This window comes from Arachis stenosperma, chromosome 5 (assembly GCF_014773155.1).
Source record: "Arachis stenosperma cultivar V10309 chromosome 5, arast.V10309.gnm1.PFL2, whole genome shotgun sequence".
NCBI lineage: Eukaryota > Viridiplantae > Streptophyta > Magnoliopsida > Fabales > Fabaceae > Arachis > Arachis stenosperma.
This window is the reverse complement of record NC_080381.1, coordinates 16854132-16925634: the sequence shown is the minus strand read 5'-3', so window position 1 is coordinate 16925634 and position 71503 is coordinate 16854132. Positions and strand designations below refer to the sequence as shown.

General features: G+C 37.4%; 3 protein-coding genes across 8 annotated transcripts; all 3 read left to right on the top strand.

Annotated features, from left to right (window-relative positions):
* The first annotated feature begins 38834 nt into the window (after positions 1-38834).
* Positions 38835-53756, top strand: LOC130979640 (lysine-specific demethylase JMJ17). Of its 2 annotated transcripts, XM_057903127.1 has the most exons (34): positions 38845-38908; positions 39005-40340; positions 41160-41217; positions 42773-42895; positions 43236-43293; positions 43386-43522; positions 43910-44071; positions 44174-44260; positions 45061-45234; positions 45532-45684; positions 45772-45957; positions 46077-46142; positions 46305-46400; positions 46530-46616; positions 46788-46904; positions 46989-47196; positions 47313-47377; positions 47478-47536; positions 47623-47754; positions 47889-48039; positions 48119-48454; positions 48732-48905; positions 49100-49161; positions 49543-49621; positions 50024-50173; positions 50250-50383; positions 50509-50626; positions 50718-50791; positions 51552-51696; positions 51838-51987; positions 52118-52213; positions 52294-52389; positions 52494-52684; positions 53151-53756. In XM_057903127.1, the coding sequence occupies exons 2-34, from the start codon at positions 39007-39009 to the stop codon at positions 53419-53421; spliced, it is 5529 nt and encodes a 1842-aa protein (XP_057759110.1). In that variant the 5' UTR covers positions 38845-38908; positions 39005-39006; the 3' UTR covers positions 53422-53756. The 2 variants fall into 2 exon arrangements, with proteins under 2 accessions (XP_057759109.1, XP_057759110.1); XM_057903126.1 differs by having other exon boundaries at positions 38835-40340.
* Positions 53757-56480: 2724 nt separating this feature from the next.
* LOC130979600 (uncharacterized) lies at positions 56481-59337 on the top strand. 5 transcript variants are annotated; one of them, XM_057903069.1, is made up of 9 exons: positions 56481-56677; positions 56803-57151; positions 57238-57295; positions 57480-57548; positions 57640-57735; positions 57814-57906; positions 58256-58321; positions 58482-58523; positions 59050-59337. In XM_057903069.1, the coding sequence occupies exons 2-7, from the start codon at positions 57009-57011 to the stop codon at positions 58304-58306; spliced, it is 510 nt and encodes a 169-aa protein (XP_057759052.1). In that variant the 5' UTR covers positions 56481-56677; positions 56803-57008; the 3' UTR covers positions 58307-58321; positions 58482-58523; positions 59050-59337. The 5 variants fall into 5 exon arrangements, with proteins under 5 accessions (XP_057759052.1, XP_057759053.1, XP_057759049.1 ...); XM_057903070.1 differs by having other exon boundaries at positions 58464-58523; XM_057903066.1 differs by having other exon boundaries at positions 56482-56677; positions 58478-58523.
* Positions 59338-60733: 1396 nt separating this feature from the next.
* Positions 60734-63948, top strand: LOC130978954 (AT-hook motif nuclear-localized protein 5-like). Its single transcript, XM_057902287.1, has 5 exons — positions 60734-61887; positions 62444-62511; positions 62878-63009; positions 63131-63289; positions 63425-63948. The coding sequence occupies exons 1-5, from the start codon at positions 61389-61391 to the stop codon at positions 63665-63667; spliced, it is 1101 nt and encodes a 366-aa protein (XP_057758270.1). The 5' UTR covers positions 60734-61388; the 3' UTR covers positions 63668-63948.
* The last annotated feature ends 7555 nt before the right edge of the window (positions 63949-71503 follow it).

The window sequence follows — 71503 nt, the reverse complement described above, 5'->3', positions numbered from 1 at the left end:
CTGCAGTTGAATCAAGCAAAACAGCAAATATCTAAACAAATAACAGAAGAATGTCAAGCAGTTCAACTGAGGAGTGGGAAAACACTGAATGCCACTGCTCAAAAGAGCAAGAAGTCAATTAAGGAACAGTTGACAGAGGATGACCAAGCCACTGTTCAAAATCCCTCTGAGGACAGTAAGAGCCCAGAGAGGAATATTATTGGCGTTCAAACGCCAGAAAGGGGAGGAAAATTGGCGTTAAACGCCCATTCCTTGCCCAATATTGGCGTTCAAACGCCAGAACAGGGAGGAAAGCTGGCGTTAAACGCCCATTCCCTGCCCAGTTCTGGCGTTCAAACGCCAGAAAAGGGGGAGAAGTTGGCGTTTAACGCCCAAACTTCATCCACTCCTGGCGTTCAAACGCCCCAGGAGAATCAGACACCTGAGAGTGCTGACAGTAATCCCTCTAACAAGGCTTCTTCAACCACTTCTGTAAGGAATAAACCTGCAGCATCTAAGGTTGAAGAATATCAAGCCAAGATGCCTTATCCTCAGAAACTCCGCAAAGCGGAACAGGATAAGCAATTTGCCCGCTTTGCAGACTATTTAAGGACTCTTGAAATAAAGATTCCTTTTGCAGAGGCACTTGAGCAAATACCCTCTTATGCTAAGTTCATGAAAGAGATCTTAAGTCATAAGAAGGATTGGAGAGAAACTGAAAAAGTATTTCTCACTGAAGAATGCAGTGCAGTCATTCTAAAAAGCTTACCAGAAAAGCTTCAAGATCCTGGAAGCTTTCTGATACCATGCACATTGGAAGGCACTTACACCAAGGTAGCCTTATGTGATCTTGGAGCAAGTATTAACTTAATACCTGCATCCACTATCAGAAAGCTTGGGTTGATTGGAGAAGTCAAACCAACCAGGATATGCCTCCAACTTGCTGATGGCTCCATTAAACACCCATCAGGCATAATAGAGGACATGATTGTCAAGGTTGGGCCGTTTGCCTTTCCAACTGACTTTGTGGTGCTGGAAATGGAGGAGCATAAAAATGCAACTCTCATTCTAGGAAGACCTTTCCTAGCAACTGGACGAACTCTCATTGATGTACAAAAGGGGGAAGTAACCTTGAGAGTCAATGAGGATGAGTTCAAGTTGAATGCTGTAAAAGCTATGCAGCATCCAGACACACCAGAGGACTGCATGGGCGCTGACATTATTGACTCTCTGGTAGAAGAGATCAATATGGCTGAAAGCCTAGAATCAGAACTTGAGAACATCCTCAAGGATGCTCAAACTGATCAGGAAGCGCCAGAGGAGGCAATGGAATTTTCGAAAATTCCTCAGGAGGAAGATAAGCCTCCTAAGCCTGAACTCAAGCCATTACCACCATCCCTGAAATATGCATTTCTGGGAGAGGGTGATACTTTTCCAGTGATTATAAGCTCTGCTTTAAATTCACAGGAAGAGGAAGCACTGATTAAAGTGCTAAGGACACACAAGACAGCTCTTGGGTGGTCCATAAGTGATCTCAAGGGCATTAGCCCAGCCAGATGCATGCACAAGATCCTGTTGGAGGATAATGCCAAACCAGTGGTTCAACCACAGAGGAGGCTAAATCCTGCCATGAAGGAGGTGGTGCAGAAAGAGGTCACTAAATTACTGGAGGCTGGGATTATTTATCCTATTTCTGACAGCCCATGGGTGAGCCCTGTCCAAGTTGTTCCCAAAAAGGGAGGCATGACAGTGGTTCATAATGAAAAAAATGAACTGGTTCCTACAAGGACAGTCACAGGGTGGCGCATGTGTATTGACTACAGAAGGCTCAATACAGCCACCAGAAAGGATCATTTTCCTTTACCATTCATAGACCAAATGCTAGAAAGACTAGCTGGCCATGATTATTACTGCTTTTTGGATGGCTATTCAGGCTACAACCAAATTGCAGTAGACCCTCAGGACCAAGAGAAGACAGCATTCACCTGCCCTTCAGGCGTGTTTGCCTATAGGAGAATGCCTTTTGGTCTGTGCAATGCACCTGCAACCTTTCAGAGGTGCATGCTCTCTATCTTCTCAGATATGGTAGAGAAATTTCTGGAAGTCTTCATGGATGACTTTTCAGTATATGGAGACTCATTTAGCTCCTGTCTTAACCACCTATCACTTGTCCTGAAAAGATGCCAAGAGACTAACTTGGTTTTAAACTGGGAGAAATGTCACTTTATGGTGACTGAAGGAATTGTCCTTGGGCACAAAATTTCAAGCAGGGGAATAGAGGTGGATAAGGCAAAGGTGGAAGTAATTGAAAAATTACCACCACCTGCCAATGTTAAGGCAATCAGAAGCTTTCTGGGGCATGCAGGATTCTACAGAAGGTTTATCAAGGATTTTTCGAAAATTGCTAAACCTCTGAGTAACCTGCTAGCTGCTGACACACCATTTGTGTTTGACACACAGTGTTTGCAGGCATTTGAGACCCTGAAAGCTAAGCTGGTCACAGCACCAGTCATCTCTGCACCAGATTGGGCATTACCATTTGAATTAATGTGTGATGCCAGTGATCATGCCATTGGTGCAGTGTTGGGACAGAGGCATAACAAACTTCTGCATGTCATTTATTATGCCAGCCGTGTTCTAAATGATGCACAGAAGAATTACACAACCACAGAAAAAGAATTACTTGCAGTGGTCTATGCCATTGACAAGTTTAGATCCTACTTAGTGGGATCAAAGGTGATTGTGTACACTGACCATGCTGCTCTTAAATACTTACTCACAAAGCAGGATTCAAAACCCAGGCTTATCAGATGGGTGTTGCTTCTGCAAGAGTTTGATATAGAAATAAGAGACAGAAAAGGGACAGAGAACCAAGTGGCAGATCATCTGTCCAGAATAGAGCCAGTAGCTGGGGCGTCCCTCCCTTCTACTGAGATCTCTGAGACTTTCCCAGATGAGCAACTCTTTGCCATCCAGGAAGCTCCATGGTTTGCAGACATTGCAAATTATAAAGCTGTGAGGTTCATACCCAAGGAGTACAGTCATGTGCAAAGAAAGAAACTAATTTCAGATGCCAAGTACTACCTTTGGGATGAACCATATCTCTTTAAGAGATGTGCTGACGGAGTGATCCGCAGGTGTATACCCAGAGAGGAAGCACGAAGGATCCTATGGCACTGCCATGGATCACAGTATGGAGGACACTTTGGAAGTGAGCGAACAGCCACTAAAGTTCTCCAGTGCGGCTTCTACTGGCCTACTCTCTATAAAGATTCCCGAGAGTTTGTGCGTAACTGTGACAGTTGCCAAAGAGCTGGTAACCTGCCTCACGGATATGCCATGCCTCAACAAGGGATATTAGAGATAGAGCTGTTTGATGTATGGGGAATTGACTTCATGGGGCCATTCCCACCATCATACTCAAACACTTACATTCTGGTGGCAGTGGACTATGTATCTAAGTGGGTAGAAGCAATTGCTACACCCACTAATGATACCAAAACCGTGCTGAAATTCCTCCAGAAAAACATTTTCAGCAGGTTTGGCGTCCCTAGAGTACTAATCAGTGATGGGGGTACTCATTTCTGCAATAAACAGCTATACTCTGCTATGGTTAGATATGGAATCAGCCATAAAGTGGCAACTCCGTATCATCCACAGACAAATGGGCAAGCTGAAGTCTCTAACAGAGAGCTAAAAAGAATCCTGGAACGGACTGTGATGTCCCGAAGAAAGGATTGGGCAAAGAGCTTGGATGATGCTCTGTGGGCATACAGAACAGCATTCAAGACTCCTATAGGCACCTCTCCATACCAATTGGTGTATGGAAAGGCCTGCCATTTGCCTGTGGAACTGGAACATAAAGCCTACTGGGCAACCAGATTCCTAAACATGGATGCACAGTTAGCTGGTGAGAAAAGACTGCTCCAGCTAAATGAGCTAGAGGAGTTCAGACTCAATGCCTTTGAAAATGCTAAGATCTATAAGGAAAAGGCAAAGAAGTGGCATGACAAGAGATTGTCAACCAGAGTCTTTGAACCAGGACAAAAAGTTCTGCTCTTCAACTCTAGGCTCAGACTGTTTCCAGGAAAACTCAAATCCCGGTGGAGGGGTCCATATGTGATTACAAAAGTGTCACCATATGGGTATGTTGAGCTTCAGGATATTGATTCTGACAGTAAGTTCATTGTTAATGGACAGAGGATCAAACACTATCTTGAAGGAAATTTTGAGCAGGAATGCTCAAAACTGAGACTTGAGTGATTCTCAGTGAAAGTCCAGCTAAAGACAGTAAAGAAGCGCTTGCTGGGAGGCAACCCAGTCATTAGGAAGTTGTACGATTAGTTCTTACAGAGGCAAGTATCAAAAATGAAGGAATTCACAGAGTTACAGAAGGATTCAGCTCAAAAAGCAGAGAAAATGAGCTTACTGGCGAAAAAACGCCAGTAAGGGGCATTTTGGGCGTTAAACGCCAGAATGGGCACCATTCTGGGCGTTTAACGCCAGTAATGGTACCATTCTGGGCGTTAAACGCCAGAATGGGCACCATTCTGGGCGTTTAACGCCAGGTGTGCAGCATCACTGGGCGTTCAGAAAAACGCCCAGTGAGGAAGGTTTTCTGGCGTTTAACGCCAGCCAGGGTACCTGGCTGGGCGTTAAACGCCCAAAAGGGGCAACAAATGGGCGTTAAACGCCAGAATGGGTGCCATTCTGGGCGTTTAACGCCAGCTTGGTGGGGGGACCACATTTTTGTTTTCAACTCAGATTTTCTCAAACTTTCCTTTTCTCACCCATACTTTTCTACAAAATCACACTTCAATCATTCATTATTCACTTTCAAATCTTCAAAAATCAAAACAATTTTTCAAATCTATTTCAAAATAATCCCAAATCTTCTTCAAAAACTCACCCTTTTCTCAAAAATCTTTCATATCTTTTCAAATTTCCTTTCAAATCTCTCTTTTGTTTTCGAAATTCTCCTCCCCCCACTCTACAAATGAACGTTCCTCACCCCTCCTTCCTCACACCATTCGAATTTTCTCTCCCTCTCTCTCTCTTCTCTTATTTCTTTTCTTTTTGCTTGAGGACAAGCAAAACCTCTAAGTTTGGTGTGCTTTTCCGTGATCACTAAGCCAAGATTCATCAATATCATGGCTCCCAAGGGAAAACAAACCAACTCAAGAGGAAGGAAAGAGACCAATCCAAAGAATCTTTGGAATGAAGAGAAGTTTTTAACCAAAGAACATGAGGACCATTATCACAAAATAATGGGACTGAGGTCAGTGATCCCGGAAGTTAAATTTGATCTGAAAGAAGATGAATATCCGGAGATCCAAGAGCAAATTCGAAACAGAGGTTGGGAAGTTCTGACCAATCCTGAGACAAAGGTTGGAAGGAACATGGTTCAGGAATTCTACTCAAATCTGTGGCTCACAGATAAGCAAAGAATGACTGGAACCGCTTTTCCTACCCACAGAACCATGGTCAGAGGGAAAGTTATGTACTTCCATCTGGACAAAATAAGAGAAATCTTCAAGTTACCTCAACTACAAGATGATCCTGATTCCTTCAATAGGAGGATGGTGAGAGTAGATAAGGGGTTGGATCAAGTTCTAGAGGACATATGCCTCCCTGGAACTAAGTGGATAACCAATTCTAAGGGTGTCCCAAACCAACTCAAGAGGGGAGACCTCAAGCCAATTGCAAGAGGTTGGCTAGACTTTATTGGGCGTTCCATATTGCCCACTAGCAACCGTTCTGAGGTCACCATCAAGAGAGCAGTAATGATTCACTGTATTACGCTTGGAAAAGCAGTGGAGGTGCATCATGTGATTGCTTGTGAGATCTACACAATTGCAAATAAGAATTCCACTGAAGCCAAATTGGCCTACCCAAGCTTAATCTCCTTGCTCTGCAAAGAGGCTGGGGTAAAGATGGGAGTAGATGAGTTCATACCCATTGAACACCCAATCACCAAGAAGTCAATGGAAGGACAAGTGCAAGACAACTCCATCAAAAGGAGGGCGCGTGAGTTCCTCCCTGAATTCCTGAAATTGGCTACTGGGCCAGCCTAGAAGCATCCATCAACAAGCTGCAAGAGACTATGGAGCAACTGAAGGAAGAACAGCAGAATCAGAACTGCATGATCTGCAAATTGCTGAAGGAACAAGAGAAGCAGGGGCGTGATATCAAGGAACTGAAACGCCAAAAGCTCTCCTCTCAAGCTGGGGGAGCATCCACTTCTCAAAATCAAGGTTGTTGAGTCCTAACTCTGTGAAACCTCTATCATTAGAGGCCTCTGTTTTTCGTTTTTTTTTTATCTCTTTCCTTTATTTTTAGTCTCATCTTATATCTATAATTGAGTCTTGTTCTTAATTAATAAAAATAATAAAGTTTATGCCTTAAAGCTATGAATGTCCTATGAATCCGTCACCTCTCTTAAAAGAAAAATGCTTTAATCACAAAAGAACAAGAAGTACAGGATTCCGAAATTTATCTCTGAAACTAGTTGAATTAGTTTGATGTGGTGGCAATACTTTTTGTTTTCTGAATGAATGCTTGAACAGTGCATATGTCTTTTGAATTTGTTGTTTTAAGAATGTTAAAATTGTTGGCTCTTGAAAGAATGAGGAGAAAGAGAACTGTTATTGAGGATCTGAAAAATCATCAAATTGATTCTTGAAGCAAGAAAAGCAGTGAAAAAAAAAAAAAATATATTTTTCGAAAAAAAAAAGGGAAAGAAAAAGAAAAAGAAAAGAAAAGAAAAAAAAAAAAAAAGAGAAGGAAATAGAGTTGTGATCCAAAGCAACAAGAGTGTGCTTAAGAACCCTGGACACCTCTAATTGGGGACTTTAGCAAAGCTGAGTCACAATCTAAAAAGGTTCACCCAATTATGTGTCTGTGGCATGTATGTATCCGGTGGTAATACTGGAAGACAGAGTGCTTTGGGCCACAGCCAAGACTCATACACTGGCTATGTTCAAGAATCAATGTACTTCACTAAGAGAATCAATAACACTATCTGAGTTCTGAGTTCTTATAGATGCCAATCATTCTGAACTTCAAAGGATAGAGTGAGATGCCAAAACTGTTCGGAGGCAAAAAGCTACTAGTCCCGCTCATCTAATTGGAGCTGTGTTTCTTTGATATTTTGGAATCTATAGTATATTCTCTTCTTTTTATCCTATTTTGATTTTCAGTTGCTTGGGGACAAGCAACAATTTAAGTTTGGTGTTGTGATGAGCGGATAATTTGTATGCTTTTTGGCATTGTTTTTAGTATGTTTTTAGTATCTTTTAGTTAGTTTTTAGTATATTTTTATTAGTTTTTAATTAAAATTCACTTTTCTGGACTTTACTATGAGTTTGTGTGTTTTTCTGTGATTTCAGGTATTTTCTGACTGAAATTGAGGGTCCTGAGCAAAAATCTGATCCAGAGACTGAAAAGGACTGCAGATGCTGTTGGATTCTGACCTCCCTGCACTCGAAGTGGATTTTCTGGAGCTACAGAAGCCCAATTGGCGCGCTCTCAACGGCGTTGGAAAGTAGACATCCTGGGCTTTCCAGCAATATATAATAGTCCATACTTTGTCCAAGATTTGATGGCCCAAACCCGCGTAGCAATCCGGCCTCAGAAATTCCAGCGTTAAACGCCGGAACTGGATTAAAAGTTGGAGTTAAACGCCCAAACTGGCATGAGAACTGGCGTTTAACTCCAGAAAACGTCTCTACACATAAAAGCTTCAATGCTCAGCCCAAGCACACACCAAGTGGGCCCGGAAGTGGATTTTTCTGTCATTTACTCATTTCTGTAAACCTTAGGATACTAGTTTACTACTTATAGGACCTTTTGACATTGTAATCAGAACCTTATGACCTCATAACATTTCATACACGTTCTTTCCACAGTATGAGCCTCTAAACCCCATGGTTGGGGGTGAGGAGCTCTGCTGTGTCTTGATGGATTAATGCAATTACTACTGTTTCTTATTCAATCATGCTTGCTTCCGTTCTAAGATAACACTTGTTCTTAATCCGGATGAATGTGATGATCCGTGACAATCATCATCATTCTCAACCATGAACACGTGCCTGACAAGCACCTCTGTTCTATCTTAGATTGAGTAGTTATCTCTTGGGTTCTTTAATCGGAATCTTCGTGGTATAGGCAGGACCTGATGGCAGCATTCAAGAGAATCCGGAAGGTCTAAACCTTGTCTGTGGTATTCTGAGTAGGATTCAATGATTGAATGACTGTGATGTGCTTCAAACCTGTAACCTACTGGGCGTTAGTGACAGACGCAAAAGAGTGATTCTATTCCGGTAGGGGAGGGAACCAAACCGGTGATTGGCGGCACTGTGACAGAGTGCTTTGCATTAGCTTTCACTGCGCGGATGGGAGGTAGCTGCTGACAACAGTGAGACCCTACACGAGCTTGCCATGGAAGGAGACATGCGTGTTTGATGAAGAAGACAGTGGGAAAGCAGAGATTCAGAAGATGGAGCATCTCCAAACCTCAACCCATTCTCCATCACTGCAATACAAGTAACCATTACATGTTCTTTTGCTTTTTACAATCAATCCTGATAATTTCTGATATCCTGACTAAGATTTACAAAATAACCATAGCTTGCTTCAAGCCGACAATCTCCGTGGGATCGACCCTTGCTCACGCAAGGTATTACTTGGACGACCCAGTGCACTTGCTGGTTAGTTGTGCGGGATTGCAAAAGTGTTATTGCAATTTCGTGCACCACTAGTCATTCCTCTAGGAGTTGATTAGGACTTGAGGAATCAAATTGATTCATCCACTTGACTTTCCCCCATGGTTAGAGGTTAACTAAGTGGTAGCAATGAACAATTCTCATCACAATTGAGAAGGATAACTAGGATAGGACTTCTAATCTTTATACCTTGCCAAGAGCCTTTTATAGTTGTTAGTTTATTTTCATTGTCATTTACTTTTCATGCTTCTTATCCAAAACCCCAAAATAACTCATAACCAATAACAAGACACTTCATTGTGATTCCTAGGGAGAACGACCCGAGGTCCAATACTTCGGTTTATAAATTTAGGGGTTTGTACTTGTGACAAACAACTTTTTGTATGAAAGGGTTGTTGTTGGTTTAGAAACTATACTGTACAACAAGATTTCATTTGTGAAATTCTAAACCGTCAAAAATCCAATCATCAAAATGGCGCCGTTGCCGGGGAGTGCAATGGTGTTATGTTATTGGTTTTTGTACATATGTGAATAGTATGAATATCTTGCTTTTTGCTTTATTTGCTAGTTGTAGAATTTTATTTTCTCCTTCCACCATGAATTCTCACTTTGGCTATGAGTGTGATTACAACTATGTTGTAGGTGATGAGAGTGATGAGCGGATAATTTGTATACTTTTTGGCATTGTTTTTAGTATGTTTTTAGTATGATCTAGTTAGTTTTTAATATATTTTTATTAGTTTTTAGTTAAAATTCACTTTTCTGGACTTTACTATGAGTTTGTGTGTTTTTCTGTGATTTCAGGTATTTTCTGGCTGAAATTGAGGGACCTGAGCAAAAATCTGATCCAGAGACTCAAAAGGACTGCAGATGCTGTTGGATTCTGACCTCCCTGCACTCGAAGTGGATTTTCTGGAGCTACAGAAGCCCAATTGGCGCGCTCTCAACGGAGTTGGAAAGTAGACATCCTGGGCTTTCCAGCAATATATAATAGTCCATACTTTGCCCAAGATTTGATGGCCCAAACCGGCGTTCAAAGTCACCTCAAGAAATTCCAGCGTTAAACGCCGGAACTGGCACCTAATTGGGAGTTAAACGCCCAAACTGGCACTAAAGCTGGCGTTTAACTCCAAGGAGAGTCTCTACACGAAATTTCTTCATTGCTCAGCCCAAACACACACCAAGTGGGGCCCGGAAGTGGATTTTTATGTCATTTACTCATCTATGTACTAGTTTTCTATAAGTAGGACCTTTTACTATTGTATAGAGACATCGAGGAATCTTTGGATTATTTTAGATCCTCTGATCATTGGGAGGCTGGCCTCACGGCCATGCCTAGACCTTGTTCTTATGTATTTTCAACGGTGGAGTTTCTACACACCATAGATTAAGGTGTGGAGCTCTGCTGTACCTCGAGTATTAATGCAATTACTATTGTTCTTCCATTCAATTCCGCTTGTTCTTTTACCAAGATATCACTTGTTCTTCAACATGATGAAGGTGATGATTGACGCCCATCACCATTCTCACCCATGAACAAGGTGACTGACAACCATTCTTGTTCTACAAGTATCTGAGGCTTAGTGAATGTCTCTTGGATTCCTGATTGCACGATGCATGGTTGATCGCCTGACAACCGAGTGCTCGCCTGACAAACGAGCCAACCATTCCGTGAGATCAGAGTCTTCGTGGTATAGGCAGGACCTGATGGCAGCATTCAAGAGAATCCGGAAGGTCTAACCTTGTCTGTGGTATTCTGAGTAGGATTCAATGATTGAATGACTGTGACATGCTTCAAACCTGTAACCTACTGGGCGTTAGTGACAGACGCAAAAGAGTGATTCTATTCCGGTAGGGGAGGGAACCAAACCGGTGATTGGCAGCACTGTGACAGAGTGTGTGCATTAGCTTTCACTGCGCGGATGGGAGGTAGCTGCTGACAACAGTGAAACCCTACACGAGCTTGCCATGGAAAGGAGTAAGAAAGGATTGGATGAAGGCTGTAGGAAAGCAGAGGGACGGAAGGGAAGGCATCTTCATACGCTTGTCTGAAGCTCTTACACCAATGATATACATAAGTATCACTATCTTTATCTTCTATGTTATTTTCGTTCATCATCATATACATTTGAGTTTGCCTGACTAAGATTTACAAGATGACCATAGCTTGCTTCAATGCTAACAATCTCCGTGGGATCGACCCTTACTCACGTAAGGTATTACTTGGACGACCCAGTGCACTTGCTGGTTAGTTGTGCGAAGTTGTGTAATGCCATGGAATTGAACCACCAAGTTTTTGGAGTTCATGACCAGGGATTATGAGAGTTGTGAAAAGTATTGTTCACAATTTCGCGCACCAGAGAGCTTCAATGAGAATGTGTATCAAGAATGGGACAATCAAAGGTGGGAAGAGCCATATGCTTATGATCAATCCTCTTGGCAACAACCCCCACCAATGCACTATGAAGAAGAGCCATTCTATGATGCATATCAATTAATTGGCTATGGTGAATCTCCTTGTGATTTTCAACAATCACCATCATATGCCTATGAATCTCACCCTCAACATGAACCTCAACCATTCTCACAAGCCTTTCCATACCAAGCACCTTCCTATGATCCATATTCATCATATGACCAAGCAACCATACCATACTCCTATAACCATTATGAGCAAGAACCTTTAGAACCACCACAATTCCAAGATTACTACTACCAAAAACCACCTCAATACACACAATCTCCATAACCTTACCAAGAAGAACTACCTTCCTATTATGAACCCTCCCTCCAAAATGATGAGCCTTCCTACCCACCACAAGTCCCAATAGACGATCCTCTCACTTTGTTACTTCAAGGACAAGAAGCCGTGAAGTGGGATACACTTGAGTTTGTGACCGATTTGACCAAGGTGGTGCATACTTTAGCCCACCAATTCTTGAATAAGGTACTTCCGTGACCACATGTGAAAGGTCAAAAGAAGAGCAAAGCATGAAAGAGAAATTGGAAAATTCAGTGGAGAAGGAGGAGTCAAATTTTGTGTTGGAACAATTTAAGGAGCCTATGATCATTGAAGAAAAGGAAGAAGTGGTTGAAGATTTGGGAGATGTTGAAAGTCCACGAGAATGTAGCATCGTCGGGAACTCTTCCAAGAAGTTCGATATTGATGTTGAGGAGGGTGCGCAACCTCCAAGGCATATCACCGTTGGAGATTTGGAAGAAGCTTATCAAGAAATGGATTCAATCATGGATGAATTTCTCTCTACAATGGAATCCTCTCCCGAGGAAGAAGTTGGCATGGTGTATATTGAAATTGAAGAATATGAAGAGGTTGATCAAGAGATGGATTTACTCATCAATGAATTCCTATCCAAAATTGAATCACCTCCCATTGGGCAAAATGAAGTTCTTGAAGACAACACCAGGCCAAGTAAAAGGAAAGAGGTTGAAATTGAAGAGCACAAGGAGGTGGACCTTGCATTGTCTAAGTGTGGGGAAACCTCCCTACCCAAGTTACCATCGAATACAACATTTAAGTGGGTAAAATCTCTATCTCTAAGCCTCAACTTCTCGCTTGAATATGGTTTAATTGAAAATGATGGTCAACTTAGAGCTCTTTGTGGAGTCAAGAATAGGAGAGAGTTGTGTAGTGGTTGGAAATTCGGTATAAAAATCATAAAGACCAAGACTCTAAGGTATAGGAATGAGGATGGAACGAAAATCCCCGTATATGGGTCTAGAAGGAAGCATTGGTGGAATAAAGAGAATTCTATGTGTCAATCACCCTTATGTCAACCACCCGTACGAAAAAATCATGAAACTCAACTAACGGATGGGTGTGAGGATAAGATGTGGGATCCCGGTTTGCTATGTGAAGACCAACTATGGGGACTCATATCTTGGGTAGAACTTTGCCCCAGCTTGATGAAAATGGTTGGAAATTCTGTCAACCAATTGAGAAGCAAGGACCCTTGGAGATTCAAGGATGAGTACAAACATAAGCCGCCATGACAATAAGCTCCTAAAAATGTCCAACTTAAGGACTTAAACTAAAAGTGCTAGGTGGGAGACACCCCACCATGGTAAACTCTTTCCATTCTCTTTTATTTTTGCTTCATAAGTGATTTGAGTTGCCATTATAGGTAGATGTTTCATATAAATTTGTTTGTACAACTTAATTGTTAGTATAGTCACATGTATGTTGTGTTTAGTAGTAGATGAATAATATCATATTGTATTTTTGTGAATTGCATTTTTGTGTTTAGTAGTAGATGAATAAAGGGTTGTGAGCAATATGGGGAGCACCTGAGCATAATTTCCTTGATAAAAAAAAAAGAAGGGGGGTGGACGTGCGCGCACAATGTACGCGCACGCGTCCCTGAGCGGATGCATCATCACCCACATTCCAGAGAGTTGGGCCTCTCTTGGGCAAACACTGTGCCCTGAGCCCAACACAACCCACGCTGACGCGCACTACGTGCGTGCGCGCCGATCATGAGAACAGGGAAGTGCCCGCGGACGCGCACCTGCCGCGTCCGCGTCAATTTGCTGCTGCAACTTTTGAGCCAAGCCCCAGAGAGTTGTGCTAGATCTGGGCCAACTTTAAGCCCCTAGCCTAACTCAATCTGCGCGGACGCGCACTCGCCGTGTACGCGCCCGTATGCCAAAAGGAGGAACAGACGCGAGCGCACGCATCGCGCTAGCGCGCCTTAAGACAAATTCTCAATGTACGTGGACGTGCGCTTGTCGCGCGCGCGTCCCTTATCTGATGTTGCCACTCTAGGCCTTTGCCCAGAGAGTTGGGCGTGCGTCAAGCCCACTCTAAGCCTCAAGCCCGCGCGCACGCGCCGTTGAATAGTTTGCCCATCCACGCTTGAGTGCGCTGCACGCGCACGCGTGGGTCCCTAGTTTCTTCAATGTACGCGGACGCGCAAGGTGCGCGCTCGCGTCGATTCAAAAAAGGGATAACCCTAATACGCGAAGAGCGTTGCGCAGTCGCGCACTCTCTCTTCTCCCTCATCATCATCTTCTTCTTCTCACCTCAACCGCCGCTCACAGCAGCGCCGTCGCCGCCACCGCACAGCCAACCTCCCTCTCTCCCATTCGCCCTCTCTCTCTCTCTCATCCACTCACTCTGCCCTCTGTTCTCTCGCCGAACCACACGCCGCCGCAGCCGCCGCCATCTTCACCGTCGCCGTCCACGGCGGCGTGACTCTTGATTCTGCTGCCTCTGTTCCAAGCCCCAATTCCCCTTTCCATTCTCAGTTTTTCCCCGCTCCCAAGTTCCTGCTCAAATTCTATTTATTTTAATCCTTCAATTCTGTTAGCTACTGTAATTTTCTGCTAGTTAGTTTGAATTCAAATGTTGCATGTTAGGATAGTTAGAAATAATTGCGGTTAGGTAGCTAGGACTGGATAGAGGATTATAGGCCTGATAAGTGCTCCGTTTGTGTTTATATTCTGTTTGTTCACTTGTCTGATAAGTGCCAATTTTGAGTTGCTCTGTTTGCAATCTGTGCTGCCTCGATGCTATCTTATTGCTGCTGTGATTAGTTGATATTGTAATCATGCTAGTTGTGCTATGTTGCCATCCGGGAACGTCCAATTTTAAGCCGAGATGCTGCCCAATTTTCAAGAAATTTAATTTCACTTTGGTCTTTATTATAATTTTGGGCTAATTCTCGTTACTTTTGACTTCCAGAATTGGCCTTGAACGTTGTGAACATGAACCACGACTCCTATTTTCGTTGAGCCTCATTATCATCATACCACTAACTCACTTTTCCAACTTACTAATTTCTTTAACCATTTCACTTCCACTCACATTTAATCCTCTTTAACCATTTTTTCAAAAAATACGATGATAATATGGCTTAATGAGTTAAAGCGGTTGACTTTCATGGACATTGCACCCTTGGTTTCTTGTTCGCTTATGCTTACGAGTTTACCAATTTACCTTTCAAGTTCAGTTCACATCATGATTGTTTATTGGCCAAGTGATATCCTGAACATGCTTTCTTTGCTTTGTGCTACATGCTTTATTGCTTATATTCTATCATAATTCTTTTTCAGGATGTCGGATAAAGGAAAGGCTATAGCCACTTCTTCCAAGAAAAGAAAACACTCTACACTCTCTATTCCCTCCATCTACAAGAATTATGCTAAGAATCCTCTGAATGACGAAGAAAAAGAAAATTAGTTGTTACCTTCTACTGACCCAACTAAGTTCCCCAATCTTTACTGTGAGCTTTGACTTTCCATGTATCGGACGACGAAACTGAATACCGAGAAGAAGCTTATCCTTCCCAATGATATACGACGCTCCATTACTAGTCGGATCCTAGAGTTGGGTATGGATTTTGTTGACAGAGATTTGGGGGATATCAATATTTCTTGGGTGAAAGAATTTTATTGCAACTTCTTCCGTCCCACTTTGGATTCAGTTCAGTTGAGGGGTAGAGAGATCATGATTACTGAGACTGCTATAGAGGAGGCATTGCAGTGCCGACATCTTCCTGATGGCACCTGCGCTCATCAGCAGGCTGAGTTGGCTATTCACAGTATGACCTTTGATTATGAGGCGCTTAGGCGCGTGATCGGTTTACCAGATGCTACATGGGTCATGGATGCGAACAACACTAAGCCTAAGGGGATGCTCTTTGCTCAGCTGACTAGAGAGGCCAAGACTTGGCAGATGATATTTGCCCACTATGTCTTACCTACCACTCACTTCTCTGAGATCCCTATGGAGATGCTACTGCTGATTGGGTGTGTTATGGAGGGGAAAGATGTTTATTTTCCTCGACTTATCCGGCAGTGTATGTGGCAGGTGCATATTCGTGGACTACTTCCATTCCCTACTTTGGTCACGAGTATGGCTGCCCTAGCTGAGGTCCCCTGGCTGGATGATGATGTGATACCACCACCCCCAGATGACGATGAGAAGGAGGTTACTATTCCTTGGGGTGGTTGGGTGCACGAGAAGCCCCCAGCTAGACGTCGTTCCAGGGCTAGAGCAGTAGTGGGGACAGCAGGACTGTCAGCCTCTATAGCAGCCCCATCCTCTTCTACAGCAGCAGCTCCATCTTCTTCGACAGCTCCTCCTTCAGTACCTGAGCCTACTTACCTACTGGTCCAGCGTCTGTTTCGGTTTTTAGAGCGCGAGAGGCTCCATGTCAGACGCCGACTGGATCGGATGGATCAGGCGCTCATCTCTCTTGGCGCTGAGTTACCTCCGCTTCCAAACTCTCCGGCCTCTAATGAGCAGGATCATCAGGAGGAGGATGTGGAGGCGCCGACTCAGCAGGATGCACCTCCAGCTGCTCCTGACTCTACAGAGACACCACAGACCCATGAGGAGCCGGTCCCACAGCCACAGCCAGAGTCTACCGTTGTACCTTCCACTGATCCTCCGGTTTAGCATCGAGAACGATGCTTGGTCTTAAGTGTGGGGAGGTCACCGGTAGCATCATTAGAGGACCGGTGAACATTTTGGCCACTTGCCTAGTTATCTTATTTTGCATATCTTTTGTATATATTTGATGCATTTTGAGTTTACTTTGGATACCTTTACTGCTTATTTTGGATTTTAGATATTTTGATGCTTTTGGATATCTTTAGATGTTTTGGATGATAGATTCTATACTTTTAGTTGGATTTGTCTTTATACATTTTTGCATATCTTCTTTCGTATATTTTTCTTTTTAGTTTGTGGTTGTGATTAGAAATCATGTTTTAAGTGAAACTTAGTCACCCTTTTTGCATAAGAAATTGGTTTTAAGTGAAAAAGGAAAGGGTAAACTAAGAAAATTTTTGAATTTTTCAATCACAACAATGCTTAGTCAAATATTGAGATTTTTCAAGAAATTTAATTATAGGGCATTAACCCAATTGATTGAAAGAAAATTTTTGGTGAAACTTGCTTGAATTCATACTTTGTGAAGCATGTATTGAGCTTAGAACACAAGCTTGTGAGACTTGAGCCTATTGATGTGGTTACACTTTATAACCACTTATTTTCCATTCTTGTGTGAAATTGTTCTCTTTATATGATTGTGATCCTTGATTTGCTTGATTCTATATGTCCATTTATTTCTTGTATTTATGCATTTGTATGATTGAGGCCATTATTTCATTAGCCCACTTACCCAAATAACCTACCTTTTACTCTCCATTGCTAGCCAATTTTGAGCCTATGCTTAACCAACTTATTCTCATTTTAGCACATTACAAGCCCAAGGCAGAAAACTAATGAAAAGTCCTTGTTTGGATCTTTGATTAGTCTAGGTTAGTGAGAGTGTTTACTATTCAAAGTTGGTGAGGCTTGGGAACATTGGATGGGATAAAAAGGGTAGTACACTTTCATATTTAGAAATTGGGAACATACTCATGTGTTGATTGAATGTATAAGACCTTATGCAATTGATGTCCTTGTACAAAGTATAAAGAAAAAAAAAGAGAAAAGAAAAAAAAAAGAAATACAAAAATAAAAATAAAAGGGGACAAAATGCCCAAAGTGAAATTCAATAAAAAGGAATCAATGCATAAGTGTTATGAACTAAGGAATAGAATGCATGAATATGTAAGAAAAAGTGAAGAATGGGTAGTTAGAATAGTTTGAATTTGTATAGGTCATTATATAGTTAGGTGGGAAAGTCTATACTAATCAAAGATCTAAACTCTAGTCCACTTAATCATAAATGATCCTACCTTGACCCTAACCCCATTACAACCTAAATGAAAGACCTCATGATGAATGTATGCATGCATTGAATAAATGTTGATTGATTATAAGAAAATCAAATTTTGGAAAGCATGATTAGAGGAGAATTGAGTGAATTAACCCTTAAACACTTGAGTGAATAGAGCGGATACACAACCGGTGAGGGTTCAAAAGTTCAATCACATGTGTTCACCCATATTATTTATATTCTTGCAAGCGTGAACTCTTTTTGATAATTCAATACAATTGTGGCTTGGACTTAACTCCTATTGCCTTAGCTATTATGCTTATACATGTCTCTTGGAAATTGATTTGTTTGAACTAAGTATTTGCATTTACTTTAGGTAGTTGCATTTAGATAGGACTCATATAGTTTAGTTGCATTCAATAAATGTCATACCCCTTAGTTCCTTCTTATTTTAGCATGAGGACATGCTAAGGCTTAAGTGTGGGGAGGTTGATAAACCCCATTTTTAGGGTTTATCTTGTATTGAATTTAGAGTATTTTGATAACCTTTTCTCGCATTTAACCTATGAATTAGCATGGTTTTGTTATCTCTCCCGTATTTGTGCTTAAGTGTAAAAACATGCTTTTTAAGCCTTATTTCGACAAATTCTAATTCCTCTTTGATTCCATAAGATGCCTTGATGTGTTTGCTAGTAATCTCAGGTTGAAATAGGCTAGACATGGATCAAGGGAGCAAGGAAGAAAGCATGCAAGTGGAGAGAAGCACAAAAGCCAAAGAATTAATCTCGCCCAAGCACACGCACGCGCACAAGGCGCTCGCGCGCACATTACAGAATCGGCCAGGAACGCGCACGCGTACCGTGCGGGCACGCATCGAAGCTCGCACATGACTTCATTAAAGCAACACGTGCCTGGCGATTTGAGAGGGTTTCTGAACCCATTTTGGTGCCAATTGCTGAGAGAAAGGAATAAAAGGATCAAAAATTGAGGGGAAGTAATAATTCTAGCATATAGTATACTTAGGATTAGTTTAGAGTTAGTTTAGAGAGAGAAGCTCTCGCTTCTCTCTAGAATTAGAATTAAGGTTAGATTAGGATCTCATAGTTCTTGGTTTAATTCAAGTCTCTTTCTACTTCTACCTTCAATTGATGATTGCTACGTTTTGGTTCTTCTTTCTTTCCCTATTCTCTTGTTGTAATTTCTCTTATTTTGTTTCTAGGATTTGTAATTGAAATGCTCTTGTTCTTTTGTTTTCTTTCAATAATACAATTTGAGGTAATTCATGATAATTGTGATTTCCTTGATTGTTGTTGTTAATTCTTTGCAATAATTGTTGCTAGATTTCATTCTTGTTGTTGATTTACTATGCTTTCCTTTTATGCCTTCCAAGTGTTTGATGAAATGCTTGGTTGGGTTTTAGTGTAGGTTTTGTCCCTCTTGGCCTAGGTAGAGTAATTAGTGACTCTTGAGTTATCTAATCCCTTTGTTGATTGATAATTAGAAGTTGCTAATTGATTTGAATGCCCCTAAAGCTAGTCATTCCTCTAGGAGTTGATTAGGACTTGAGGAATCAAATTGATTCATCCACTTGACTTTCCCCCATGGTTAGAGGTTAACTAAGTGGTAGCAATGAACAATTCTCATCACAATTGAGAATGATAACTAGGATAGGACTTCTAATCTTTATACCTTGCCAAGAGCCTTTTATAGTTGTTAGTTTATTTTCATTGTCATTTACTTTTCATGCTTCTTATCCAAAACCCCAAAATAACTCATAACCAATAACAAGATACTTCATTGTGATTCCTAGGGAGAACGACCCGAGGTCCAATACTTCGGTTTATAAATTTAGGGGTTTGTACTTGTGACAAACAACTTTTTGTATGAAAGGGTTATTGTTGGTTTAGAAACTATACTTTACAACGAGATTTCATTAGTGAAATTCTAAACCGTCAAAAATCTAATCATCATTGAGCTCAAACGTGGAGCAGCTAAGCATAGAACATCAAGACCACACCACCATCCTTCGTGAGATAAGAGAAGAGTAGAGGACCATGAGAGAAGAGCAACAGAGACAAGGGCAAGACATAGAGGAGATCAAGCGCTCCATTGGATTCTCCAGAGGAAGCAGTAGTCGCCGCCAATGAGGTTGTTGAGCCCCATTATCCCTCTATCTTCTATTTTTCTATTGTGCTTTATTCTATTGTCTGTTTTCTATTTCTAGTGCATGATCATATCTAGCCTTTTATTTCCATTTAGTCTTATTGTTGGTACCATGTTGTAATCATAAGATATAATTCAGCTCAATGGTTGAGATGATGCTCTGAGTTCTTCTCTTTTTTTCTTATCTTCAAATGTTGGAATAAGGTTGGTTATATATCTTCAGCTTACCTTCAATTTTGACTCTTCCATTTCTTATACCAGCTTGCCCGTTGGAGCTGTCTCAGCTGCCTTATAGTCCTTCTACACCATGCTCCTCTAATTTTGCTGGTTGAGGAGCCCGTCCACCACCTCTGTTGTCCTTCGCTTTGCTTTTTTCCTTGGCATGCATTACCTTTTTCTTTTGCTCCATTATCCCTGCTATTCGAGGAGCTACACCACTAACTTTGCTCTCTTGCAACTTTGTGTTTTGCTCTCCCATTACTGAAATTTGCTTTACTGTTCTCCTTGGAATGATGATATTGTCCCAGCTGTCCTTGTCGTGTTGTTATTTCCTTTTTGCTCCAACTGTCCTTGTTTTCTCAAGATAAAGACAAGTGCCCAATTATTCACTTAGCAAATACATAGCCTTCTATTTTGCTGAATGGTGTTATGTTAATATGCTTTGGGCTGGTTCATTTGCTTGAAGCACCAAAGGAATAACTAACTTCATTGTTTGGCTGTGAGATTGAGTTATGGGCCTACCATAATAAAACACACATTAAATAATATTGGACTTTTAACCCAACCAATGTTTGTCATCACTTGTTTGTCCAAAATCAAACTAAGCTCAACAATCTCCCCCTTGATGACAAACATGATAAAAGAGGACAATTAAAATTTAACAAAGACTTAAATGAGTTGAGAGCACTTCCCTTTGATAACCATCCGAAGTGTGTAGTACTCCCCCTCAATGTTAGCAGTTCTCTCCCCCTTAATCATGGCTTACATCTTCAACTGGATAAAGCTTAAAAACAGCCAAGACCAATTTTTTCAAGCAATATATCACAATAATAATGACTCTAAACACAAAGCAATTAACACTAACCATGACACACAACACAAGACAAATTAAAGTTAATCATAGTAATAAAGCATCATTGTCCTTAACCATAATTGTCCTTAACCCCTAAGCCAATGCTAACATTCCTTTTTATTCCTCCCCCTTTTGTCATCAAGAGAGGAAAGGAAAAATCTGCACAAAATTTGTTAGTGACTATCCAAAAAAAAATCACCAAGCAGTAATGTAGTTATGGTTTATAGTCATCCAAATAAAACAGAAGAAGTCCAAAAAGAAAATGAGTTATAGTCGCAGATGAGATAATAGTATCTAGGCATCAGAGTTGGATTCATCAGAGGTTACATTGTCATCCCCTTCATTGTCAGTTGTTGTGAGGCCAGATTCTATGTCCTCCACAAAGTTCCTCAGAATCCGAATCATCCCCTTTGTTTTCTTGAGTGCATTTTCTGCTATCACCTGATTCCTCTTGCGCTCAGCTCCATGAGTGAGAAAGAGGTCTGTGAGATTGATGAACACCTCGAGCACATTCTTCATGATGCACGCATAACCTTGACTGTGGTGGAGGTTGAAGGGGGAATCAGAGAATCCTCATCGTGGGATGGAACATCAGTGCCGTCATCAGTGTTGCGACGTTTGGGTGCTGTTTTCTTTGCTGCACCACCCCCTTTGATGTATGAGTTACAGTCTCTAGAAATATCAGCCCCAAAATTAACATTATAATATTGAAAAACTTTTGTAAGAGATATGGCATAAGGTAAAGCATTTTTAGTACTGACACAAGCATGCATATGCCGCACAAGCAGGTAAGCAAAAGAAATTGGAATTTTAGAGAGGAGAGCATACAGAACCAGTGTGTCACAAAAGGATACGCGTTGAAAAGAGCCGCTCTGAGGCAAAATGATATGGTTTACAATCCTATGCAACTGGGCACAGATTGGACCGAGAGACTTGTGAGTAAGAGTAGTGGTACCTTCTAGAAGAGGAATTTGACGCACACAATACTCAGGGCTTCAAAATAAGACACATTGAGAGTTTCGTCCCACTTATCCGACGTATAAACATCAATCCCCTGTCCTGATAATCTAGGGCTTTGCTTAGGTGATATTTGTCAAGAATGTTCACCTTACCTTTAACAAATGAAGCGATTCTCCCTTCTTTGTAGGACAGGTTGCTATAGAACTGCTTCACCAGATCAGGATAAATTTTCTCTTCTTTGTAAAGTTCAGACCTTTCCTACGGAATTTGTCTAGATTGACAAGCTTAGAGGGACAAAGAGTACGCTTGTAGATGTCTTTACAAAAAAACAAGTAGTTCATGAGAGATTGAAAACGACGACAATCAAAAGACTCTTTGGGGAACTCAACATAAAAGGACTTATAAGCAATACGGTTGGACATTTAAAGTTCTGAAACGAGACGAAGATGGAAGTCAATGACTGTACCGCGGGTATGGCGAGCTTGAAAACAGGGAATCTCTTTGCCTTCTTCATGAAGAGGTCTCTTGCCTCGAGAAGAACTGGATTTGGATGAGCTTGGCTAAGAGACATTTGGAGGAGTGGGAGTAGGGTGAGGAGCCATGCTAGGATGGCGAGTAGTGGTCTTATTGTGAGACATGTCAGGAACAATGATGGGAGGATAGGGAGGAGGAGAGTGAGTAGAAGATTGTGAAGGGGAAGAGTGTGTATGATCAGAACGTGAGGTATGAGTGCCACTGTGAGAGCCTCTGCAGACAGCTCTTTTTGCGTGCCATATTTATATAGCACTGGTTTGTAGAAGACGAATAAGTGAAGAGAAGAGTGTGGAAGGGTGCATGTAGTGGGAAGTTAATATAGGCTTAGAGGAGTATAAAGGTTGCGTCTTGGGAAGGATAAAAATGAAAACATTGAAAAGTTTTGAAAGCTACAGCTATAACCTTTGTACGCTTAAAGAGAAGGACAAAAAGAAAACAAAAAAATGCAGTTGAAATGAGGCCCAAATAAAATTGAAATGCAAATGCTTGGAAAAAATTTTGAGATTGCAAAAATGGAATGGGCACAATGGTTTCAATAAAGAAGGCCCATATTTCGTAAAACTGTTCAAGCACTTTAGGTCCATCACTCATAGTGACCAGTTATGAATCCTGTAAGCTTCACAATGAGTTAATGAAGCTCACTCATCATCTGCACAGAAAAGTCTCAGCTTGATCTATAAGACAAAACACAAAAATCTCAACTTCAGAATCATTAAGAAAACATAGATGAAGCAAGAATGCACAGTTCAATTCGTAATTTGTAGAACCTCTCTTCTATCAATGGTTTGGTGAAAATATTAGCCAGCTAACCTTCAGATTTAACAAACTGAATATCTAAATTTCCATTTTGCACATGTTCTCTTATAGAATGAAATCTAACTTCAATGTGCTTTGTTCTTGAGTGCAAACTTGACTCTTGAAGAATAAAGGATTTAGAGAAGTATTATTGGCTCTCTGAAAAATCAAATAAATATTTATTCTTGAAGCAAGAAAAAACAGCAAAAAGAAAAAGAAAGAAAAATTAAAAGAAAAAAGAAAAAAAAAACAAGATAAAAAGCCAATAGCTCAAAAGAAAAAAAGGCAAGAGCAAGGATCCAAGGCTTTGAGTATCAATGGTTAGGAGGGTAAAAAAATTGGCCTAAAAAGCTCAAATGAGTTGCTACCCCTGACTAAATGCTTGTGGTGTGAAGGTGTCAAGTAAAAAAAAAACTTGAGACTGAGCAGTTAAAGTCGTGATCCAAAGCAAAAAGAGTACGCTTAAGAACTCTGGACACCACTGATTGGGACTTTAAGCAAAATTAAAGTCAAATCCAAGGGTTCCTCCAATTAAGTGTCTATGACGTTTATGTATTCGGTGGTAATATGGGAAAATAAAATGCTTAGAGTCACGACTAGGCTCAAAAGAAGCTGTGTTCAAGAATCAAGAAGAACTGAACTAGGAGAATCAATAATATCATCTGGATTTTAATTCCAAGGGATGTCAACATTTCTGAGTTTCAAAGGAAAATGAGATGCCAAAACTGTTCAAAAATAAAAAGCTAATAGTCCCGCTCATTTAATTGGAATTGAGCTTTATTGACAACTCTAAGACTTGTTGTATTCTTCTATTCTTTTTACTCCTACATTGTTTTTGGTTGCTTGAGGACAAGCAACAGTTATTTTATCATGTTTTAATAGGTTTTGGTGCAAAATTCACATTTTTGGATTCTACTTTGAGTTTTTGTGTTTCCTTATGATCTCAGGTAATTTTTGGGTGATTTTGGCAAGTTTTGGAAAAGTCTGATTCAGAGACAGAGAAAGGACTGCAGATGCTATCAGATTCTGACCTCCATGCATTTAAACGAGCATTTCTGGAGCTACAGAGGTCTAATTGATGCGCTTTTAACTGCGTTGGAAAGTTAACTTCCAGAGCTTTCCATCAATATATAATAATTTATACTTATTTTTGGAAATGATGGCCCAAAATGGGAGTTGAACGCCTAAAACACCCTCTTTCTGGCGTTCAACGCCCCAAAGGGTGCAAACTGGCGTTTGGACGCCCAAAAGGGAGCAAGCCTGGTGTTCAATGCCTTAAGAGGAGTCCTAGAATGTGGATTCACCCCAAACTCAATCCAAACACTCACCAAGTGGGTCCAAGAAGTAGATTTTTTCGCACTAAGAGTCCAGTCAATCTTATTTCTGTAATCCTTAGTTATTAGATTAGTATTTAAAGGAGAAGATCAACCATGTTTAGGATCTTCTGCCTCAACTCTTGACCCTTTACATGTTTCATATTATTTTTCTGTAAGCTATGAGCAACTAAACCTTCTAAGTCAGGGTTAGGAGCTCTGCTGATTCTCATGGATTAATAATATTGCTGTTTCTATTTCAATATGCCTTATTCTATTCTTTGATGCATTCTCGTTTTTCAATCTTATGAATCGAGGGTGAAATGTGACATTCATCCCTGTTCTATATAGGTTCCGTGCGATTCCTGATCCGGATAGCATTGAGCTGGAGCTATAAAATACATTGCGGATTCCAAGAGAGTACCTACGCTGATTTTGGATACGTGACATGAAATTCCGTTGGCCGTGGGTTACTGAGGTCTCTGTGGCACTAAGGCTAGAGTCAGAAAAGCAGCATTCTTTGGTCCAGAAGATCCGACATTGTTTGTGACATTTTGATTAGGATCATAAGAGGAGTGGATTGCTGATAAACCCCATTTTTAGGGTTTATCTTGTGTTGAATTTAGAGTATTTTGATGACCTTTTCTCGCATTTAGCCTATGAATTAGCATGGTTTTGTAATCTCTCCCGTATTTGTGCCTAAGTGTAAAAACATGCCTTTTAAGCCTTGTTTTGATGAATTCTAATTCCTCTTTGATTCCATAAGATGCCTTGATGTGTTTGCTAGTAATCTCAGGTTGAAATAGGCTAGACATGGATCAAAGGAGCAAGGAAGGAAGCATGCAAGTGGAAAGAAGCACAAAAGACAAAGAATTGATCTCGGCCAAGCACGCGCACGCGCACAAGGCGCCCGCGCGCACATTGCAGAATCGGCCAGGGACGCGCACGCGTACCGTGCGCGCACGCGTCGACGCCTGCACATGACTTCATTCAAGCAACACGTGCCTGGCGATTTGGGAGGGTTTTCTGAACCCATTTTGGCGCCAATTAATGATAGAAAGGAATAAAAGGATCAAGGATTGAGGGGAATGCATAATAATAATCATCATCATTCTACCATATAGCATAATTAGGATTAGTTAGAGTTAGTTTAGAGAGAGAAGCTCTCACTTCTCTCTAGAATTAGGATTAGTTAGAGTTAGTTTAGAGAGAGAAGCTCTCACTTCTCTCTAGAATTAGGATTAGGTTTAGGTTAATCTCTCTTCTTAGATCTAGGTTTAATTCATGCTTTAATCCACTTCTCCTTTATCAAATCTTAATCTTCTCCTCTTCCTCATTCTAGTGAGATGCTTTAATAATTGTAATTCTTCATTTTGTTTTGGATGGATTGTTGTTCATTTGTTTTCTTTCAATAATGCAATTTGAGGTAATTCATGATAATTGTGATTTCCTTGATTGTTGTTGTTAATTCTTTGTATTCTATTGTAGTTAGAATTAATTCTTGTTGTCAATTTACTATGCTTTTCTTTTGTGCCTTCCAAGTGTTTGATGAAATGCTTGGTTGGATTTTAGAGTAGAATTTTATACTCTTGGCTTGGAAAGGTAACTTAGGACCTCTTGAGTTACTAATGTCCAAGTAATTGATGATTGGGAGCCATTGACTCTAGTTCTCACTAATTGAATTAGTGGAGAGTTAGGACTTATGGACTAGGATTGATATAGCTCATTTGACTTTCCTTTACTACTAGTTAGAGGATGATTTAATGAGATTAATCCTTGCCAATTTTCATATTGTGGTTAGTGATTAGGATAGAACTCCTTGACCACCAACCCTTGCCAAGACCTTTTTAGCCATTAGTTTACTTTCTTGCCATTTATCTTTCATGCCTCTTATCAAAACCCTAAAATAACTCACAACCAATAACAAGACACTTTATTGTAAATCCTAGGGAGAACGACCCGAGGTCCAATACTTCGGTTTATAAATTTTAGGGGTTTGTACTAGTGACAAACAACTTTTTGTATGAAAGGATTATTGTTTGGTTTAGAAACTATACTTTACAATGAGATTTCATTAGTGAAATTCTAAACCGTCAAAAATCTAATCATCAAAATGGCGCCGTTGCCGGGGATTTGCAATGGTGTTATGTTATTGGTTATTGTACATATGTGAATATTGTGAATAGGTTTATCTTTTGTTTGTTTCTTAATTTTTGTTAGTTTTATTCTGTTCTCTCACTATGAATTCTCACTTTGGTTTTGAGTTTGGTTCTAATTGTGTTGTAGGAAATGTGGACTTTAATGGGAACATGTACCATGGATGGAACCAACAAAGATGGGAGGAGCCTCAAGGAATTGATCACTCCTATTGGCAACAACCTCCGGATACTTATAGGTATAACTTCCATCCTAATGCATGCCAATTTAATGGCTATGATGACTCTTTTTGTGACATTCAACAACCACCATCATATGCCTATGAATCTCATCCTCAACATGAACCTCAACCATACTCACAAGCCTTTCCATACAAAGCACCTTCCCATGATCCATATTCACCATATCACCAATCACCCATACCATATTCTCATGATCATTATGAGCAAGAACCCTTAGAACCACCACAACCCTATCAAGATTACTCCCAAGAACCACCTCAATACACACCATCTCCACAATTTTACCAAGAGGAACCACTTTCCTACCATGAACCCTCTCTCCAAAATGATGAACCTTCCTACCCACTCCAAGCCCCAATAGACGATCCTCTCACTTTGTTACTCCAAGGACAAGAAGCCATGAAGCGGGATACACTTAAGTTTGTGACCAATTTGACCAAGGTGGTGCACACTTTAGCTCACCAATGTTTGAATACTCAATTTGTTTCCATAGCCCCATGTGAAAAATCAAAAGAAGAACAAAGCATGAAGGAGAAATTGGAAAATTCGGTGGAAAAGGAAGAGTCAAATTTTGTGTTAGAACATTTGGAGGAGCCTATGATCATTGAAGAAAAGGGAGAAGTGGTTGAAGATTTAGGAGATGTTGAAAGTCCATGGGAATGTAGCATCATGGAGCACTCTTCCAAAAAGCTTGATATTGATGTTGAGGAGGGTGCGCAACCTCCAAGGCATATCATCGTTGGAGACTTGGAAGAGGCTTATCAAGAGATGGATTCAATCATGGACGAATTTCTCTCTACAATGGAATCCTCTCCCATTGGACATGGAGTTGAAATTATAGAAGAGTGTGCACAACCTCCCATACCCTTGGTGAGCAATGAGAAAGAGAGCTACCAAGAGGAAAAAGTTGGCATGGTGTATATTGGAATTGAAGAATATGAAGAGGTTGATCAAGACATGGATTTGCTCATCAATGAATTCATATCCAAAATTGAATCACCTCCCACTGGGCAAGAAACTGAAGTTCTTGAAGACAACACCAAGCCATGTGATAAAAGGGGAAAGGTTGAAATCGAGGAAGCTTGCAAAGAGGTGGAAATACACAAAGAAGAGCACAAGAAAGAAGACCTTGCATTGTCTAAGTGTGGGGAAGCCTCCCTTCCCAAGTTACCATCCGATACAACATTTAAGTGGGTAAAATCTCTATCTCTAAGCTTCAACTTCTCGCTTGAATATGGTTTAATTGAAAATGATGGGCAACTTAGAGCTCTTTGTGGAATTCAAAGTACGAATGAGTTGTGTAGTGGTTGGAAATTCGGTATAAAAATCATAAAGGCCAAGACTCTAAGGTATAGGAATGGGGATGGAACAAAAATCACCTTATATGGGTCTAGAAGGAAGCAGTGGTGGAATAAAGAGAATTCTATATGCTGACCACAAGCATGTCAACCACCCGTACGGAAAAATCATAAAACTCAACTAACGGATGGGTATGAAGATAAGATATGGGATCCCGGTTCGCTATGTGAAGACCAACTATGGGGACTCATATCTTGGGCAGAACTTTGCCCAAGCTTGGTGAAGACTGTTGGAAATTCTGTCAACCAATTGAGAAGCAAAGATCCTTGGAGATTCAAGGATGAGTACAAACATAAGCCACCATAACAATCAACCTCCAAAATGTCCAACTTAAGGACTTAAAATAAAAGTGCTAGGTGGGAGACACCCCATCATGGTAAACTCCTTCCACTCTCTTTTAACTGTGCTTAATAAGTGATTTGAGTTGCCATTGTAGGTAGATATTTCATAAAAATTTATTTGTACAACTTAATTGTTAGCTTAGTCACATGAATGTTGTGTTTAGTAGTAGATGAATAATATCAAATTGCATTTTTGTGAATTGTATGATGGTTGATTGAATAAAGAGTTGTGACCAGTATAGGGAGCACCTGAGCACAATTTTTCTGCTTAAAGAGCAATTGAAAAAAAAAAGGGGGGGTGGACGCGTGCGCACGCTGTACGCGCACGCGTCCATGAGCGGATGCACCATCACCCACATCCAGAGAGTTGGGCCTCTTTTGGGAAAACACTATGCCCTGAGCCCAACACAACCCACGTTGACGCGCACTACGTACGTGCGCGCCGATCATAAGAATAAGGAAGTGCACGCGGACGCGCATCTACCGCGTCCGCGTCGATCTGCTGCTACAAAATCTTGCGCCAATCACCAGAGAGGTGCGCTGGACCTGGCCCAATTTTAAGCCCCTAGCCCAACTCAACTCGCGCGGACGTGCACTCGACGCGCGCGCGCCCATATGCTAAATGGAGGAACAGACGCGAGCGCACGCATCGCGCTAGCGCGCCCTAGGACAAATTACCAATATATGCGAACGCGCGCTTGTCGCGCGCGCGTCCCTTATATGATGCTGCCACTCCAGGCCTTTGCCCAGAGAGTTAGGCGTGCGTCAAGCCCACTCTAAGCCTCCAGCCCAACCCCATGTACGCGTGCGCGCGCTGTACGCACACGCGCCCTTGTATAGTTTGCCCATCCACGCTTGAGCGCGTTGTACGCTCACGCGTGGGTCCCTAGTTTCATCAATGTACGCGGACGCGCAAGGTGCACGCTCGCGCCGATTCAAAAATAGGATAACCCTAATACGCGAAGAGCATTGCGCAGTCGCGCACTCCCTCTTCTTCTCCCTCACCATTTTCGTCTTCTGCAACCATCATCATCTCCGCCGCTAACAGCGGCGCCGCCGTCGCCAACCACCCCTCTGCCTTTCCCTATCATCCCTCTTCTTCTCCCTGTCACCATCCTTTACCTCTCTTCCCTTTCTCCTTTCGGACAAACCACACGCCGCCGCAGCCGCCGCCATCTCCACTGCCACCGTCCACGGCGGCGCGAATCGCTGACTCTGTTGCTTCCGTTCTGACTCCAATTCCCTTTTCCATTTTTCAGTTCTTCCCCGCTCCCAGGTTCCTGCTCAAAGTCTGTTTGTTATTAATTGTTTGATTCTATTAGTTACTGTTAATTTTCTGTTAGTTAGTTAGCATTGGAATTTTGTATGTTAGGATTAGTTAGAAATAATTGTTGTTAGGTAGCTAGGACTGGATAGAGGATTCTAGGCCTGATAAATGCTCCGTTTGTGCATATTCGCTGTTTGCTTATGTGGATGTTGTATGTTGATTTTGGACTGCTTTTTATGCACTTCTTGTTGCCTGAATGCTGCACCACTACTACTGTGCTTAATTGATGTTGCTTTCTTGCCATTTGTGTTATTTTGCTATCCGGGAACGTCCAATTTTAAGCCGGAATGCTGCCCAATTTTCAAGAACTATTTTTCCTTCTAATTTCTATTGACAAATTGAACTTGGCATATACATTTTCTAAACCTTTTCTTAATGCACACCAAGTTCATAGCGAGCTAGTTTCCGTTTCTATTTGACTCCTGGGATCGGCATTGGCCTAATGGAATCAAGAATTGCCCAACACTCGTATACCCATTCTCATTCCTTCACAAGTGTTGGTGTACTTCTATGTGCAACTTCTTCTTTCTTTCAAATTCGATTTCTAATTGTTTATAGTTGCACATTCACTTTCTAGTGTTTACAGCACCAATTCTTGTGAAAGCAAATTCTGTTATGTCCATACCCTCATGATTGTGAACATGATTCGTGTGCTTGATAGGTTCATCTTTCATCATACTACTAATTTCTAACTCCACTTTTCTAACTCACTGACTTCTTTACTTACCAACTTCACTTTCACTTGCATTTTAACCTTTTAACCATTCTTTTGAGTCATGATGATGAACATGCCTATTCCTTAAGAATTGTGCACATTGTTTGAAACATTGAATTCTTGGTCTATGGCTATGTTTTCTGTTCTTACTTGCTGTCCATGTTTCAAGTTCAATTCACATCATGATTGCTTGTCATTCATCTTACATCTTGAAGTTGCTTTTAATTGCTATGTGCTACATGCTTAATTCCTATCATAATTGTCTTTTTCAGGATGTCGGATAAGGGGAAAGCTATAGCCACTACCTCTAAGAAAAGAAAACATTCTACACCCTCTATTCCCTCCATTTACAAGAACTATGCTAAGAATCCTTTGAATGATGAAGAAAAGGAAAATCAGTTGCTACCTTCTACCGATCCAACCAAGTTTCCCAATCTTTACTGTGAGCTCCGCTTGTCTAAGTATCGGACGACGAAACTAAATACCGAGAAGAAACTTGTTCTGCCCAATGATGTGAGACGGTCAATTACTAGTCGGATCCGAGAGTTGGGGTTGGATTTTATTGACAGAGATTTGGGGGACATCAACATCTCTTGGGTGAAGGAATTCTATTGCAACTTCTTTCGTCCCACTTTGGATTCAGTTCAGTTAAGGGGTAGAGAGGTTATGATTACTGAGACTGCTATAGAGGAGGCATTGCAGTGCCGACATCTTCCTGATGGCACCTGCGCCCATCAGCAGGCTGAGATCGCTATCCACAGCATGACCTTTGACTATGAAGCGCTGATGCGCGTGATTGGTTTACCAGATGCTACTTGGGTCATGGATGCAAACAACACTAAGCCTAAAGGGATGCTCTTTGCTCATCTGACTAGAGAGGCCAAGACTTGGCAGATGATATTTGCCCACTATGTCTTGCCCACCACTCACTTCTCTGAGATCCCTATGGAGATGTTACTTCTGATTGGGTGTGTTATGGAGGGGAAGGAGGTCTATTTTCCTCGATTGATCCGACAGTGTATGTGGCGAGCACATATTCGTGGCCTCCTTCCGTTCCCTACTTTAGTCACCAGTATGGCCGCCCTGGCTGAGGTCCCCTGGTCAGATGATGATGTGACACCACCACGCCCAGATGACGATGACAAGGAGGTTACTATTCCTTGGGGTGGTTTGGTGCACGAGAAGCCCCCAACTAGACGCTGATCTCGGGCTAGAGCAGTAGTAGGGACAGCTGGACCTTCAGCCCCTACAGCAGCCCCGTCTTCTTCCACAGCAGCAGCTCCATCTTCTTCGACAGCTCCTCCTTCAGCACCTGAGCCGACTTATCTATTGGTCCAGCGCCTGTTTCGGTTCTTGGAGCGCGAGAGGCACCATGTCAGGCACCGACTGGACCGGATAGATCAGGCACTCATCTCCCTCGGCGCTGAGTTACCTCCGCTTCCAGACTCTCCGGCCTCCGATGAGCAGGATCATCAGGAGGAGGATGCGGATGCGCCGACTCAGCAGGATGCACCTCCGGCCGCTCCTGACACTACAGAGACTCCACAGACCCATGAGGAGCCAGTACCATAGCCTCAGACAGACTCAGCACCTACCGTTGTACCTTCCACTGATCCTCCAGTTTAGCATCGAGGACGATGCTTGGTCTTAAGTGTGGGGAGGTCACCGATAGCATCATTAGAGGACCGGTGAACATTTTGGCCACTTTCCTAGTTATCTTACTTTGCATACTTTTGTATATATTTGATGCACTTTGAGTTTATTTTGGATACTCTTACTATTTTGGTTCGTTTTGGATACCTTTACTGCTTATTTTGGATTTTAGATATTTTGATGCTTTTGGATATTTTTAGATGTTTTGGATGATAGATTTCATACTTCTAGTTGGATTTTTCTTTATACATTTTTGCATATCTTTCTTTTTAGTTTGTGGTTGTGATTAGAAACCATATTTTGAATTGCAAAAAACTTAGTTACCCTTTCTTGCATAAGGAATTGGTTTTAAGTGAAAAAGAAAAAAAAAGGGTAAACTAAGTATAGGGCACCAACCCAATTGATTGAAGAAAATTTTTGGTGAAACTTGCTTGAATTCTTACTTTGTGAAGCATGTATTGAATTAAGAACACAAGCTTGTGAGACTTGATCCTATTGATGTGGTTACATTTTATAACCACTTATTTTCCATTCTTGTGTGAAATTGTTCTCTATCTATGATTGTGATCTTTGATTTGCTTGATTCTATATATCCACTTATTTCTTGTATTCATGCATTTGTATGATTGAGGCCATTATTTCATTAGCCCACTTACCCAAATAGCCTACCTTTTACTCTCTATTGTTAGCCAATTTTGAGCCTATGCTTAACCAACTTGTTCTCATTTTAGCACATTACGAGCCCAAGGCGGAAAACCAATGAAAAATCCTTGTTTGGATCTTTGATTAGCCTAGGCTAGTGAGAGTGTTTATTACTCAAAGTTGGTGAGGCTTGGGAACATTGGATGGGATAAAAAGGGTAGTACATTTTCATATTTTAGAATTGGGAACATATCCATGTATTGATTGAATGTATAAGACCTTATGCAATTGATGTCCTTACACAAAGTATAAAAAGAAAAGAAAAAGAAAAAGAAAAAAAAAAGAATATAGAAAAAAATGAAAAGAGAAGAAAAATTAATAAAAGGGGACAAAATGCCCCAAAGTGAAGTTCAATAAAAAGGAATCAATGCATAAGTGTTATGAAGTAAGGGATAGAATGCATGAATATGTAAGAAAAAAAGTGAAGAATGGGTAGTTAGAATAGTTTGAATTTGTATAGGTCACTATATAGTAGGTGGGAAAGTCTATACTAATCAAAGATCTAAACTCTAGTCCACTTAACCATAAATGATCCTACCTTGACCCTAACCCCATTACAACCTAAATGAAAGACCTCATGATGAATGTATGCATGCATTGAATAAGTGTTGATTGTTAGAAGAAAATCAAAATTTGGAAAGCTTGATTAGAAGAAAATTGAGTGAACTAACCCTTAAACACTTGAGTGAATAGAGTAGATACACATCCGGTGAGGGTTCAAAAGTTCAATTACATGTGTTCACCTATATTATTTATATTCTCGCAAGTTTGAACTCTTTTGAGGACTCAATACAATTGTGGTTTGGACTTAATTCCTATTGCCCTAGCTCTTGTGCTTACACATGTTCTCTTAGAAATTGATTTGTTTGAACTAAGCGTTTGCATTCACTTTAGATAAGTTGCATTTAGATAGGACTCATATAGTTTAGTTGCATTCAATAAATGTCATACCCCTTAGCTCCTTCTTATTTTAGCATGAGGGCATGCTAAGGTTTAAGTGTGGGGAGGTTGATAAACCCCATTTTTAGGGTTTATCTTGTGTTGAATTTAGAGTATTTTGATGACTTTTTCTCGCATTTAGCCTATGAATTAGCATGGTTTTGTAATCTCTCCCGTATTTGTGCCTAAGTGTAAAAACATGCCTTTTAAGCCTTGTTTTGATGAATTCTAATTCCTCTTTGATTCCATAAGATGCCTTGATGTGTTTGCTAGTAATCTCAGGTTGAAATAGGCTAGACATGGATCAAAGGAGCAAGGAAGGAAGCATGCAAGTGGAAAGAAGCACAAAAGACAAAGAATTGATCTCGGCTAAGCACGCGCACGCGCACAAGGCGCCCACGCGCACATTGCAGAATCGGCCAGGGACACGCACGCGTACCGTGCGCGCACGCGTGACGCCCGCACATGACATCATTAAAGCAACACGTGTCTGACGATTTGGGAGGGTTTTCTGAACCCATTTTGGCGCCAATTAATGATAGAAAGGAATAAAAGGATCAAGGATTGAGGGAAAGGCATAATAATAATCATCATCATTCTACCATATAGCATAATTAGGATTAGTTAGAGTTAGTTTAGAGAGAGAAGCTCTCACTTCTCTCTAGAATTAGGATTAGTTAGAGTTAGTTTAGAGAGAGAAGCTCTCACTTCTCTCTAGAATTAGGATTAGGTTTAGGTTAATCTCTTTTCTTAGATCTAGGTTTAATTCATGCTTTAATCCACTTCTCCTTTATCAAATCTTAATCTTCTCCTCTTTCTCATTCTAGTGAGATGCTTTAATAATTGTAATTCTTCATTTTGTTTTGGATGGATTGTTGTTCATTTGTTTTCTTTCAATAATGCAATTTGAGGTAATTCATGATAATTGTGATTTCCTTGATTGTTGTTGTTAATTCTTTGTATTCTATTGTAGTTAGAATTAATTCTTGTTGTCAATTTACTATGCTTTTCTTTTGTGCCTTCCAAGTGTTTGATGAAATGCTTGGTTGGATTTTAGAGTAGAATTTTATACTCTTGGCTTGGAAAGGTAACTTAGGACCTCTTGAGTTACTAATGTCCAAGTAATTGATGATTGGGAGCCATTGACTCTAGTTCTCACTAATTGAATTAGTGGAGAGTTAGGAATTATGGACTAGGATTGATATAGCTCATTTGACTTTCCTTTACTACTAGTTAGAGGATGATTTAATGAGATTAATCCTTGCCAATTCTCATATTGTAGTTAGTGATTAGGATAGAACTCCTTGACCACCAACCCTTGCCAAGACCTTTTTAGCCATTAGTTTACTTTCTTGCCATTTATCTTTCATGCCTCTTATCAAAACCCTAAAATAACTCACAACCAATAACAAGACACTTTATTGTAAATCCTAGGGAGAACGACCCGAGGTCCAATACTTCGGTTTATAAATTTTAGGGGTTTGTACTAGTGACAAATAACTTTTTGTATGAAAGGATTATTGTTTGGTTTAGAAACTATATTTTACAACGAGATTTCATTAGTGAAATTCTAAACCGTCAAAAATCTAATCATCAATTGCTTAAAGCCTCATCTTCGGCTATAGTAAGAATTCAAGAGCTGACTTGATGAGAGGACATGAGTTACACGAATATAGTAGACTGCTATGGTTCAGAAGAGATTAAATTGATGAGAGGACATGAGTTAATCACGTACGGCTGCCATTGAAGGAATCATTTGTTATTGAAGTAGACAGTAAGAAAAGTTAATCCGGAAAGATAAAGCATCTTCGAAGCCTTAACTGAATCTTTATCACTGCTTTCACATCAATCTGGTATTTTTTTTCTTTATTATTTCGTTTATGCTTCCAACCAAACAATCATATTTTCTAATCCCCCGACTAAGACTTGCAAGATAGCCATTGCTTGCTCAATCCGACAATCCTCATGGGATTCGATCCTCACTCACCTGAGGTATTACTTGGACGACCCGGTGCACTTGCCGGTTCAGTTGTGCGGAGTTCAAATCCGTGCACCAAGTTTGTCAAAAGCGGACTTAAACAGTTTGTTCGCTGAACTCCCTTGGTTCATCAAAGTTCTATGGAGATATGTATTTGCAAGGATCATTGTTATTACTACTGGGTCGTTGTGGCCAAGTGTCACCCCTTGTGCATCATCTTTGGTGAACGAAGTTGTGGGTAAATTGGGAACTTTGTTATTTTTCCCAACCTGGTATACTTCTTTAAGATGCCTTTTACGTGAGGATTTAGTGATTTTTCCTCCTACAAACCTTCCATTTATCATGTGTATGTACCTCTCAAAAGTTTGTGGGGGTCGATCTCGCCGTCCTTCGTCATCATCATCTCTTTTCTTCTTTCTTTGGTCGTTCGACCTCTCGACTAGGTACCTTTAATTTCTAGCCGACCTTTCTTGGCTAGCTTTTCTATGACATTCTTTAAGTCATAACAATCATTTGTCGAATTTCCATACAGCTTGTAGTACTCGCAATATTCTATCCGACTTCTAGCCTTTTTGTGTTTGATGGGCCGAGGAGGTGGAAGCTTTTCAGTGTGACATATATCCCTGCAAACATCTACAAGAGAGACTCGGAGTGGGGTGTAGTTGTGGTATCTTCAAGGCTTTTTTGAGTTATACTCCTCCCTTTTCTTAGCTTCCTTCTCCTTGTTCCGAGCTTGGTAGGACAAGTTTGGCCTCGGAGGAGGCTCTCTAAGTCGAAAATTTTCCTCCAAGTTGATGTACTTTTCTGCCCGCTCTTGTACTTCATATAAGGAGGTCAGGTTTCGCTTGGATATGGATTGGGAGAATGACCTTTCTTTAAGGCCATTAACCAAATCCATTATTACCGCTTCAGGAGGTAAATTTTGTATTTCCAAGCAGGCTTTATTAAATCTCTCCATATAATCTTGGAGTGTCTATTTGACTTCTTGTTTGACCCCGGGCAGGCTTGGAGCATGTTTGACTTTATCTTTTTGAATTAAAAATTGGGTAAAGAACTTCCTTGCCAGGTCATTAAAGCAAGTTACTGACTTGGGTGGTAAGTTGACAAACTATTTCATTACAGCTTTAGTAGTGTTGTCGGGAAGGTCTTGCAACGAGTTGCATTGGAAGTATCAGTTAGGTACATCCGACTTTTGAAATTATTGAGGTGATGCCTCAAGTCGGTCGTTCCGTCATAGAGATCCATGTCGGGGGTCCTAAAATTTCTGGGAACTCTGGCTCGCATAATCTCTTCAATGAAGAGATCTTTTCCTCCAAGAGGGCTTTCCTTCCGATCTGCTCGATTTTCTAGTCTTCAAAGGTCGGCTTCTAACTTTGAGAGCTTTTCCTCCAACTCTTTTCGTCGTCGTACTTATTTTCGTAATTCTCTTTCTGCTTCTCGTTGTCGTTCAGCCTCTTGTTTGAATTGTTCCAATCAACTGTGTTGGCCGTGAACCAACCCTAATATCTCCGTCAGATGTGGAGGTTCTTCGTCTTCAGGTGGGTGGACTTCTGAGTGAATCCGTCGCGGATGATTATTTTCTGACGTTCCTTCCTCGTGGGGGGCATTTGTTCTCTCCCGGGGTGGAGGTAATGCAAGCGTTAGGTCGTCGTTGTGGGGCTTTGGTTCCGACTTAGATGCTGTATAACCATCTTCATATTGGTTGTCCGCCATACATAGATGTAGACTTTCAGGTCCTTGATAACGGTGCCAATGTTCTGAGGGTTACCTGAAACAGGATTGTATTTGGGCCTGGAATTGAGGTCCAGACTCATTCTGAGGCAGCGTTTGACTTGTGTTGGAACCGAGGTGCCGCCGTCCGTGTTTCTCGTGAAGGGGTGAGGGTGGTACCTACAAGAGACTCCAATGCCTAAGTTAACAATGACTTTAAGCATGTTTTAGTAGATTGGGTCTTGAATATACCTGAGGTTTTGTAGTGTATTTATACTAGAAAGATAACCACCTCTTTAGAGTAGTTTCACATTTGATGGTAGATGACCGTTCTCTTATTCTTGGAAATTTGTTAAGATCTCCCTTCTAGATAAAGTGGAGAGATAGTATGAGATATTTCAGGAGTTGGTTGCTTATTTAAAATAAGCAGCGCTAATCTCTTGTTGTCGTGTCTAACCTCTATGAGGTCGGGTAAGAGTAACCACCTTTACTGGATGGGCTTTTATCCTTTTTGGGCATGGCTATATGTTTTAGGCCAGGAATGAACAAGGTCAATAGCAATCACCTTTATTTACTTAAAAAAATAGAGAGTACAATGCTCTTTTATTCTAGACAATAATAAGAGTACAATATTCAACTGTTTGGTTTAAAAAATTTTATTTCATTTTTAAAAATTGTCTTTGAAAATATGTTATTTTAAAATTTTAAAATTTAATTTATCCAAATAATTTATTCTTACAAGAAATTATTGTGATAAAATTGATTTTTTTATTATAGAAGTAACAATAAATATGTATAAAAAATATATTTAAAATTATTTTTTAAAAATATTAAAAATTATTTTCATTACCTTTTGAAGGTGATTAAAAAAAGAATTTAACTTTTATGTTCTCTGACCATAAGAGAAGTTTACAACTATAAACAATCGTACATGGTCATGTAAAAAAATGGATAAATTTAATTGGATGATAGTAAAAATCTTAAATTTTTATTTATTAAAAGCTATGTAAAATAATTATTAGTTAAAATGAAAATAAAAAATATTTTTTAAAATATATAATGTAGATCTTTTTTGGTGACAAATATATAATGTATAATAATATTAAATATAGTATTAGTTAAAATGATAAATATGTTGAGTTTTAAAAAAAAATTGAATTCAAGTATTAGAAATAATAAAAGAAAATTTGGTTTTGAAAAAATAAAACACATTGTTCTTTTTGTTTCTTTGTTTGTTTGTTTGTTTTTTTCCAGAAACGCATTGTTCTTAATTACGTGTTCAATAATTACTAATTAGGGTGATTTGGGTCTCTATGGATTGAACATATTGGGCCTGAGATTGAAAGCCCAACCCTTTATTGAATGTTATCTTTCCCACGAAGGTTTTCCATTGTCCCACGGCACACCAGCATTGCTCCATCCTCCTTTTTTATATAAAAAAATCAACAGACACTGCTCCTTTAAAACAAAAGCCCCAAAAGACTAGTCCCCACTTACACCATCCATAAACCATAAACCATAATTTATCCACTCTCATTGACTTCACTTCTCAGAAGGTAAGCGCCATAAACCTTAGCTCTTTACTCATTTTCATACTTTCTATATCTGAGTGTTGTGTTGTGCACTGCACATTCATGAATTGGTATGTATAGTGATGGGGAAGGGTAGACCTAGGGCTGTGGAGAAGGGTGTAGTTGGGGCGAGCAACACTGTTACCTGCTGCGAGTCCACCAGTGTACCCTCAGGTCCTGTGTATTACCCTACTGAGGATGAGTTCAAGGATCCCTTAGATTATATTTACAAGATTAGGCCTGAGGCTGAGCCTTATGGGATTTGTAGGATTGTTCCACCTAAGGGTTGGAACCCTCCTTTTGCTTTGGATCTGGATACTTTCACTTTTCCCACCAAGACACAGGCCATTCACAAGCTCCAGGCTCGCCCCGCCGCATCGGACTCCATGACTTTTGACTTGGAGTACTCTAGGTTCTTGCAGGACCAGTGTGGTAAGAAGTCTAGAAAGAGGGTTGTGTTTGAAGGGGAGGACTTGGACTTATGCAAGTTGTTCAATGCGGTTAAGCGATTTGGCGGGTACGATAAGGTTGTTGATGCCAAGAAGTGGGGGGATGTTGCTAGGTTTTTGAGGCCGGCCGGGAAGATTACGGATTGTGCTAAGCATGTGTTGTGTCAATTGTACCGGGAGCATTTGTATGATTATGAGGAGTTTTATAATAAGATGAATCAAGGGACTGCTGTGAACTGTAAGAAAGGTGAGAGAGATGAGAGGAAGAGTGATCACAGAGTGCAATCCTCGACGTCCAAGAAGCATCCCCGGAGGGTTAGTGGTCTGAAAGTTAAGGATTGTAAAGTACATGTAGAAGAAGAACGTGATCAGATTTGTGAGCAGTGCAAGAGTGGTTTGCACGGTGAAGTCATGCTTTTGTGTGATAGGTGCGATAAGGGCTGGCATACTTATTGTCTTTCCCCGCCGTTGAAGCAAATTCCACAGGGAAATTGGTACTGTTTCAGCTGCTTGAATTCTGATAGGGACAGCTTTGGTTTTGTGCCTGGGAAGCATTACACATTGGAAGCCTTTAGGCGTATTGCTGATCGGTCAAGGAGGAGATGGTTTGGATCAGGGCCTGTTTCAAGGGTGCAGATGGAGAAAAAATTTTGGGAGATTGTCGAAGGATCAGTTGGTGAAGTTGAGGTTATGTATGGAAATGACTTGGATACATCTGTATATGGAAGTGGTTTTCCACGCGTTGCTGATCAGAAAATGCAATCCGTTGACGACAAGTTATGGCAAGAATACGCAACAATCCCATGGAATCTCAATAACTTGCCAAAGCTGAAAGGCTCAATGCTTAGATCTATTCAACACAATATCACTGGTGTTATGGTACCCTGGCTATATATTGGGATGTTGTTCTCATCTTTTTGCTGGCACTTCGAGGATCACTGCTTTTACTCAATGAATTATTTACACTGGTATGCTCTAATTTTATTCACTTGTGCTGTCCCCGTACAAATTATCTTGTTATTTATTGCACAAGTTATCTTGTTATTTATTTCTAATACATTAGTTATCAGCACCATCAATGGCCTGATTTTTGTTTTTTTTGGATAATGTACCAACCTTACTGTAGTACCAGGTGATTTTATTATATTAGGGATGGCTTAAATGTGGGAAATTTGTCACTAGTTCATTCAACTTATATATGTATTATGGAGATCCTGAAATGCCTATGAAGTACCCTACGTGTAAGAATACAAAGAAATCATGGGATTTAATTTTGACTTTCATTATTGGTTCCAATGCCCATCAAAAAGTCTTATGCTAAAGAGTGAAAGAAAGATAAGGGCAAACAAGGAACTACACATAGTGAGAATTAACAAATAGTGGGGTATGAACATTTGTAGCAAACTCTGCTGAGTAGGCATGTGGAGTGAGGTGGTAAGAACTATATAGGATGTGGGAGAGTGCTAAGTGGAGCATTCCGAAAGGTTGGAAATGATTGGAAATGGACCTGGAAGAGCTAGGTCTCTCGAACACCTAGAGGTTATCATACACTTTATTTTTTTTTGCCCTTTCTTTCTGGGAATATAATGTATACATGGAAGAGGGTAATATATTCTACAGTACTGGTATGGCTTTATGACTAGAAGTCTACACATCTGGTTAGTATTGCAGCAATTCCTTAACATTTCGTTACTATTGCTGTAATTCCTTGACATTTTTAAACGTTTCTACCTGAAATCATGTATTTTTTCCTTACGAATCTGGTCCTGATTTCAATTTTGTTCTAGGGGAGAGCCAAAGTGCTGGTACAGTGTTCCTGGCAATCAAGCCAGTGCATTTGAGAAGGTATGTCTTGGGGTTCTTGAATTTCACTGTGTTATTACTTCTTCTACTCTTCTACTTCTATTGCTTTTCCATCCTTTCACTTGTAGGATTGAAAGTTGCCAAAAAGAATTAACCAGCTTTATCTGATTCTATTTTCTAGTAGAACCTAATCATTCACATTTATAAGCACATGGTAGCCGTAGGTACAGGATTTATTTGCTTTACAGGAACTAGAGATGTAAGATAAGTAAAGATAGATGGACAATATTTTGAAAGGGGTTCCAGTCATTGAAAAATCAATTTATTTGTAATTTACAAGGTAAAACAAAACCTAGCAGAGAGGTGGAATACCAACATAGCCATGACTTATTGGCCACATAGATCTGATAGTAATCAACATGCTAATTTAGTTATAGTAGGTGGGGTAGTTATGGCAGCTCTGCAGGTTGCTGGCCGCAGGGAATGATCCTGCATTACACTTATACTAAAGCTTAGCTCATACTCTTAGAGCTAAAAGTATTTTTTGGAGAAGCCATTCTTTCAGCTTCTATTAAAAAGTTGAAAAGATTTTTTTAAATATTCTGTTCATTTAAGATAAAAAGTGACTTGGTTGCCCCAAAAAATGAAACAAATACACCCATAGCATAGAGGGATTCCTTCAATAATTTGATTGAAGTGATTTTTAGAATTTATTAGTTAAAATTTGGAATTTTGATTATGTAAAATAAACAACTTTTATGAATTGATAATATCACTAAATTTAGATAGCCTTGCCTGTGAAGAATCTCTATCTTTTGGTGTACTTTGGATTTTGAAATAGTTTAAGTATAGATATGATTTTTCGCCAGTATGGTGTTGCTTGATCTATGTAGTCTATCTCATTTAGTGAGAAAAGGCTCAGATTGTTATAGTTAGTGTACTATGAATAAAGATAGACTTAGAATAAATTTTTGGTCTCTATGAAATACTCTTATTTTGATTTTGGTCCCTATATTTTTTTTTTTGATCTAGTAATATTTAAAGTCTCTATTTTATTTGTTGTCAATAGTTTGCTCCGTTTAAGTGCTGATGCTGCATTACAATAGGGACTAAAATAGAGACCACCTATATTTGACTGGATTAAAATCAAAAGAAAAGTTTTATAGGGACCAAAACCAAAAAGAGTATTTTATAGGAACCAAAATCTTATTTAAGCCAATACAATATTTCATTTTCTAAATGTAAAAATATTTTACAATTCACATGTTTATAGAGATTTTTTCAAATTTTTTTTAAGATAAAGCATTTTGTTATCATTGTTATAAATGTATATCAGGCATATGATGTGATTCAAATTTTGGACTTTTGGTAATACTGTCTAAATATCACTTTATGTGCATTTATTAATTGCTTCTTTATTAGATCTTATGTATTATATCTCCTTTGTTTAACTCCAAAATAAAAATGCTTTTCTTCTTTTTTTGTTAAGGATTTATTTATTATTTTTATTTATTTATTTTTTAAATGGAAGAGTCCACCTATGTGAGTGTTCAAATACTTATTTATAATGACAGTAAAATGATCAACTTCATTGTAGGTGATGAGAAGTAGTCTTCCTGATCTTTTCGATGCGCAACCTGATCTACTTTTCCAGCTTGTTACTATGTTAAACCCATCTGTCTTGCAAGAAAATGGGGTTCCTGTCTACAGCGTACTTCAGGTTTCATATACCTTGCTCATTATTAGTGAACCTTCTTTTTTTTGGCTTACTATTGTAAATGCATGATTGATTGTTTGCTTTTATTGAAATTGTGAAATCAGAAGAGAAATGTTTTATATTGTAAATAAGCACTCCACACTAAATGGAATTGGAAATCATGATTGGCGTAGTAGTTTTTTCCATTGAAGTTGCTACTACGAACATATTATAGATTCTTTGCGTCTACCTGCTTGCATGTTTTCTTAGAATGCCTAGAACAATTGTAGAGATTTTGCTCTTCATTTTCTTGTTATATGTGTTTACCTTTTGACACTTTTCTTCCATTCTTTACATTCATCAGGAGCCTGGGAATTTTGTTATAACCTTCCCACGATCTTATCATGGAGGTTTCAATCTTGGTATGTGGTTATATATTGTATCTATCAAAAACTACCAGCTTATTATTCAATCTAGTGCCTCTGAAGCTCGTATAATTTGTTTGTGTTCTCAGGTTTGAATTGTGCAGAGGCAGTAAATTTTGCTCCAGCTGACTGGCTACCTTTTGGTGCATTTGGTGCTGATCTCTATCAGCGGTATCACAAACCTGCTGTATTGTCGCATGAGGAGCTTCTTTGTGTAGTAGCCCAGGTTTGTAGATCTTCTGACTTCATTGCATGCAATTAAGTTGCAATTTCCAGACAGCATTAAAAAGCTACGAAGTATTTGGCTTATTTCTTGTATTATTGCAATGACAAATGCCATATTTTTGAGAAGGGGGGGGGGGGGGGGGGAATTCTTGCATTCAAAATTTTCTGAAGTTTTTGTTTTCACCGTTTTCTTCATAGAATTTTGGAACCATGAAAGGTAAAGAAAATAAAGTAGTTTCTGTAATTATAATGGCAACAACAAATAAAATCAGGGGGGGGGGGGAACTTTGTAAATATTTGAGGCATGTTGTTTGTGGTTCAAATCTAGCAAACAAAAACCAGTCTTGACCAAAATATAACATTTGTTGGTTGATTTTCGTGGTTTCAGCATGGCGATGTTGACAGCAGAGTATCTTCATATTTGAAGAAGGAATTGTTGAGAATATCAGATAAAGAAAAGTCTTGGAGAGAGAAACTATGGAAAGATGGTATAATTAAATATTCTCGCATGACTCCTCGCAAATGCCCACAATATGTGGGAACTGAGGAGGTAAGGTTGTTGTTGTTGGTTTTGTTTTTAATCTATGTCAACATAAATTGATTATTCCTAATTTCTTTCTCTTCTGGTTGTATGCACTGGTGTCTTTTGTAGGATCCAACATGCATTATTTGCCAGCAATATCTCTATCTCTCTGCTGTTGTGTGCAGTTGCCGACCATCATCTTTTGTGTGCCTGGAGGTAAATAGATGTGCTTATGGTATTGCTAATGGGTTTGATTAGCATCTATCATTCATATGCAACGTTGAATCAATGCAAAACTCAAAAATAAATCTGAACTCATCTCTATATGTATTTCCAATTTTTTCGGTTGAATCATTCAACTTTCTGTATCTTATTAATTTTGAAGGAAACTAATAGATATATGGACACGTCTAAAGATATCCACATGACTGGTTTGAGCTCTTTACAATATTCTGCCTTATATTCAGTGTGATCATAAAGATTTTGGTTCGATATGCATGTTGGTTCACATCTTACATATGATTGAAAATTGCTATTATATGTTCTGTTGTTTTGTTTGTATTCTTCTGAAATTTACGATAGTACTGATCCAGCAAGTGTAGTTGCATTATTCCATGACAAATCTGGGGATCAATTTGCTGCATTTGCAAAAGTCAATTTTCAGTTTATGTATTACACGTCTGGCCTCTTAATATTGGTTTTTCTTTCACTTTATCCCTTATTTTTTCGTCTCTCTTGATTTCCAATTGAAGTTTGCAATGTCTTAATTCTTGGTGGTTATTTGTTCTTTCAAACCTCTTTTGTCCTGATCTTTTGAGGTTAAATTGGCTTTGTAAACACCCACCGAAGATATAATTCCCAATCATTGTATTTATCAAGTGGCTGTGAAACTTTAACCCATACTTATTATTATTTGTATTGTATATGCTCTAAATTTCCAGGATTTTACTAGTCTGGGTTTGTTAACTCACTGATGGTGACATTTCAATTGGCTGAATTTGGTTTTTATTGTGCAGCACTCGGAACACCTTTGTGAGTGTAAGACTGTGAAGCTGCGTCTTCTCTACCGTCATTCACTTGCAGAATTGTTTGACTTGGCCTTTTCCATGGAAGAATTTACTTCTGATGACAAGGCTGAATGTAGAAGTGTTAGAAGGCAATCTTCTTGTCAGGGTGCTTTGACCAAAAAGGTTATATATTTAGTTTTTTTGGTTCTTTTTCGAACTTGTTAAATTATAATCCAGTTTGCAAGAGTAAGATTTGGTTATGTTTCTGTAATCAAAAGATATGCTGTCTTTATACTTCCATACCTTTGACTTAGCTGTTCTCTTGAAAGTGGTATGTTGTTATCCTCCCTAACAACGACCACCTAGTTGATTGTCAACAAAGTTTTGCATTTCTTAAATAAAGTTAGACAACATGATGTTTGTATTGTTATTCATAAATAATATTTCTTGTTTTAAATCTGAGATCTCGAATGCATGTAGGTGAAAGGTATCTCCGTTAATTTAAATCAACTTGCTACAGAATGGCTTCTGCAATCTAGTACGATTCTTCAGAATCCATTTCTGAGCAATGCATTTGTTACTACACTAAGGAAAGCTGAACAGTTTCTTTGGGCTGGTTCTGAGATGGACTCTGTGAGTTCTCGTTGTTGTTGATGATGTATTACTTCAAAATTATTATGCACTGTACACAACTAAGTCCAGCTTTATTTTGGGATATAGGTTCGAGATATGGTGAAGACCTTGATTGAAGCTCAGAAGTGGGCAGAAGGGATAAGAGATTGCATAACAAAAATTGAGTTTTGGTATCAAGACTCAACTGTAAAGAAAGTTCATTTAGAATTCATTGATGAGTTATTGAGATTTAATCCCCCACCTTGCAATGAGCCTAATTATCATAAATTGAAGGTGCCTTTTCACTTGAATAAGCTGTATGGTGTCTTTTGGCTGAGAAGCTCTATAGTGTTTTTGGTGGTTGTAACTTTCTGCAAATTGGATTTGTACAATAAAAACTTTTGTTCTTGCAGGAATACGCTGAAGAAGCGAGGTTATTAGTTCAGGATATTGATACTGCTTTATCGAGGTGTTCAAAGGTACTTTGTCCTAGAATCTAGACTATTCATATGCCTTCATTACTTCATATTGACAATAAATGTATCTCCTTAAAGCTCATGTTTTTGCTAGTTGTAATAACATATTATGACATTAATTTTTCTTTCCACTCCATTCAATTTGATTAATATTATTCATTCCAGATGTCTGAGTTGGAACTTTTATACTCCAGAGCTTGTGGCCTGCCCATCTACATGAAAGAGAGTAAGAAATTAGAAGGGAGGATTACTTTGATTAAGGTAGGCATTGCCACCAGATAGTTTGACACATATTACTTTTCTTTTCCCATGTTTAATCTCCTGTTCATTACTTTACTGATAAGTTTGTTTGGACACTAATATTATTTTTGTTTGTTTGAGGCTTGACAGACATGGCTGGACAGTGTTAGAAAGTGTATCTCTGCGAGACATCCTACTGTCTTAGAGTTTAACATTCTTTACAAGTTAAAATCAGAGGTAATAAAAACCTTACTCTGGTTTTGTTAAATTTGTTTATCGTTCTATGGCCCATCCAAAAAAAAGAAAAAGAAAAAGAAAAAGATGGAAGGTAACTTAATAAGTCAAGGAAAAGTAATATGATGTTAACTTTGAGCTTATATCATATTAAGAAATTCATGGTTTCAATAGATCTTGGATCTTCAAGTTCATCTTCCAGAGATAGAGGTGTTTGAGAATATGCTAAATCGAGCTGAATCTTGTAGCATCCAATGTCGTGAGATGTTAGAAGGTCCTATGAATCTACAGGTCTGCCTATTGCTTCTTTTTCACATCTTTTAATTGTTTGTGATGATTCAAAGGCATAATTTTATTAACTAATGAGGTCTGCAGAATGTTAGTTTGCTGCTTAAGGAATGGGACAATTTTGCAGTTGCTGTACCAGAGTTGCAGCTTCTAAGACAATACCATTCAGATACTGTGTTGTGGGTTGCCCATGTTAATGATCTTTTAAGGAGAGCTCATGTGCAGGGTGATCAACATAATACAGTTGATGAATTGATGCACATTTTTGAAGAAGGTTCATCTTTAAAAATTCAAGGTATTGTGGATTATTTCAGATCTATGATCAATTAGATTTTTGAAGGCCTGTGCATTTGGTATTTTTTCTTTTATTGTTAATTTACGGTACCTGAAGGTTCAGTTTATATTTTGCAGTTGATGAGTTGCCATTAGTTGAGATGGAGCTAAAGAAAGCTAGTTGCCGGGAGAATGCTTTGAAGGTTAGTCATCATTTTACCAAGCTCACCAATTTTGGTATTATATGCTCAATAAATTCTTACAATATTGAGAAATGATAGAAATTATATCAAATTGGTACAGGCTCATGATTCTAGAATGCCTTTGGAATTCATTCAGCAACTGCTAGAGGAAGCTAAAATGTAACATTTTACTTCCTTTCCTCATTTGAACTGACATGTCATTTGGCTTTAGTTTTATTCAACTAATATTGTTATTGATTCTTCAGGCTACACATTGAGGAAGAGGAACTATTCGTTAATTTATCTTGTGTCCTTGCTCTTGCCATACCTTGGGAGGAAAGGGCTAGAGAGATTCTTTCACATGAGAATCCTATTTCTGACTTTGAGGACATGATCAGGTTCAACAATGTCTGAGTTGTTGTTGTTGTTTTTTTCATGTTTTTTTGTTTTGTTTTTTAGGTGTTTACTGAACTCAGCTCAGCAAGCTAATTTTGGCTCCTGGGAATATTTTTGTTTCATTGCTTGTTTGTAGGGATTCAGAAAATATATTTGCTATTCTTCCTTCACTTAATGATGTTAAAGACGCATTTTCTGAAGCTAATTTATGGTTAAGGAATTCAAAGCCATATTTAGTCTCTTCTCCGTGTGCTTCAAGTTCTTTGCTGAAAGTTGAGGACTTGCAGGTTCATATTTTGTCCATCCTTTGTTATCTTCCCAAAAATATTATGATCATAATATGACAGTTTAATTCTGCACTACTAGATGTTGGTTTCTGAATCAAAGCTTCTTAAAGTATCTTTGGGAGAAAGAAGGATGCTGGAACTAGTTTTGAAGAACTGCAAACTTTGGGAATGTGAAGCATCTTCTCTACTGGATGATTGTCAGTGCCTTTTCGAATTGGATAACTGTGTTGATGGAGTAAGCAGTGATTTAATGTTTAGGGTGGAAGATTTGATTGCAAGAATCCAATCTGCTATAGCATCTGGTGTTTCACTTGGTTTTGACTTCATAGAGATTTCAAAACTTCAAGCATCTTGTTCTACACTACAATGGTGCAAAAGAGCCCTTTGTTTCAGTGATTGTCCGCCATCGTTAGAGGTTAGTATTTTTGCTTTAGTCAAATATGCTTCTAAGCTTGTATTTGTAGTGTACCCAAGTTGTCTTTCCGTGACTTGTTGGTTTTAATGTATGCTTTGCTGCTGTTTCCACCTTCTCAATATTTGATTGCGCTGCCTTTTTAAATCTTGTTTGTGAGGATCCAAGAGGATTCCTTGTTCTTTCCGGTCTTTGTATCTCTTCTATCTCGATGAATTTCTTCTTATATAAGGAATAAAAACACTTATTTGTGCGACATGCTTGCTGATTGTTAATGTAGGATGTTTTGGAGGTTGCGGAAGGTCTTTCTCATTCCTCTGTTTCTGGTGCGCTGTTGAAAGTTCTGGTTGATGGAGTTGAATGGCTTAGGAGAGCGTTGGAGGAAATGTCTCGACCTTGTAATTCTAGAAGATGCCATTTGATCGAGGTTCAAGATACTCTTAATGATTATAAGGTACTATATTATGCAAGTTTCTGAAGTTACAATCTCATGTCTCATCTATGATCTATCTATCTATTAACAAGAAACAACAACAGCATAATGATAAATGAACAACTTTTTCACTATGTTGGGTGCATAATGATAAATGAATGACTTTTCTTCTTACATCTACCACTTTTTCTTTTTTTTTTTCCCCCCACTTACAGAATGTTAATATGACCTTTGGAGCAGTATATGGTCAACTTGAAGAAGCCATTAGAAAACATATGTAAGTCTTTTCTATTAAAAATGGAAAAAAAAAGCTTATTTTGTTGGTTGTAGTATTAAGATTGTATTTATGATATTTAATTTTGTTTTTAGTATTTTCAATGGCAATCCATCCTTCTTTTGGGTGTTCTTTATATATTGGCCTTTTCTATTCTTGTGAAGTCTTTGTTAAGGGATTTAGATTTCTGGCATGCAAATTTGGAGCCAAAGGTTTTTTTTATCTCATTATTGAAGCCATTCTCAAATTGAGTCCATGCCTTCTGACATTGCTCTCTGAACCCTTGTTTTTACTAGACTAAATTATGTTGGCCAAGAATATATTACTAGTTTATATCACTATTGACTGATTGCATACGCAATTGTTTTTTCATTTTTACTTTAGGTTATGGCAAGAACAAGTGCACCAATTTTTTGGCCTGAATTCTAGGGATCGAACTTGGTCATTGATGTTGCATCTGAAGGTATAGTTTTTCGATGCATCAATAGGTGACCTTATGCATACAATTGATGAGTATATTTTAAGCTGCATTCATAGTTGTAATCTTCTTTTACCGGTGGCTAAGCTACAACTAGCCGCTACCACCAAAAAAAGAAAATAAAATAAAAAATTACTATGGGTGAAAGACTGGTAGTTAATTGCTTTCTCTCCTTAGAGATTTTCTTCTAGTGCTGAGCTTCTTGATAGCATACCGGTTTAAAAAGGTGAAAGTTATAGTATAAAAGTGAAAGCTATGGTTAAAAGGTGGAAGCTTTCACAACTTTCACCAAGGCTTTACCAGTCATGATGTATTTTAGTAGGACTTAAATATCATATCATTGGTTTAGTTGAGAAGAGTCATCAAATATGATTTAATTGCATTCAGGAGCTTGGAGATACTGTTGCTTTCAGTTGCTCAGAGCTGGATATGATTTTATCTGAAGTTGAGAAGGTGGAAAATTGGAAGAAACGATGCTTAGACAAAATAGGATCTTCTGTCCAAACTGACAATTTGCTGTTTAATGTGCTGGAGAAGGTATGGATTTTAAAATATATTTCTGCGTCTCATTTGTATATTCTACATACTTAGGGTCTTGCCTGATATTTTTCAGATAAAACAGACTCTAGATAGATCATTGTTCATATATGGTGATGTTAAAGAAAGGAAGGATCAAAACCTCTGCATTTGCTGTCTTTTGCATTCTGAGTATCAGGAATTTCTTACTTGTTCCACTTGTATGGACTGGTAAAGTACTTATTGCCTTGTTTCAAATAATGGAATTTTATTTCTAACTTTTTGCGGTTATTTTGTTACTATGAATTTACATTTGATATATTTTCTCTATCTATCGTTATCTTCCTTCTGGACAGCTATCATTTGCAGTGCATTGGACTAACACCAAAGGACATCTGCACTGAAAACTACAAATGCCCTTACTGTGCAATTTTGATTGGTGAATCTCCTTATCCAAGTGGAGGTGGCCTCCTGGTATAGTATATCAAATCATTTTAGCCATACCAAACTAGTCATAATTTCACAAAAGCTCACATATTCATTCTATTTCTTTTGCTTGGTGCAGAGGTTTGGTAAGAAGCGTATTGAATTGAAAATTCTCACTGCTCTTCTGTCGGAAGCTGAACATTTCTGTTTGAGGTATTGTGATCCACATCAAATCTTTATTTTCATCGTATGCATCGACCATTATTGATTCAGTAAGATTTATCATGTTACTCAAACAGGAACACATGGATTTCCAAGAGATGATGTTACACATGATAAAAGCCATGTAAATTTCATACTAAATTAATAAATCATTTGATACCAAAATAATAAAATAAAATGGAGCCATTGTATTCTTTTAATTATTATTATTATTATTTTGATAAAAGGAGATTTCATTAAGATGAGGAGAAGGATAATACATTCTTGGGGTAAGAGTTTCCTTATACAAAAACAAAGCAGAAGAAGGATATATCTATTAAGCGTAGCTTTTCAAGTAGAAAAGAATAATTGTATTTAATTACCATATAGATATTGTATATTGAATTAATAGAATTTTCAGGTAGAAAAGAATAATTGTCTAAGTTTAGGGGAAAAAGGTTGGAGCTGCGGCCATGATTTATGTTTTGTCTTACAGTAACAATTTCTTTGTGATGCATCTCCTAGTTTGCTTGTCAAGTCACTTGAGCCACTCCGGCTCCCTGAATACATATAAAGTTTTAAACTAAACAAAATGCTCTTGCCTTTTATTTTCTCCATGTCGAAAATCATAGCATTGCAAAACATGCCTTAGATACATTTATTTCGTAAAGCTATCTTCTACACTTCATATTGATAGTTGCAGATGATGTTTTAATTCTCTATACCATTTCACCCAACAGTTACTTTGGGTAACAAAATTTAGTCTATGCAGGATTGATGAAATGGAAGTTCTGAATGAACTTGTTGAGAAAGCCCTTCTGTGCAAATCTTTCTTGAGAGAAATACTGAACTTTGCATCAACTGTTGTTGATGAAGATATAAGCATTGTCTCTGAAAAATTGATGAAAGCTATAAAGGTATGTTATCCATCTATTTAAGAGCCTATTACTAGTTTTAATTCATATTATGTTTCACTGTGGAATATGATTATTTCATCTCACTTGGCTGGACACTGGTCACAATATGGTTCATTTTGCTTACTGAAGTTTTATATACAGGCTAGCGATGTGGCTGGTGTCTATGATGAACATGATAATTCTGACCTTGAGTTGGCTTTAGCAAAAAACTTGTGGAAAATTCAAGTCAATAGATTGCTAAATGGTGTATGCAAGCCCACAATCCGGCAGATTCAGAAGCATATGAATGAGGTACTTGCTGTTGGTTAGGTTGATGTGGTAGCCTTATTTATTTCAAGTACTTGTTTCACTTTTCTGTTTTATAAAATTTCTTTTGAATTAAAGCAACTTTGAGGCTACTAAATTTCAAAGAACATGGCAGGGAGTGGATATGGAAATATCAGCTGAAGACCACTATATGCTTAAACTTACAAATGTGAATTGCTTGGGTTTGCAGTGGGCAGAACTAGCAAAAAAGGTGGTGATCTTTTTCCCCTTGTTATTGTGTCCCTGTACCTCCTTTTGATTCAGGTTCTTAATACGTATCACCATGGGCAGGTGGCAAACGATTCTGGGGCACTCAGCCTAGATAAAGTTTTGGAAGTAATAGTAGAAGGTGAAAACTTGCCTGTTGATGTTGATGAGGAACTCAAGGTAAGCACTTTTCATGGTTATTAAAATCTGGAGATTCTCATTTATATTTATTTTAATATAACTTGTGGAGATGGTGTTAATGAAGAGGTGGTTTTTGTTGGCAGATGTTGAGGTCTCGATGCATGCTTTACTGTATATGTCGAAAGCCTTATGATAAGAAAGGGATGATAGCATGCAAACAATGCAATGAATGGTACCATTTTGATTGCATGAAATTACCATGCACGCAGCAGCTCTACATTTGTCCTGCATGCAACCCCTGTGCAGAAGAACCATTGCCTACAAACCATGAGAGGTCACATTTTTTCTTATGAAATTCGGTTTGTTCAACCGTAGCTTTTATTGAAAGTATTAGAAATAAAATTGAGTGGACCTAATTAAACTCCAAAAGGTAGTTCATCGGGTGAGGGCCTCGCATTTATAAACTATCTAGGGATCTTATCTTTGCGAGTCCAGAGATGTGAGACTTATAATACATCCCCTTCACACCTCGCAATGATCATTTAGAGCGTAAACATTTGCATGTGGGTGGTTCAACATCATTGGATCGGATAGGTTTTGAAATCATATTAGAACTGAGATTAAGTGGACGTAATTCAATCCCAAAAGCTAGCTCTTTGGATGAGAGATGTCTCACACTTATAAGCTATTAGAGACCTTATTCTTAAAAGATGTGAGATTTGTAATAGTGTTCTGCTAGAGGATTACATAACATGGTGTAAATTTCTATTGCATGATTATTATGTTTTTGTGCTTTGCAGATTAGCTAGTGCTAAATTTGTGGAGCCTAAAACCCCATCTCCGAGGCACACAAACCCAAGAAAGAAACAGAAAAGAGATGTGGGCAATGTCACTTGCAAGATGTTTACAACAGCAACAGTAACAGCAGCAGAAGATAGAGATAGTAGTAGATGTAGGAAATTAAATGGGATAGAATGTCTTAGGTGGCAAAACCGAAAGCCTTTTAGAAGAGCAGCTAAGAAACGTGTTGAGCTTCGAAGTCTTACTCCAATTCTATACACACAACGATAAGCATGCATATTAGATACTCATTGGCCATTAAATTGATTCCATTGATTCTTATGATGTCATCTCTATCTTTTTTAATCCATCTCAATATGGGGGAAATCTAATCTGTAATTCCTTGTTAGTGGTAGCTATTTATTTGTTTGCATGTCACGCCATCCAGATTTATTATAACGATGGTGTGAATTCACTCAATGCTACTAGTGTTTATGCAGCTGAAAATAGAATGCAAAATTACGATTAAGTTTGTTAAACAAAGAATTCCCCGGTAACTAATTTGTCGCAAGGCCCCGGATTATATAACTCCTGTTTAATGAGTGAGTCTACTCAACCATATAAGTATATTCATCTTTGCACTATATATATGTTAATACATAAGTATTATCATAAATAGAAATTAATATTTCATCTATTATTATTTGTCAGATAAGTTTTTTATTTAAAATTTTTTTATATATTTTTTTAATTATCTATTTTCATTCAATAGCCTCTATTAGTATTATTTTCTAATTAATATTTAAGTTTTTGGACAAACTAATGTATAGTGGGTGACTGGGTGTATCCAATTTTTTGTCCCAAAAAAAAAAAGATTTTGATAATAAAATTGTTATATTTTATTTTAGCTTGCTATGCATATAAGTCTTTTGGGCATACAAGTTCATATAAATTTATCTAAACCCAACAAAAATAATTCTCAGTTTAGATTGCGTATTTTGCTCTCTCAACTCTTAAATAGCGGGAACGATTTTTTTTTCTCTCAATCAAAATCACAATGCTCAAAATTCAAATAGCGATCAAAATCTCTGAAAAATCTCTCAAAATTGTCACAAAAAGTGAAGGAAGCTTTAAAGCTGAATTCGAAAAGAATTATCAAAAAATGAAATAAGAAGATGAAGAAGAAGCAGTAGAAGATGAAGAGTAAGAAGAGGAAGAGTTTTGAATTATGAAGAATTTATCAGTATAAATCTAACAAAAATTCTTAAACAATACACATAAATGTCTTAATCTTACACCGAAATTTGCTGTAACTACACAAAAATGTTTTCTCTAATGTTGCATTTTTTCTTCTTTTTTTCTTTTTTTTTTCTTATTTCTTTCTTTTTTTAGTTGAATGAATGTAAATTCATCCTCTTTCAAGTAATTTTATAGCATTATGTGTTTCTTCTTCTTCTTTGTTTGATTTTTTTTGTTTTTATTCTTGTTAAGAGAGTAAAACAAGAAGAAATATAAGAAGGTAAAACAAGAAATGGAAGATGAATAAGAAAAAAAAAAGATGGTGATGATAATAAAAAAAAGAAAGAAGAAGTAGTAGAAGATGATGAAGAGGAAGATGAAGAGTTTTGAATTATGCAGAACTTATCAGTAAAAATCCACCGAAAATGTTTAAACAATACACATAAATGTCTTAGTTTTACACCAAAATTTGCTGCAAATACACAAAAATAATTTCTCTAATGCTGCATTTTTTTTCTTCTTTTTTTTTTCTTATTTCTTTCTTTCTTTAAGTTGAATGAATGTAAGTTCATCTTCTTCCAAGTAATTTTGTAATATTATGTGTTTCTTCTTTTTTATTTGAGCTTTTTTTGTTTTTGTTCTTATTAAGAGAGTAAAATAAGAAGAAACTTGAGAAGGTAAAACAAGAAAAAAAAGATGAATAGAAAAAAAAAGATGGTGATGATAATGAAAAAAAAAGTAGAAGCAGCAGAAGATGAGAAAGAGGAAGAGAAAGAGTTTTGAATTATGCAAAATTTATCAGTATAAATCCACGAAAAATTCTTAAACAATACACATAAATGTCTTAGTTTTACATTGAAATTTGCTGTAACTACACAAAAATGTTTCCTTTAACACTGCATTTTTTTCTTCTTCTTTTTTTATTTATTTTTATCTTTTAGTTGAATGAATGTAAGTTCATCATTCTCCAAGTAATTTTTGCAGCATTATATGTTTTTTCTTCTTTTTTGTTTGATTTTTTTGGTTTTCATTCTTGTTATGAGAGTAAAACAAGAAGAAACTTGAAAAGGTAAAATAACAATAAAAAGACGAATAAGAAAAATAAGAAGATGGTGATGATGAAAAAAAAAAAGAAAAAACAGTAGAAGATGAGGGAGGAGGAAGATGAAGAGTTTTGAATTATGTAAAACTTATCAGAATAAATTCACCGAAAATTCGTAAACAATAAATATAAATGTCTTAGTTTTACACCGAAATTTACTGCAAATACACAAAAATATTTTCTTTGATGCAATACTCTTACATTACATTTAATTCAAACCATCAATGATGAACAGTAATTTTCACAAACAAAAATAACATTATTCACCTATTGAATCATAAACTATTAACGAAAACATTAACTAGAATCGAACCACACCTCAACCACTTGATTGGATTCAAAACAATAATCCACTTCGCTTTGGTTCAATTGACAATCTGAACTTAAATAATTCATTATTTTCAATAACAAGATAACTGTTCAAAACTGATTTCAAAACTTGATTTAAAAAACGTAAAGAACGAAGAAAATCGCGAAAAATGAAGAAAGAAAACACGAACGAAGAGAAACGCAGATATGAAAGAGAACGTAGATCGAAAACGTTAATAAAATTTGAAAAAGGAAACGAAATCTTTTTAAAAAAGGCAGTTATATATTCACCCATTGATTAAAAAGTTGGTTAAATAGTGGCGCGTGATGTAAATTAGGTTAAAGAGATTTGCATGAACTTATATGTATAAATGACTTGTACATAGAGAATATTTCTTTATTTTTTTGGTCAAGATTGTTTATTTTTATTTTTATTTTGTTTTTATTTGGTTTTCTATAGTATCTGTTAGTCTGGACTCTTATTTAAGTAGAGTAAGAAGCTAACTACCATACTAATCCAACTTAGTTAATGTTTATTTTTATTTTATTTATGAATAATTTCCTTATGATTACAACACTTCGGTGTTGGGTTTTCTTGGCCATTAATTATCTCTGGGTTTGTTTTGGTGTTGATTTATGGGTTATGAATCTGTTTAATCCATTATTGATTTATGGGTTATGAATCTGTTTAATCTTGTATGCATAACCCAAAAAAAAAAAAAAAGAAAAGAAAAGAAAGGGTATGAGTATGACTCGTTATTACAACGATGGAACCCCTCTTCCTCGTGCAGTCGTGCTCTACCGTTCAATCCCAGGCCGCCACCGCGCACCACCCGGCACCCACCCTACCGCAACGCATCTCGTGCTCTCATCTCTCAGCCTTTCAAGTTTCAGCAGGTAAACCTTTATGTATTTTTTTGGGGTAAGAGACCTTGGTTATAACTTTAAAACCCCATTGTTGTTATTATTGGTTAAAGAAAATAAGCATATAATGATTATGATATATGTCAATGCAATTACAGGGTTTCCATATCCTGGAGAAATCATCCGTGTTATATATTTTGTTGCTTTGTTGTGTAAATTGTAAACATATACTGTAGTTATATATAATATCCTGTGATTATGATTATCTTTTCTATAGAATATCAGTGTTTAGGGTTTTAGACTTTAGTTGCTGTAATCTCCAATCCCAAATGAAAAGCAGCACTATGTTATTAGATGAGATGAAATGAGGCAGGTGAAGGCGCTTCAACTGTTTCATGATTTGGTGAACAAGAATGAACCAGCTCGGTTGCTTGGTTTGGATGTCGGTGATAAATACGTTGGTCTTGCTCTTTCCGACTTCCAGAACAAGATTGCTTCACCCTTCAGGTCCCTTTTTTAACTCTCCTTTTCCTTTTCTTATTTATAAGATATTGATTTTGATACTATTTTCTGTATGTTCTTCAATGCCACAGTGTTCTGGTCAGGAAGAAATCAAATATTGATTTAATGGCTTCCGATTTCGAGACTCTAGTGAGATTCTTCTCTTCCTCTCTCTCTTTTCCATTCAATTCAATTCAATTCAATTCAAATCTTTTTTGTGTTCTGTGTTGTAAATATGATTTGTCGAGGTTGCTACTTTTGAATTCAATGGTTCAAGTGGAAAATGAAAAAATCAATATCATCCTTGACAGTTTTACTATTTGTTGTTATGCAGATCTCTAAATATTCATTGAAGGGCTTTGTTGTTGGCCTCCCTTTCAGCTGTCACCGTGTTTCGACTGATGTCTGTTTCTATCTTTAACCATCGCTATACTATGTACTATGTATTATAATTGTTTCCCCCCTTTACTAATGGATTTCCTGTTTTTTATTAGGCTGCACAAGTGAAGGTCTTAATTGATGCCCTTTCTAGAACTAAAAAGCTTCAAGGTCTGAAATATACTTATTGGAACGAGTCTTTCACGTCAAAGGTGAGCTCCACGAGTGCAACTCTGAAAATAGATGGATAGAAATCTGGTGTTGAGTCTGATATATCCCATTTTTTGCAGAATGTTGAATTGCTCTTAAGGCCTTTGAACTTGAATAATGCAGTTCATTCCAAGACTATGCTCGACAAATTTGCTGCTGTAGGGATACTCCAGGTAAGTTCTTTGGGTTCTGCATCTTTGATGTAATCTATTATTTTTTTGTTGTGACTTATGACTCCTAATGGAAAAGGTAATTTTATTCAGCGTTCGCAATTCATTTACAATTGCAATCCTATTGATGTATACATTATTTGCTTCTGAAGTTGGGAAAGGTTTGTTCGTTCTAAGAAATTCATCATACGTAATATAACGTATTTACATTATTTTTTAAATATTATTTTGCCTTTTGAAAACTTTCACTTTTTCATGGAGTCAATTGAAGATAGCTTTTTGTATTCTGTCTTGTATGTTGATCGAATTAATCGGGTTCAGTTTATATACATTCATATGTTGGTTTTTCTAGGGGTACCTGGATTATGTTAACAGAAAAATGAAGTTAATGGAAACAGAGTAAGACTCTAATAATGGTGTAAGTTCTCAAGTATCCTAGTCTTTTCTTTTGCATGATTGTTGCCTCTCAAAACTAGTTGCTTACTTTGTACTTCTTTTCTTTTCCTTTTTAATTTACTGTTTCAGTGTGTTTGTTGGATTCTCACAATTTGATGAATTAGATCTCTTTCTGCAGGTAGGCATGAGCCAGATATCACATGTAGAAAACTGTTGTTGTAAAGGTAGGTTTTTGGCTACAATAATGAATCTTAAATTTTTTTTTTCTGTATTTGTATTCTTAATCTATGAGTGAAATGAAATTAATCATGTCATCATCGAGTCTACTGAGGTTGTTAGCTTTCAACCTTGATGAAAACTGAAAGGATTAAGTGGGAGTTCATAAATACTACGATATTATTTGATAAGAGTTTCAGTATTATATTTTACAAGTTCTTCAGCTTTATGAATCCAGTAGTTAGATATGTTAGAAACATCTATTAATGATCTAATAATTTATTTATAGACTTTTTATCCAAAGAATAAAGAATCCATGTAGAATGCACAGTTAGATGGATTATGGAATTGAAGATGTAAACAATGATATATTACTTTAGGACTTCATCAGTGTTTTATGTTACTGGTTGATCAATAGGTAGAACTTGTAAGTTTGGTCATTCTTATGATTCTCTTGTGGCATCATGGATATTTTGGAATGTCGGTCACGTTTTGACACTGATAACTGGATTTCTTTTGGTGATTGAATTGAAGGTGTAAGCACCAAAGTAGGGGAAGGAAAAATTGGCTTCACAGAAGATCAAACGTGTGACATCAACTCCAGCAAATTTTAAACCTTTTAAAGTTGAACGGCAAGCTTGTTGTGATTGACTCTATTCAATTTATTTCTTGGAGATTAGCAGAGAAATTATTAACTTTCTTATGTATGGTTTCATAGAAAGAGCAGAGAAAGTAGAAAAAATACTTGGTCTCAGCAATTTGACTGCCCCACCAAATAGACTACAACCAATTTCTTTGGAAAGCAAGCATCAAATTATTTCATTAACATACTTTACTTTTATTTTTTGGGAATTTGATTATGACGAAAAGTGACTCAGGAAATTGTTTTCTCAAGCCAAGCTCGATACTTGTACCTTGCTCTTTGTAGGTATTACTTGGTAAGTACCATGTTAATTCTTCGAGCTTGCACATGATGGAAGTTTTGGAGAAACTTTGGATTGCGTTTCTTTTCTGTTAATAGATTCTATAAAATAGTCTATTCAGTATCAATGAAAAATAATATCATTATCAACACAAATATTTGAAAAATGATCTCATCTATTCACTTGTGTCATTTCACAACTTTTATATAAGTCTTGTTTTGTGAAATGGGGTTGTCTGGTGGTATTCTAAGAAATTGACTACGTGTAAAGAGACAACGGATTAAAATAATATTATGGTAGTTCATAATTGTCTTTAGTCTCCTAGTTTATTGGACTATTTTCAATTTGATTTGTTTCCATTTTGTTTTTACTAGTCTTTTCCTCTCACATCATCGAATCAAGTTGATTAAAATTATATCATTTTTTAATACAGGATTTTTTATGGTGTGTAGTTGTTGCCTTGTTTTCTGGAAACTTGTTAAGGTTATTTCTGATATACATGTTTTATAAAATATACATTTAAAAAACTTTAAAGAAATTATAATGATATATCGTGTCTTGACTCTTGAGACTTGAGAGTATTTATTAGAAAATTTCATTACTTAGAAATAAAGATGCATTGAAGTGAGGCAATAAAGTGAGAGAGCGTGAAATTAAACCTGACAATACCGCTTTAAAGTATACACAGACTAAAATTAGATTTGCTTTTGGTCCGAAAAATCGAAAATAAATAAGTTTTTTTCCTACTATAAAAAAAAAGATTTTTTTCCTCTCTCTCTTTGATGGGGTCAAGTGGGTTAACACTAGAAACTGAAACATCCTCCAAGGTCTAAAACGAAAGGGTTCACTGCCCTAACCTAACAATTGGCAATCTGAAAAAGACATCTTGGGGGGTTTGGTACTGTTGTAGGGCCCCACTCTGTCCTTCCAACTCAATCCCACTATTCCTTCTTCGTATTAGTTTTTCCTTTTTCCTTTTTCCCCTTTTTCTTTTATTGTTAAGTTTCTTATTCTTTTTATTTTTTTCATTTTTCACCATTTTTGGTCAGATGTTGTTCAGATAACAAAAAGCCTCTTTCTTTTCATTCAACATGCAGCATAGCATAGGCCTATCCCTTTCACACGCACTCTCCTCTCTAATTCAAATCAAAAGCTCTCTTTTCCTTAACCCAAAAAATAAAAAAATAATAAAAAAGGATCTCTTTTTTTCCAAAGAAAACAATAATAATAATTACAATAATAATAATAATAAAGTTTAAATTCAATTTGTTTTCCTCCTCAAGTCCCAAGTGAAGTCCCACTCTTTGTCTTTTCTTCCCTTGCTTTTTCCCTTTTCCACCTCCTGCACCCCTCTGTCAAAACCCTAGATTTGAAAATCTAGGGTTTTTATTTTTTCTTAATGTGTTACAGTCATAATTTCGGAACTGCCAGCTTGCTACTCTCGCTTCTCTCTCCTCAATCCAAGCCCTTGATTTTTCTACATTTCTCCGCTCACTAAAAATCTGCCATGCGCCTTCAATGGTGGCTCTGCTTCAGCTCTTAAGCCACTTCCTTTTTCCTTTCTCTTCTTTTTCTTTTTCTTTCACTCACTCTCTCCCTAACTCTTTCTACTAGCGCATTCGTATTTCATCCTTTTGATGCTTCCTGTATCTTCGCTTAAGTGACCTGGCATTCACTTAAACAAATATCAGAACCTTGTCAATTGGAAAATAGTTAGATCCCGTTCTCTTCTTTTGTTGTTTTCCGATTAAAGATCCATCCTTTTTCCAACATTTTGAAGCTTTTTTGTTCTTGACCACGCTCTTAAACCTCGTTTTGGTATTTTCGTGTGGGTAATTTAGCTGTTGAATAGATTCTAGTTTTGAAGAGGATCTCTACATTAACTTAGATACCCTAAAACCAAGCTGCATTAATAACAAATCATACAACTTTTTTTTTTGTGGTAAATGCATGGATGGGCGAGAAGCAATGTCATTCTCTGGCGGCCCTGCCTCGTTCTACATACATAGAGGAGGAGGAGGAGGAGGAGGAGGAGGAGGTGTTGGTGGTTCTCGAACACCAACACAGCCACAACCCGGAGGCTTCCAAGGACCTCCTGGGTTCCGGGCTGTCTCAAACGTGAGAGGTGCTGGTGGCCCTGGTCCTGCTGCTTCTGCATTCTCACCAGAGCCTCAGCATCCTAATTTTGGCCATGGAATCAGCATAGGTTCCTCCTCCCCTGGTGCTGGTGCTGGTGCTGGTGGAGGTGGTAGTGGTGCACCTCCTCCATCTTCAGGGGAGCCTGTAAAGAAGAAAAGAGGGAGGCCAAGAAAGTATGGTCCTGGTGGACCTGTTTCTTTGAGGCTCGCTGCCACTGCTAATTCCTCTCCTGGCTCCGGTACTCCCTTGGAAAAGAAGCGGCGCGGACGCCCCCCTGGAAGTGGAAGGAAGCAACAGCTAGCTTCTCTAGGTATACTTAGCTTTAGCATTATCGTTTATTGTTTGATTACTTTGTTGTATTTGATGCATAATCTGTTACTTTATGTGGCTGGCTATTTGCTTAATGTAGATGCAGATAACTATGTGAATATCTGGTTAATCTCCTGTGACTTATTTTAAATTTTCCTTTATTTGCTGTCATTATAATCTACTGAATGGAAAGGGTGGATGCGTGGCCTTTCATTTCATACCAATAGTTTTTTTCATTTATAGACACATTGTAGTTTATATGGTTGGATTGTTTTTCCATCTATTGTGGTTACTAGTATTGTGTAATTTGATTCCTCTTGATATCATTTCTTGGTAGCCATGAATAACCGAACATAATGTTTGCTTAGAAGAACCATGAAAATCTGGCCAGTGGCTTTTGCGCTTTTTCCTTCCGTTTTGGGTGTAGCTCTTTTAAATGATAACTCATGTGTGGTTAACAAATTTATTATTATCTGCTATGCTTGGAAGTGTTTTATCTAAAAAATTTGCTTTGAAAATGTGTTATTTGACATTCTTGTGTATGTTTTGTTTTCTAGGTGAATGGATGAACAGTTCTGCAGGGATGGCCTTCTCACCTCATGTTATAAGTGTTGAACCTGGGGAGGTAGTTATGTTCTTCCATATCATTAGATATTTTGGTTTTGATGCACTTGTTTATCTAGTATTATCTTTTTTTTCCCCCTCCCTTTTTTGACCTAAAGACATTGCTTTATGTATTTAAACATGATGGATGTCTTGCCACAAAAACAGATCTATGCTGAATGCATTGGGTGTTGATTAGGTTTGTTCGTTTGGGATATCTCTAACGGTTTATTTGTCTAGTATTAACATTATTTGCATTGCATAGGATATGTCTTCACTTAATGGAAGCCACTAATTTAATTGTCAGCTTTCAAATAATAATCACAGTTTGCCTTATTGTTTTACATGAAAACATGGTTTTTCTAGTGATAGAATTTCTCTGTTTCAGGACATTGTAGCCAAGTTATTGTCATTTGCACAGCAGAGACCAAGGGCTGTATGCATAATGTCTGGTACTGGGATAGTTTCTTCGGTCACTATGCGTCAACCTGCTTCTAATACTGTCAGTGTTACTTATGAGGTAAATGAAATGAAACTACTCTACAAGCATCATCATGCCTTTTGTTTTATTCTGTATCCCCCTTTGATGATTCTTATGATACATTAGTAAGCTTAATATCATGTTATTTTCCTGTTCTCAGGGACGATTTCAAATTTTATGCTTGTCTGGTTCTTATTTGGTTGCGGACGATGGTGGAGCTCGTAGTAGAACAGGCGGCATCAGTGTTTCCCTTTCTAGTCCTGAGGGTCATGTTATTGGTGGTGGCGTTGCTGTGCTTATTGCCGCAACCCCAGTGCAGGTATATAAAACCTATCACAATCTCGGGGCCATTCTTATTCTTGTTGCATGCTCATTCATGTTATGATAGAACCATAAGAATGCATAATTCCTTGCATATGTTATGCTTCAGAAACTGAGACATTGCTTGGTGCAGGTGGTAGTATGCAGTTTTGTATATGGTGGCAGCTCCAAGGCAAAGCCTAAGCAAGTGACAAGCACAAAAGATAGTGGTTCGGAGCCTCAAAGTAGCGACAAGTTAGCTTCTCCGGCAAGTGCACCTCCTCCTAATCAAAACTTCAACTCATCTTCATCTGCGGTAGCCATTTGGCCTGGTTCGCAGCCGGCTGATCTTAAAAGTGCACATCCACACACTGGTATTGACCTGACACGTGGATGAACACATTTTTATTATGGAAGAGATGTTGCAGTTTTGTATATAAATCTCTCTGTTGTAAATCAACTTGATTGTGAGCATTTGTAACTATGCTTATGCTTGTTTCCCCTCACTGGGTAACAAGATGGCACTAACATAATGCTGTAACAAATGGCGGTGGATAATTTCTGGGGTTAGTTTAACAATCTTGACTTGTTCAAAAATTTCGGCTGAAATTAATTTCAGAACATAATTAGGCTCTCAATGGTGTTGGTGTGTTGTGATTATCTTCTAGTTGGATTCATCTAGTAAAAGAAAATTTATTCGATTAAATCAGCTTGTTCCAATTTGAATCATAATAACATGATTATGGTTATTAGGTTTATGAATTTTCTTTTCAGGTTTGTTCGAGGGTTTGTTAAGGAGTTAGGAGTTTGTGTTTGGAGGAGGAAAAAAAAGGTTTTAAAACCCTCAAACCCTTTTGTTTCAAGCCATGGCTAGTGAAGTTCGTTAGGTAGTTAGTTTTTTGCCTTGATTCGATTCTCACTTATAACAAAAAAAGTATTAATTTTAAAGTTTTTTAAAATTAAATATTATTTTTTTGTTTAATTTAATTTATATTTTAATATAAACTTGTTTGATGTTCTTATTTATTTTAATTTTGTGAATAGAAAAATCTTTAAAAAATTAGTTGACATAAATTCTAAAAGTACATATTAAGATTATTATAATATTTTTATTTTTAAATTTTAATAAGTATATAAAATTATACAATTTTCATAAAAAAAATTAATTTATAATTTTAGCATGTATCTGCTAACTCAGAAAAAAAAGCTTTTAAATTTTTCTATCTCCTTACAAAGTTTTCTCTTTCTTTTTTCATTTGTTTTTTTTTTTTTTTTTTTGAAAACTTGCTTTTCCAAATTTGCGTTTATACTTTAATAATTAAAAGAAATATTGTCACTTTTATTTTGATAATGCTATTTTATTTTATAAAATTACAAAGCAAAAAAATCATGAGAAGTTGTATTATAAAAATAGGAGTGGTATTATTATTTTATTATAATTAAATTATTATTTTCTTATGGTTCTAAAGAAATTTTTTTTAAGAAAAAAACGAAGAATTTATTGGTTTTATTTATTAGTAACATTTAATAGAGAATTTAATGAATGGCGACAAAATCTTTAAAATCACACAAGTCAATTCAAAGTGCAATGTTTGTACTTTGTAGATCATTACGACAACTCAGTTGAGCACTTGCATACAGTAGGCGAGTAGGAGGAATTATTAAACTTATTATGGATGAGTTCCTCTGAAGAAATTGTACATCAATAATTGGAATTGGAAATCTAGAAATTTTACGGGTAGATTTACAAAATAAGCATTACATAGATTATTAGTTAATTCATTATATTATTTAGTTCAATCATATATATATATATTTGCGGAATCAGAAATTTTTATACGAGGGGCCAAAATTAGATTTTTTCTTCTGTGATAAAAAAAATTATTAATTCTCATAACTGTTGTAAAATAAAGAAGTATGAGTAGAAGACTCTAGTACTACAATTACTATCTCAATATAATAAATATGATTAATATATTTACTAATATTATATGTAAAGAGTAATAGAAAAGAGTATTTAAAAATACTTGTAAAATAAAAGAAGTGAGAGAATAGAAGTAATAATATAAAGAGGGAGAGAAGAGTATCTGTTATTGATGTGTGTCGTTACAAGGAGGCTTAAGCCTCTATTTATATGTACACATGATGACATATTTTCAAACTATAATAAATAGAGTCATCCTTGATAAACTAAGCTTCATTGGAAATGGGCATCCGCATAAGATCTTATCACAACACTCTCCCTTGGATGACCATTTAGGATTATTGCCTCGTTAAAACCTTACTAAAGAAAAACCCAGTGGAAAAAAACCTTAGTGAAGGAAAAAGAGTATAATATCCTTTAGTGATGGGGACTGTCTCATTAAAAACCTTGTCAAGAAAAACCCAATTGAAAAAAACCTGACCAAGGAAAAAAGAGTATACTCTCCCCCTCTTGCCGACATCATTTAATGTCTCGAAATTGGCGCATCACAATCTCATGTACCAATCTTTCAAAGGAGGATTTTGGGAGTGACTTTGTGAACAAATCTACCAGATTGTCACTTGAGCGGATCTGTTCGACATCAATTGTCCCTTGATTTTGAAGATCATGAGTGAAGAAGAATTTTGGAGAAATATGCTTTGTTCTATCACCTTTGATATATCCGCCTTTAAGTTGAGCAATACATGCTGTATTATCTTCAAATAGGACAGTTGGAGCCATCTTATGATCAGTCAGTCCACATGATAACAGAATATATTGAATCAGGCTCCTCAGCCAAAAATACTCGCGACTAGCTTCATGAATTGCTAGTATTTCAGCATGATTAGAGGAGGTTGCTGCTATCGTCTGTTTCGTGGACCTCCATGATATAGCTGTACCACCATATGTAAACAGGTATCCTGTTTGAGATCTCCCTTTATGTGGATCAGACAAGTATCCGGCATCTGCATAGCCAACTAGTTGTGACTTGGATCCATAGGGATAAAACAACCCCATATCAACCGTTCCATGAAGATATCGAAAGATCTGTTTGATTCCACTCCAATGTCTTCTGGTTGGAGAAGAACTATATCTTGCTAGTAAATTCACCGCGAATGATATGTCAGGTCGCGTATTATTAGCAAGATACATCAGCGCTCCAATGGCACTAAGATATGGTACTTCAGGACCAAGGATATATTCGTTCTCTTCTTTAGGACGGAATTGATCATTTTCCACATCCAAAGATCTTACGATCATTGGGGTACTCAAAGGATGTGACTTATCCATATAAAATCTTTTCAAGATCTTCTCTGTGTATGTCGCTTGATGAATAAAGATCCCATTTTTTGTATGCTCGATCTGCAGGCCGAGACAAAATTTAGTCCTTCCAAGATCTTTCATCTCAAACTCTTCTTTCAGAGTTTTTATAATTGTTGGAATCTTTTCAGGAGTCCCAATGATATTTAAATCATCAACGTACATAGCAATTATAATGAATCTAAATGCAGATTTCTTTATGAAAACACATGGACAGATATCATCATTCTTGAATCCGTTTTTGGCCAGATACTCAGTAAGACGATTGTACCATATTCGTCCAGATTGCTTTAGACCATATAAAGATCTTTACAATTTGACTGAGTATAACCCTTGCGAATATTCATTGAATGGTTTAGATATCTTTAATCCTTCAGGGACTTTCATATAGATATCCCGATCTAATGAGCCGTACAAATAGGCGGTTACCACATCCATTAAATGCATATGCAGTTTATGATATGCAGATAAACTGACCAAATAACGCAATGTTATTGCATCCACTATAGGGGAATACGTTTCTTCATAATCTATACCGGGCCTTTGTGAAAAACCTTGTGCCACAAGTCGAGCTTTATAGCGCACAACTTCATTTTTCTCATTTCGTTTTCTCACAAATACCCATCGGTATCTAACAGGTTTTACATCTGCAGGTGTACGGACTACAGGTCCAAAGACTTCACGTTTTGCAAGTGAGTCTAATTTAGCCTTCATGGCTTCTTCCCATTTTGGCCAATCATTCCTTTGTCGACATTCTTCGACTGATCTTGGCTCAAGATCCTTACTTTCATGCATGATATTTAATACCACATTATATGTAAATATTTTATTGACAATGGTCTTATTTCGGTCCCATTTCTCTCCTGTAAAGACATAATTTATCGAGATCTCGTCATTTTCATAATTTTCAGGTGCCTGAACATCTTCTGGCGTTAACATTATATCATAATTTTGGACAACTGCAGGTGTCTCTACTATGTATTTTTCAACAGGAATAGTATTTACCTTTTTTCTCTTTCGAGGATTTTTATCTTTGGAACCGACAGGCCTGCCACGCTTCTGGCGTGTATTTGCTTCAGTGGCTATTTGTCCTACTGGGACATCAATTCGAATTGGGGCATTTTCTGCCCTGCCACACTTCTAGCGTGAGTTTGCCTCAATGGCTACTTGTCCTACTGGGACATCAATTCGAATTGGGGCATTTTTCGCTGCTATATAAGATTTGGTTATCCTCTTTGTATCATAAAATGCATCAGGCAACTCATTTGCTATTCTTTGCAAATGTATAATCTTTTGAACTTCTAGTTCACATTGCCTTGATCGAGGATCTAAATGCATCAACGATGATGCATTCCAATTAAGTTCCTTTTCAGGAAGCTTATTCTCTCCCCCTAATGTTGAAAATTTTGATTCATCAAAATGACAATCCGCAAACCGGGCTTTAAATACATCTCCAGTTTGTATCTCAAGATACCTCACTATAGAGGGAGAATCATATTCAACATATATCCCCAATTTTCTTTGGGGTCCCATTTTGGTTCGATTAGGTGGTGCAATAGAAACATATATCGCACACTCAAATATTCTTAAATGGGAGATATTTGGCTGCTGGCCAAAAGCTAATTACAAAGGAGAGAACTGATGGTAACTCGTTGGCCTCAAACGAATAAGTGCTGCGGCATGTAAAATAGCATGCCCCAAACTGAGGTTGGGAGATTTGTTCTCATAAGCAAGGGTCTAGCAATCAATTGGAGGCGTTTAATAAGTGATTCTGCTAACCCATTTTGTGCGTGAACATAAGCTACTGGATGTTCAACACTTATTCCATTAGCCATACAATAAGCATAAAAAGCTTGGGAAGTAAATTTACCAGCATTATCAAGACGAATTGCTTTGATTGGATTTTTTGGAAATTGTGCTTTTAATCGAATAATTTGAGCCAGTAATCTCGCAAACGCCAGGTTGCGAGAAGATAATAAGCACACATGTGACCATCTCGAAGATGCGTCTATCAGAACCATAAAATATCTAAAAGATCCACATGGTGGATGAATAGGTCCACATATATCACCTTGAATCCTCTCTAGGAATTCAGGGGACTCAAATCCAATCTTTACTGGTGATGTCCTTAAAATTAACTTCCCTTGAGAACATACAACACAACAAAATTCACTAGATTTAAGAATCTTCTGGTTCTTTAGTGAATGTCCATGAGAGTTTTTAATAATTCTCCTCATCATGGTTGTTTCCGGATGACCCAATCTATTATGCCAAGTTATGAATTCATTTGGCCTAGTAAACTTCTAGTTTACAATGGCATGTGATTCAATTGCACTAATTTTGGTATAATACAATCCAGATGAAAGTGGGAGAAACTTTTCTAATATAACCTTTTTATTTGAATCATGAGTTGTGATACATAAATACTCATGATTTCCCTCATTCATTGTTTCAATATGATATCCATTTCGGCGAATATCTTTGAAACTCAACAAGTTCCTCAGAGACTTGGTAGATAATAGTGCATTATTTATTACAAATTTTGTTCCTTCAGGAAACAAAATTATAGCTCTTCCGGAGCCTTCTATCACATTGCCCGAGCCAATAATAGTATTAACATACTCTTTTTTGGCACAGGATGGGTAAAATATATATCATTTTTAAGAATAGTGTGCGAACTTGCACTATCCGCAAGGCAAATATCTTCAGATATGTCCTTGTCATTTTTCTTCAAAAATAAATAATAATAATAATAATAATAAAATGAGTAAAAGTACATGCACAGTAAAATTATTCATATGAATACTTAACAAACACATACACATATCAAACTATTTCATCATTGATCAAATAGCCAATATTACCTTCAGAATCCTTAATGAAATTAGATACATCATAATGAGTGGTGGAATTTTCATCATTTGAAACAAAATTTGTTTCCTTTCCTTTGTCATCCTTTTTCAAGGATGCTTATTAAAGATCAACTAGGTGCCTTGGGGTACGACAGGTACGTGACCAATGACCCTTTCCACCACAACAGAGGCATTTATCCTCAATTGATGTACTATGCCCATTGTTTCTTTCTTTTATCCGACTTCTGGTGAGATCCTTTCTTGTGAACATAATTCATTTTCTTTCTATAACTTTTTTTGTTATTAAAATCTTGCCATTTACCTCTTCTGGGGTTATGATTTGTCGCATTTGCTTCAGGAAATGGGGCGACGCTAGTTGGGCGCGCTTCATGATTTCTCAAAAATAACTCAATGTTGCGTTCAGCAACAAAAAGGCAAGAAATTAACTCAAAATATTTTTAAATTTTTTTTCTCGATATTGCTGCTGCAGGAGTACATTTGAGAGGCATGGAAGATCGAGAAAATTTTCTCTAACATATCGGGTTTGAGGAAGTATCACAATTTTTTCATGATTATACCTTTTTCAAAGTCTTTCCACAGATCTGCAGGATCTTTTAATGTGGGATATTCATTTTTCAATCATACTTCAAGATGACGACGAAGGAAAAAATATGGCTTTATCTTTATCCTTTTGGGATGTATTATTTTCAGCCTCAATGGTATCTTCAAGATCCATTGAATCAAGATGGATTTCAGCATCTAATATCCATGGTAAATAATTATTTCCAGATATATCAAAAGCATTATATTCAAGATGAAAGAGATTCAGCATAATAAAAATTTGTTACCTGAAGTCTTCCTAAAATTTGATAAGAGTCTCGTGCTGATAACGTGTTGTAAAATAAAGTTGTAAAATAAATATAAAATAAAGAAGTATGAGTAGAAGACTCTAGTACTACAATTACTATCTCAATATAATAAAGATGATTAATATATTTACTAATATTATATGTAAAGAGTAATAGAAAATAGTATTTAAAAATACTTGTAAAATAAAAGAAGTGAGAGAATAGAAGTAATAATATAAAGAGGGAGAGAAGAGTATTTGTTATTGATGTGTGTTGTTATACGGAAGCTTAATCCTTTATTTATATGTGCATATGATGACATATTTTCAAACTATAATAAATAAATCATCCTTAATAGACTAAGTTTCGTTGGAAATGAACATCCACATAAAATTTTATCACAACAATAACAAATTATTCTCCCATTATATATCGAAATTTTTTTTTAAGTTATAACAAGTTTGCCCAACAGATCAGTAAAGTTATGAATATTGGGCTAAATTAAACCAGATCAGCAGCAAATTCTATAAAATCATTGAAGTTGGCCCATAGGTTCCACGAACTTTAAAAAATTCACCCAACTATATAAAGACATAATCCTCCTTCATTTTTCTCACAATAAAAAATCACTTTCAATATTTATTTTCCTATTCTCTCATCTCACGTCAACTTTTAAATAAGTTTTGTAAACTATTCTTTTATTTTTAAGTTATTTTTTATATGTAATTTATTTAATGTTATTTATTTAAATTTAGAGGAGATATTTTGTAAAGACTAATGTTAAGTATTAATATAGAGATAATTATTTAGATTTAATTATTTAAAAATTAGTGTTAAGTACTAGACATATTTTATTAATTATTTAAATTTGTTATGTAGATTTAATATGTTTTAATTTTTATATTTTTTAGTTTTAATTATTTAGAATTATTGATATTAATTATTTAAGTATTTAGAGTCATTGTTAGTTGTAAAATAATTGAAAGTTATTGATATTAATTTTTAAATATTTTATTTTAGCTACTTTGATAGAGTAAAACTTACTAAAATACGAGAATATTTTTTATAGTTTAGATCAGGTAAAACATATTGCTAGCAGACTTAGACAATTAGTATAACATTTAAGTTATATCTTTAATGAATATAAAATTTGTATTATTTTGAACATGAATTTGACATAAAAAAAAATTTTAGCCTAATAGAGCGTTATGGACATAACGAAATTTACTGGCAAGACTCAACGAGCATAT

Bases quoted from the DNA above. Each gene is read 5' to 3' on its own strand.
- LOC130979640 (XM_057903126.1), top strand. From the start codon at position 39,007: ATGGGGAAGGGTAGACCTAGGGCTGTGGAGAAGGGTGTAGTTGGGGCG. The intron at 45,235-45,531 runs GTTATATATTTA...GAATGCATGTAG, and splicing joins AGGGTGCTTTGACCAAAAAG to GTGAAAGGTATCTCCGTTAA. The intron at 51,988-52,117 runs GTACTTGCTGTT...AGAACATGGCAG, and splicing joins TTCAGAAGCATATGAATGAG to GGAGTGGATATGGAAATATC.
- LOC130979600 (XM_057903069.1), top strand. From the start codon at position 57,009: ATGAGGCAGGTGAAGGCGCTTCAACTGTTTCATGATTTGGTGAACAAG. The intron at 57,549-57,639 runs GTCTGTTTCTAT...GTTTTTTATTAG, and splicing joins GTCACCGTGTTTCGACTGAT to GCTGCACAAGTGAAGGTCTT. The intron at 57,907-58,255 runs GTAAGTTCTTTG...TGGTTTTTCTAG, and splicing joins CTGCTGTAGGGATACTCCAG to GGGTACCTGGATTATGTTAA.
- LOC130978954 (XM_057902287.1), top strand. From the start codon at position 61,389: ATGGATGGGCGAGAAGCAATGTCATTCTCTGGCGGCCCTGCCTCGTTC. The intron at 62,512-62,877 runs GTAGTTATGTTC...TCTCTGTTTCAG, and splicing joins TAAGTGTTGAACCTGGGGAG to GACATTGTAGCCAAGTTATT. The intron at 63,290-63,424 runs GTATATAAAACC...TGCTTGGTGCAG, and splicing joins TTGCCGCAACCCCAGTGCAG to GTGGTAGTATGCAGTTTTGT.